Below are 72089 nucleotides of genomic sequence, written 5' to 3'. Positions count from 1 at the left end.
ACCAGGCTTCTTGCAAGAGATGATTGTCTTGGCATATATGCCAATACATCATTACTCAACGCAGACAATACCTTTCCCATCATGTTGCGAGGAATAGTACTTAATGCTCTCATGTCTTCTCTCATTTTGCTTCTGGCAACATTTGCTTTTGCTTTTTGAGGGCAGGAGTCATGACAATTCTCAGTTCGGTCTTGAACTACGTTGTCAGCTTTTTTTGTGAGAATTGAATGGCACTTTCAAGAGCGATGCAGTCGATATCTGCGCTGCGATACATGCTGCCGGCACAGTGGCTGTAACTGACGTCGGAGGTGCAGCCACATGGAGTGGCATATGACAATGGCGGACACTCCAATGTCAGCTGCCGGGCTTTGCGGTGGCTGTAGAAGACACCAGGCAATGTGGGAGCAGAGGAAAGGTGAGTAGAATGTTTTTGTTTTTAATTATGCATCAGGGGCAGAACAAGGACACATACACTAGGATTGGGGACCATGTAAACCAGGATGGGGACATATATACCAGGAAGGGGGCATATATACCAGGATGGAAACCATGTGGATCATACATGCAAGGATGGGGACCATATATACCAGCATTGGGACATATACTCCAGGATGCAGACATATTCACCAGGATGATGGGCATGTATACCAGGATGAGGTACATTACTACATAATGAAGGGGGCAATTCATAAGTCTTCATAGAATTTAGAACGCTACAAGGGCCCATAAATTTGAAAAATGTTTGTGTGTGTGGGGGGGGGGATGTCCACATTTTACACTGGGGCCCATTGGACTCCAGTTACAGCACTGAAAATACACATCATACATTCCCAGCAAGAACACAAGGTGGTAAAAGCAACTGAATCTCACCTTTCAGCCGGTGCCACACTTGTGAGTGCCTCTCATGTATCTCACGCGAGTCTCACATTGCATCACCCATCACGGACTCACACTCTTCTCACAGGAGCATCTCAGCTGCATAGAGATGCATGCAACTGACTCGTGTGTCGCCCATGGCTATGGAGTACTCGGTCCCGGGCCATATATGTATTGGGATGCTGTGTCACAGTTGTATAATGGCCGATGCCTGGTTCCGTGACTCTGGGGATGCTTTTTTAAAGGGTGTATATACAGGGGAGTGAAAGAGTTTGTATTGTGACGCCACTTGCGGGTTGCGGTTATGGTGATGGAACAATCGCTGCACATTATTATGTGGACTATTACCTCTCGGGCTGATGGTGGTGGCAGCCGAGATGGTAGGCCCTCCGCAAGTAGGGCTAGGCCCCAGGGAATGGATGGAGGGATCCGTCGCAGAAAGAAGGGAGACAACACAGTGGGGATGCAGTGCAACTTCTCTTTACTCACTGTCAGATGAAATGGTGGCCTCTAGGATGGCTGGTTCAGACCCCTGGTCCCATACTAGTCAGTCATCCCTAATGGAGAGTGGGGAACTGGGGATGTTAGATGTGTTCTTGGTACTGTCACTGGATTTCCGGGTCCCTGGGGATAGGCCCTGCATGTAGTCAGGATGCAGTATCTAGTAGTGCCCTGAGGAGTTCAGGGGCACTACACCTGCTCTTATGAGGAGAGTGTCCGTGCCGGGTGATGCAACAAAAGACTCACGCAAGTTACACGCGAGGCACTCGCAAGTGTGACACCGGCCTTCTTCTGTGCCTTCTGGGCTTCTAGGACAAACTATCTCTGCCAGCAGTACCATGCTTTTGGTGGGCTCCCACTGAGATGATAATAAATTAGATGTGATCCAGTCCTATGTAATGCAGTCCCATGTAACTCAACAGATAAAGTAATACTTTTGTGAGTACAGACAGTAGTGATTGCTCTTCTGGATCACATTGCTGCTGGTTCTGAATGTGCTGCTTTGGGCTTGTGGGAGGAGTAAGGCAGAATCAGTGAGAGTTGAGAGCAGACTGTATCTATCTATTGCTGATAATGACAGACTGCTACAAACCACAGATATTCATCATTTTTGCAGTTATCACCTATCACGTGAACATCCTCACCTTGTACCTGAAATATCATAGATCTGAAACTTTGTGATGCTGCAATAGGCAATTTTCCGTGTGGGCTATTTATCGTGTAGACATTTTTCCTGTGGGGATTTTTCAGGGAACCACATTCTAAAGTTGACATCTCAGTTTTCATTAGTACCATTATCATCATTAGGACATTTTAAATAATTTATAGACTTATAAATGATTAATAGACTCCTCTTCTATCCCGGTTCATGCTCTGCCTTTTCCTTTGTCCCCTATTTTGAACCCAGCAATAATAATGTAGCTGGATTGAATATTTAGTATATAAGCGACTACAACACATGCAGAGATGGGAATTAGCTATCAATAACTATTTAGCATTCTGAGAAATTATTCTATGCACCAATATAATTTACTCATAGAAGATTTAGTAAGAAACTAATTCAGTCATAACCCAAATAAAAGAAGGCGCAAGACTATCATAATAGGGAATCTCTGTGTTACATATTAATTAAGTCATACAGTCAGGGCAAGAAATATTTGGACAGTGACACAAGTTTTGTTATTTTAGCTGTTTACAAAAACATGTTCAGAAATACAATTATATATATAATATGGGCTGAAAGTGCACACTCCCAGCTGCAATATGAGAGTTTTCACATCCAAATCGGAGAAAGGGTTTAGGAATCATAGCTCTGTAATGCATAGCCTCCTCTTTTTCAAGGGCCCAAAAGTAATTGGACAAGGGACTCTAAGGGCTGCAATTAACTCTGAAGGCGTCTCCCTCGTTAACCTGTAATCAATGAAGTAGTTAAAAGGTCTGGGGTTGATTACAGGTGTGTGGTTTTGCATTTGGAAGCTGTTGATGTGACCAGACAACATGCGGTCTAGGGAACTCTCAATTGAGGTGAAGCAGAACATCCTGAGGCTGAAAAAAAAGAAAAAATCTATCAGAGAGATAGCAGACATGCTTGGAGTAGCAAAATCAACAGTCGGGTACATTCTGAGAAAAAAGGAATTGACTGGTGAGCTTGGGAACTCAAAAAGGCCTGGGCGTCCACGGGTGACAACAGTGGTGGATGATCGCCGCATACTTTCTTTGGTGAAGAAGAACCCGTTCACAACATCAACTGAAGTCCAGAACACTCTCAGTGAAGTAGGTGTATCTGTCTCTAAGTCAATAGTAAAGAGAAGACTTCATGAAAGTAAATACAAAGGGTTCACATCTAGATGCAAACCATTCATCAATTCCAAAAATAGACAGGCCAGAGTTAAATTTGCTGAAAAACACCTCATGAAGCCAGCTCAGTTCTGGAAAAGTATTCTATGGACAGATGAGACAAAGATCAACCTGTACCAGAATGATGGGAAGAAAAAAGTTTGGAGAAGAAAGGGAACGGCACATGATCCAAGGCACACCACATCCTCTGTAAAACATGGTGGAGGCAACTTGATGGCATGGGCATGCATGGCTTTCAATGGCACTGGGTCACTTGTGTTTATTGATGACATAACAGCAGACAAGAGTAGCCGGATGAATTCTGAAGTGTACCGGGATATACTTTCAGCCCAGATTCAGCCAAATTCCGCAAAGTTGATCGGACGGTGCTTCATAGAACAGATGGACAATGACCCCAAGCATACAGCCAAAACTACCCAGGAGTTCATGAGTGCAAAAAAGTGGAACATTCTGCAATGGCCAAGTCAATCACCAGATCTTAACCCTATTGAGCATGCATTTCACTTGCTCAAATCCAGACTTAAGACGGAAAGACCCACAAACAAGCAAGACCTGAAGGCTGCGGCTGTAAAGGCCTGGCAAAGCATTAAGAAGGAGAAAACCCAGCGTTTGGTGATGTCCATGGGTTCCAGACTTAAGGCAGTGGTTGCCTCCAAAGGATTCGCAACAAAATATTGAAAATACAAATATTTTGTTTGGGTTTGGTTTATTTGTCCAATTACTTCTGACCTCCTAAAATGTGGAGTGTTTGTAAAGAAATGTGTACAATTCCTACAATTTCTATCAGATATTTTTGTTCAAACCTTCAAGTTAAACGTTACAATCTGCACTTGAATTCTGTTGTAGAGGTTTCATTTCAAATCCAATGTGGTGGCATGCAGAGCCCAACTCGTGAAAATTGTGTCACTGTCCAAATATTTCTGGACCTAACTGTATGTAACAATACTGTTAATTTCCAATAAAGTACAAATTAAACACTTGCCGACCTAAATACTCACAGCCACATAACTGCGACAAGTCTTTTCTTTCCTTTCAGGATTCCATAGAAAGACGGGTGACATAGTCTCTAACTAGTCTCATGAATTGACAAATTTCAATAAATGATCCTTAATTTCTCTAAACATTATCACAAAAATCCTCCTGATGTATCAATATCCCCTAACAATCTATATATGCATAATATATTTTTAGTGTACAGTCAATTTATAATCTATAAAATAGAAGTTGTGTTATTTTACTTACTGGAGATACACTAACCTTCAGCATCAATACAGTATATCTTTAGCTACTGTTCAAACACAACAGGGTATACCATTTATGATTGGATACTTTGTTTAAATCATTAACCAGTAATTGAAAACAAAATCAATTTAACTTCATGTTACTTGAATAAAATAAATAGGAAAATGTTTTAATTACTTGTCATAAGTAGAGATGAGCGAACCGGTCGCGGTTCGGCTTGAGCTTGGTTCGTCGAATGGAGGTCTAGTTCGAGTTCGATTTGGCGAACCAGTACAGTGAACCACTCAAACCCATAGGAAACAATGGAAGGCAATCACAAACACATAAAAACACCTAGAAAACACCCTCAAAGGTGTCCAAAAGGTGACAAACAACTCACAACACAACACAAACACATGGGAAAGTGACAAGGACAAATACTCATGTGAAAACAGAAGAGCTGGACAAGGAAAAAGAGGAGGAGACACAGATATAGGCATGGCATGCCCTTCTAAAATGATGTAAAACACCGCAAGGTGACTCAAAGTGGAGTCTCCCTTTTTTCCAAAAATTGGGGCAGACACCTCTTCAGTGGCTGCACTTGTGCCCCAGTTGTACACTTCACAAGTAGATTTGCATCAAGCACATTCAAAATACACAAGCATTTACTCTTCCCAGGATCACACCGAGGTAGGTAGCAAAGTCTTTGCTGATCCCAGATCTGTTCATCTTGGATCATTTTTAGAAACACTACAAGCAAGGGTTACTCCAAGCGGAGTCTTCCTTTTTTCCAAAAATTGGGCCACACAGACACCCTTTCAGTGGCAGCACTTGTGCCCCAGTTGTACACTTCACAGGTAGATTTGCATCAAGCACAATAGCTCAAAATACACAAGCATTTACTCTCCCCAGGATGACACAGGGGTAGTAAATTCCTTGTGGATCCATAACTTGTTCATTTTGATGAACGTTTGTCTGTCCACATTGTCACTGGACAGACGCGTGACAGCACACACCCAGCACGTGTCAGCACACACCCAGCAGCACTGAAGACACGTTCAGAGACAACGCTGGCAGCTGGACAAGACAAGATCTCCAAGATGTAAGTGGAGAGCTCTGGCCATTTTTCAAGATTTGAAGCCCAAAATGAGCGAGGCTGCATTTGCAAAGTCATGGTATTGATGTTCATTTGGAGATACTCCTGTATCACCCTCTCCAGCCGTTGACTATGTGTCAGACTTGTTGTCTCTGGTAATTATGAAAAGATTCAATAAAATTGCTGTTACCAGCAACAGATACGGTGCTGCTGGTACGGGTTGACTGTTGAAGATGACGAGACCGTCCAATGTTTCTCAAGTTACAACTGGGAGATTCACTCCGTGCACCATGGTTGTTTGGTGAAAAAGCCAAGCTAAGATCGAGTAACAGCTTTTGCTGATACTCCTGCGTATGTGCGTCCCTTTCTATGGCTGGAATTATGTCACAAAATTTGGATTTGTACCGCGGATCTAATAGCGTGGCAAGCCAGTACTCATCATCACTTCTAATTTTGACAATATGAGGGTCATGTTGGAGGTAGTGCAGCAAGAAGGCGCTCATGTGTCTTGCGCAGCCATGCGGACCAAGTCCACGCTGTGTTTGTGGCATAGAGGTGCTAACCGTTCTTTCTTCCTCTGACATCTCCCCCCAACCTCTTTCTACTGAAATTTGACCAAGGTCTCCCTCATCCGCTGAGTCTTCCATGTCCATGGACAGTTCGTCCTCCATTTCTTCATGTTCTCCTGCACCTTCCTCAACATTTCGCCTACTACCATGCGCCCTTGTTGATCCCTGTCCCCCATTGTCCCATGCCTGCCGCCTTGGTGATGATGAACGTCTGGACCTTAGTGATGTTGTTGTCCCTTGCGCATATGAATACTCCTGTACTTACTCCCCTTCCTGTTGTCCCACCCCCTGACTCCGAATAGTGTTTAGCGTATGCTCCAGCATGTAAATGACTAAAATTGTCATGCTGATAATGGCATTGTCAGCGCTAAACATATTCGTCGCCATGTCGAAACTGGGCAGAAGGGTGCATAGGTCCTTGATCTGAGACCACTCCATCAGGGTGATCTTCCCCACCTCTGCATCTCGTTGGCCCAGGCTATACGTCATGATGTATTGCACCAGGGCTCGGCGGTGCTGCCACAGTCGCTGTAACATGTGGAGAGTCGAATTCCAGCGTGTCGCCACATCGCATTTCAGGCGATGAACCGGCAGGCCAAAAGACTTCTGGAGCGATGCAAGTCGCTCAGCAGCGGCGGTTGAACGGCGGAAGTGAGCAGACAATTTTCATGCCCTGTTCAGAAGGCCATCTAGGCTAGGATAGTGTGCTAAAAATTGCTGGACAACAAGGTTCAACACGTGAGCCATACAAGGCACATGTGTCACCTTGCCCAGGCGAAGGGCCGCACCCAGGTTTGCAGGATTGTCGCACAAGACCTTACCAGGCTGCAGGTTGAGTGGAGACAACGATTTACCAAACTCAGTCTCCAGAGCTGCCCACAACTCAGCCGCTGTGTGACTCTTATTTCCAAGACATTTCAAGATAAAGACCGCCTGATGCCGTTGCGCTCTGCTGCCAGCATAGTAATGAGGGGTGCGTGATTCCTTCTGCGCAGTTACAACGCTGGTGGCCTTACCAGGCAGGCTTGGGGCGGAGGTGGAGGACCCAGACGAGGTTGAGGAGGCATAAGCAGTGGAGGAACTTAGACAGACAGAGGATTGACACACAAGTCATGGGGATGGCAAGACTTGTGCAGCAGACCCTTCAACATCTATCACCACAGTTACCCAGTGCCCAGTCAGCGACATGTAACATCCCTGTCCATGCTTACTGGTCCAAGTATCGGTGGTGAAATGCACCCGTTCACACACAGAGTTTCTCAAGGAAGCGGGGATGTTGTGTGCGACATTCTGATGTAGCGCAGGCACACCTTTCTTAGAGAAGTTGTGGTGACTGGGCATCTGGAACTGGGGCACAGTGACAGACATAAGGTCTCTAAAATTCTGTGTGTCCACCAGGCAGAAAGGCAGTATTTTGGTAGCCAAGAGCTTACAGAGGGATAAAGTCAACCTCTTAGCTTTGTCATGGGTCGCAGAAAATGGCCTTTTATTTGTCCTCATCTGAGGGACAGAGATCTGGCTGCTGTGTGTAGACGGTGGTGAGTAGGGTGTCCCTGAAAAATGCAGGTTTGTGAGGAAAGTGCAGGTGTAGACATGATGTTGCCTTCATCCAACGTTGGTGCTTTCGATGTCTGAGAGAGCTGTACACACGCACTTGTTTCCCCTTCCAAACCAACTGACGACCTACCAAGCAAACTGCCTGTTGCAGTTACAGTGGTGGAAGTTGTGAGTGGAAAACCAGGTGTGACAGCTGTCCCCACAGTCCTAGAAGATGAAGAGCGTGCAGATGGACTAGAAGGGGCAGGGGTGGATGGTCCGCTCCGCTAGGCCGCATTGCAGCACGGTAAGCTTCCCACTGGGACATATGATATTTATTCATGTGACGATTCATGGAAGAAGTTGTCAAACTGCTGAGGTTTTTTCCTCTACTAACAGATTCCCGACAAATTTTACAGATCACATGATTTGGGCGATCCTTTGCAAGGTCAAAAAAGAACCAGGCTAGGCAAGGCTTAGAGGACATGCGACCTGCTGAGCCACCCCGACTATTGCTGAGAGGCAGAGTGGTGGCTGAGGATGCAATTGTAGACGTGCTACCAGTACTCCTCCTCTGTCCAGGAAGGCACAAGGTAACTTCGTCGTCAGTTTCATCCTCCTCCACCGCCTCTGTTGACCTCCTCGAGTACATGACTGTGGGTTGACAGTAGGTGGGATCTAGAACTTCCTCATCAAGCGTTGTGTTTGCACTCCGCTCACCCTCAGACCGAGCCTCTTCCTGCCCTGACCGAATATTTAAGTTGTCATCCCAATATGGTATCTGTGTCTCATCATCATCGGTATGTTCCTCATTGTCTATAACAACAAGTGTTACAGTTTGTGAATAAGGGTCAACATTATGCTCAGAAACTTGGTCATCACAGCCTGAATCTGAGTCACAAAGGTTCTGGGCATCACTGCAGACCATTTCCTGGTCTGTACTCACTGTAGCTTGGGAGCAGACCTCTGATTCCCAGGCTATAGTGTGACTGATCAGCTCTTCAGACTCAGAGATCTCTGTACCACCATACTGTGCAGGGCGGATGGAGACTTGAGAGCTGGGAGAAAGCAAGTGTGATTGGGATGACAACTCAGAGGACTAGTTTTTTTTGGATGCGGTAGTTGAGGTGGAGGAGAGGGCACTTGTTGGACCACTTGAGATCCATTCAAGCATGTTCTTTTTTTGGGCATCATCTACCTTTGTTCCAGTTGTTCGTGTCCGTAAAAAAGTGAGCACATCGGATTGTCCACGGAAAGTAGTAGACATAGTACTTTTGCTGGAAGATGGCCTATCTTCAGCAGATGTTAATGGAGCTTTGCCACCTTCCCCACGGACACAAACTTTTTTTTCCTTTTCCAACACGCCTGTTCCCCTTTCCACCAGCATCTCTCATTTTGCCACTCATTTTGATTGCGACAAGATTGTCCACTTAAAATGTAGTAGTAAAAATTGAGAGGTGGTATAGATTGCAGAGGTGGTCTAGCTTTATTGACAGCAGAAGAAACAACTAGAGACTATCCCTGACAATGAAAAGAGACTATCCCTGACAATGCAACTATGGCCCTTAAACTGGCAATACAGTTTGCTATTATAATGGCTTAGTAAAAATGAGCTTGAGGGTGCAATGCAGAGGTGCTGGAAATTGCTAGGCACCAGTGGGACACTAATGAAGTCCAACAGCCACATTTTGGATGCCACTAAGTTTCCTCAGTGTTTGCTATTATAATGGCTTAGTAAAAATGAGCTTGAGGGTGCAATGCAGAGGTGCTGGAAATTGCTTGGCACCAGTGGGACACTAATGAAGTCCAACAGCCAGTTTTTGGATGCCACTAAGTTTCCTCAGTGTTTGCTATTATAATGGCATAGTAAAAATGAGCTTGAGGGTGCAATGCAGAGGTGCTGGAAATTGCTTGGCACCAGTGGGACACTAATGAAGTCCAACAGCCACTTTTAGGATGCCACTAAGTTTCCTCAGTGTTTGCTATTATAATGGCTTAGTAAAAATGAGCTTGAGGATGCAATGCAGAGGTGCTAGAAATTGCTTGGCACCAGTGGGACACTAATGAAGTCCAACAGCCACTTTTTGGATGCCACTAAGTTTCTTCAGTGTTTGCTATTATAATGGATTAGTAAAAATGAGCTTGAGGGTGCAATGCAGAGGTGCTGGAAATTGCTTGGCACCAGTGGGACACTAATGAAGTCCAACAGCCACTTTTAGGATGCCACTAAGTTTCCTCAGTGCTTGCTATTATAAGGGCTTAGTAAAAATGAGCTTCAGGGTGCAATTCAGAGGTGCTAGAAATTGCTTGGTACCAGTGGGACACTAATGAAGTCCAGCAGCCACTTTTTGGATGCCACTAAGTTTCCTCAGTGTTTGCTATTATAATGGCTTAGTAAAATGAGCTTAAGGGTGCAATGCAGAGGTGCTGGAAATTGCTTGGCACCAGTGGGACACTAATTAAGTCCAACAGCCACTTTTAGGATGCCACTATGTTTCCTCAGTGTTTGCTATTATAATGGCTTAGTAAAAATGAGCTTGAGGGTGCAATGCAGAGGTGCTGGAAATTGCTTGGCACTAGTGGGACACTAATGGAGTCCAAGAGCCACTTTTTGGATGCCACTAACTGGCAGCACTCTTTTCAATTAAAATGGCTTTTGCAAAAATGTGCAGGAGGGGAGAATGCAGAGGTGGTGGGACTTGCTTGTCACAAGTGCCACAATAATGGAGGACAGCAGCCACTCTTTGGATGGCACTAACTGGCAGCACTCTGCAATTAAAATGGCTTTGCTAAAAAAGGCAGGAGGGTACAGTGGCTGTGTTGTGGGTCAGTGTAGAGGAAAGGAAGCCTCACTTTCTATCCCTCCTAATGGTGAAATGCAGCAAGGAATTCCCTGAGCTTAGCTACACAGACGCTGTTATCTGTAGCTGTTAAAAACTGTTTCCACGGACCTGTCACCTATGGCTCTGAGCCGGATGAAATGAGCCCTGAAAGGGCTGAAATAAACTTCTATCCCTAATCTGTAGAGCGCTGTGTGTAGAGCGTACACAGCAGGATCGGCGGCAGGAGCTGCGTCAGCGGTGACAGTCACCCAGACGCAGAAGGCAGATAATGGTGTCCAGACGGGAAAATGCCCGTATTTATAATGCAAGGACATGTGACATGGACAGCCTATGACACATGCTCTTGCTTGTCTGTCAAAAAGTCCACTTAGCTGTGTGTGTCTGGGATTGGCTGACATGCTAGCCCGCCCCACTACACGCGCGCTTAGGGAAGGAAGAAAAGAAAAAAAAATGGCGATCGCCATTATCCCAGCAGCAGTGATCTGAACGCGCAGTCCCCGCACACTATACGCTGAAATTTCATAATAGTGTGAGTCACAGAGTGACTTACACTATTACAGTGAAAAGCCAGCTAGTAATTAGCTTGGCTTTTTGCTGATAGAACCGTTCTCGAACGTAACGCGAGCTAACAAACTTTTAGCAAAAAGCTTGAGTTCTAGTTCGATCTAGAACACCCCCCAAAATCCCTTGAACCGCGAACTGGAGAACCACGAACCGTGCTCAACTCTAGTCATAAGGGTACTAAAAGAGGCTTTCTTTGTTCCTTCTTCCGGGCGGCATGGTGGCTTAGTCGTTAGCACTGTAGTCTTGCATCGCTGGGGTCCTGGATTCAAATGCCACCAAGGACAACATCCACAAGGAGTTTGTATGTTCTCCCTATGTTTCCGTGGGTTTCTTCCCACAGTCCAAAGACATACTGATAGGGACTCTCGATTGTGAGCCCCAATAGGGACAGTGTAGTCAATGTATGTAAAGTGCTGTGGAATTACTAGCGCTCTATAAATTGATAAATATTATTATTATATTATGTATGTCACTATCCCCCAATTAGTCAAGGTAATTTATTTTTTTTCTCCTTCTCGCGTCACACATTCCTTTTGGTGTTGTCTCAGCTAAAAACCCCACCCTATGTGATCATCTCCATAGTATGTGATAGCATGCTCTCTTATACATATATGACCTTTCTAACACTTTATAACCCATATAGTAAAAATGTGATATTTCTAGTGTAGATTCCTTACAGCATACAGATTCATTCTCATTATAAAAATGATAGCATATTATCCCATTTATACATTTCAGGAGACGGACTTGGCTATTCTGATTACAAATAAGACGAGCAGCAGCACTCAATGTCAAGCAGCAGCTGTAAAAGCAAACAAGATTTTAGGGTGTATAAAAAGAGAGATTAGATCCCGTGATCCCAACATATTGTTACCCCTCTAGAAATCACTTGTAAGGCCACATCTGGAATATGGGATCCAGTTTTGGGCTCCACATTTTAAAAAGGACATTTAGAAGTTAGAGTCAGTTCAAAGGCGGCTAACTAGACTACTACAAGGAATGGAAGGCCTCCCATATGATGACAGGTTGAAAAAGTTGGATTTGGTTAGCTTAGAAAAAAGGCGTCTCAGAGGAGATCTCATTTATATGTATAAATACATGTGTGGTCAATATAAAGGACTGACACATGACTTATCCCTTCCAAAGACAGTACTAAGGACCAGGGGGCATACACTGCGAGTGGAAGAAAAGCGATTCCGGCAGCTAAATAGGAAAGGTTCTTTACAGTTAGAGCAGTCAAACTGTGGAATGCCGAACACAAGAGGTAGTAATGGCAGACACTATAACAGCTTTTAAAAAAGGGCTGGATGATTTCCTCAGTAGACACAACATTGTTGGTTATAATTGACGTAGTAACAAAATGTAGAATTGGTGGAGAAAGATTGAACTAGATGGACCTAGGTCTTTTTTCAAAATAAGTAACTATGTAGTTACATGTTTTTATGCAAGGCAGGCACTTCTCCTTCCATACCTCCCCCTTATGAAGTTCTAGGCGAGACGCGTAGGGGCACACAACTCTGCGATCTGGCTGGTGTGACCTGACACATGGGTAAGTGTGATTAGATTTGGGACATGCTTTCTGACATGCTCCATCTGACACCCCTCTGTTTCTCTGTGGGGCTGCTTAGCCCTGAACATATGATATGGCATATGGAGTTTTCAGATTCATGGATGTGATTAATTTCTTCTTATACCTATCTGACTAAACCTAACTTACCCTGTCCTCCCCATGGGACACTGCTCCTATTTTGCTGTGAGTTACTCTGGAATTCCATGGGTGAGGTGATAATCAGCCCATTACTTTTCTTTCATGTTTGGGTTAATGTGCTGCTTTTCCCTGGATATGATGATACTATTTCTATGCACGCCGAGTCCTTTTTTCTCTTGTGTTCATTATACTGTATTTTAAGGACGTGCTTGAGCGGCCACAAGATAGCCACATTGATGACTCCACAATTGCGGATTCGTTTATTTATGCCGCATGCACAGAGCAGCTGTCAGCTCAGCTTCCTGTGTTCAGACACAGTGAATGGCGGTAACCATGCATCTGTAAGCTACTGCAATGCCCTGCTCATGAGGTAAGGAACATATAGTTGATCAGGAGAGCTATGCTATATTTCCAAATGGAGGTATTTGATTTTATAGTTGCCCTGCTGAATGACTACCAAACATGAGAGTCCGTTATACGCCATGAGAAAACATGTCTAAATAGCGAGCTCTGTTGTTTAGTATTCATTCAGCTGGATAACTGGACTTAAAGGGGTATTCCATCTCTAAGATCCTATCCATATGAGCAGGGCATTGCAGCTTTGGTAGAAACACTTACGACATGGACTCTGCTGCTGTGGACCCGGGGAGAGTGGGTGCAGATTCATTGCACCCATACTCCTAACATGGAGGGTCTGCACTCCTAGAAAATGGGGGATACGTTCCCTGAGCGTGTCCCCCCATATTCTAGACGGTCCAGAGTCATCGTGGGACCCCCTTATTTTTTTTCCTTACAATAAATTGGAGAAAAAGGGAATGTTTTGGGGCGTGTTTTTTCAAATACATTTTTTTGTCTATTTTTTTGTTAGTACTGACAGTTTGTGATGTTGGGTATCTGATAGACGCCATGACATCACAAACTGCTGGGCTTGATGTCAGGTGACCTTACAGCTAGCATCAACCCCATTTATTACCCCATTTGCCACTGCACCAGGGCACGGGATGAGCTGGGGTGAAGTGCCAGGATTGGCGCAGCTAGTGGATGCGCCACTTCTGGGGCACCTGTGGTCTGCTATTTTTAGGCTGTGAAGTGCCAATAACTATGGACCTTCCCACCCTGAGAATACCAGACCACAACTGTCCGCTTTACCTTGACTGGTGATCCAATTTGGGGCTGACCCTACTTTTTTTTGTAATTATTATTATTTATAAAATAATTATAAAAAAAAAGAGCCTGGGGTGACCTCCACATTTGATCACCAACCACGGTAAAGCTGCCAGCTGTGGTTTTCAGGCTACAGCCGTCTGCTTTACCCTAGCTGGCTATCAAAATTGGGGGGACCCTACGTCATTTTTTTTTTTAACTATTTTTTTAAATTAAAAAAAATAATGGGCTTCCCTGCATTTTGATTGCCAGCCAAGGTAACGCCAGGCAGGTGGGGGTGGCACCCCGTAGCTGTCTGCTTTAACTGCGCTGAGAATCAAAAATACTGCGGGGCGCTACGTAAATTTTTTTAATGATTTATTTTTACAGCACTGTCATGTCAGGCAATCAAAATACAGGGAAGCCCATTTTTTTTAGTTATTTAAATAAATAACAAAAAAAAAATTATATGGGCCCTTGCTGCATTTTTTGTATTGCTAGCTAAGGGTAATCCAAGCAGCTACTGACTGCTAACCCCCCACTGCTTGGTGTTACCTTCACTGTCAATGGAAAATCCAAGGAAGCATTTTTTATTTTTTTTCCCCAAAAAACTAAAAAAAAAAATATTGACGTGAGCTGCGTCATATTTTTGTATGCTAGCCAGGTACAGCAGGCAGGTACGGCTGCCCCCAACCCACAGCTGCCTATTTGTACCCGGCTGGGAACTAAAAATATAGAAAAGCCCTTTTTTTAATTATTTCATGAATTTCATGAAATGATTAAAAAAAAAACACGTTGGCTTCGCCCCATTTTTTTGTCCAGCCGGGTACAACTAGACAGCTGGGGATTGGAACCCGCAGCACAGGTTAGCCCGAGGTTTCTGGGACCCTCTGCTGCAAATTGCAGTCCGCAGCCGCCCCAGAAAATGGCGCTCTTATAGAAGCGCCATCTTCTGGCGCTGTATCCAACTCTTCCAACAGCCCTGGAGCCGGGTGGCTTGCTGGGTAATATTGAGTTAATACTAGCTTTGTTTTACTAGCTAGTATTAAGCAAGAGATTCTTAATGTCAGGCAAGTTTGACCCGGCCATTAAGAATCTCCAATAAAGGGTTAAAAAAAGACACCAAACAGAGAAAAAATACTTTAATAGAAATAAATACACAGACACACTTAGAGACTCCATGTTTATTACTCCCTCTTATCCCCCCACGATCCATGGTCTTCGGTCTTCTTTCTCCTTCAACACATGCAGCTCTGCTACATCAGCAGCGCTGCATGGGAGGAAGACGCTGCTCCCGTGCAGGCTTTTCACTCCGTGAGTGATCAGTGCTGCTGGCTGTTAGCGGTACCGTCACCGCTGACAGGGTTGCCATAGCAATGGTGCTCCGATCACGTGATTCCCGGTGCCGCAGCGGCTGTTAGCAGTGACGTCACCACTAACAGGCGCGTTGCTATGGCAACGGTGATCTCCGTTATTTACCGGCTGTGTCAGCCGGTCAATAATGGAACAGGGAAGCAGAACGGGGAGTCGACCGCTTGCCAGAGCATGTCGCCGGTACATGGCGAGACACAAACGTGCACCATGTACCGGAAAGTGCAGTGACAGGACCTAGGACAGGACATGACGTCAAAGCCAGTTGACCAGTCTGTAGCCAATGAGATAATAGACACGTGACTGGTCACATGGCTATTTTGACGTCATGATAGGTCCTGCATCACTGCTGGTTACCGGGAGGGCGCAGCGATTACCGATGGAAAAGTGGCGGCAGACAGAGGGCAGGACGGATCGCGGGCACCGGTAAGTGTTATGGCAATGTTTATTAACTGTATGTGTACATTTATATTGTGTTTTTAGGTGTTTGTGATTGCCTCCCATTGTTTTCAATAGGGTTCGAGAGGTTCGTCGAACGGGGCACCGTTCGACGAACCGAACCGGACTCGAACTGCAGGGGGGTGGCTCATCTCTAGTCAGGATGCTGGATGGAGAGTGATGCTCAACTTGTCTCTTCAGAATTGCTCATAGGTGTTTCTCTTGATTTCAGATTAGAATACATACTTGACAATTGATTCATTTTCACTCTGATTTCTTCAGAAAGGCAATAGTGGCCCCATTTGTGCACCTTGCTTCATTGTTATGTTGGAAAAATAACGTCTACCAAGGGTACAGAGTAAAGATAGCATCTTCTCTTTCACTAAAGAGCAGTACATCTGTAAATTCATTATACAGTGGTACCTCGCTTAACGAGTAAACCACTTAACGAGAATTTTGCTTAACAAGCAAAGCTTTCTGTAAATTTGAACCCGCTTTACAAGAAAGCTTTGCTGTGCGAGCAAAATCCTCACCTCACACACTTCCGGTTTTGTCCATCCACCACGCTCTGACCCACACTTGCAGTCCACACAAACTCACACATGCACGCACAAACACACACATGTACAGTATTATGCTCACCTTACCTTCCATTCCACCGCCGGCCTCATGGATCTTGAAGTTTCCGGGTACATCGCGGCGAACTCCAAGTACCATGAGGCCGGCGGTGGAACGGAAGGTATGGTGAGCATATAATATGTGTACCTTCCGCTTCATCGCCGGTCTCCTGGGTCCTGTAGTGCACCGCGCTGCTCCGCTGCACTCCAGGCATCTGTATCCATAGCGGAGAAGCAGGAACTTCCTGGTTCCTGTCACCGCTACTCAAAGGCAGCGTGCTGGCTATTCAGAGGTAATTGGCTCTGCCTTTGACGTCAGTGCTCTGGCAGGAAGTTCCTCCCTCATCGTTATGGTAACCCGATACACGGCCCACACCGGAGAACAGCAAGTCTCAGGAGACCGGCGATGGAACGGAAGGTAAGGTGAGCATATAATATGTGCATTTGCGTGCATGCTTGTGTGTTTGTGCGTGTTTGTGTGTGTTTGTGCGTGTTTGTGTGTGTTTGTATGTGTGTGGCATGACAGAATAGGGGACCAGGATGGGACATTTAACTACTTGTGGAACGAATTGTCAGCATTGCAATGATTTCCTATGGGAAATCTTGCTCTGCTGAACGAGTAACTTGGCTAACAAGCACACTCCCAGAACGGATTGTTCTCGTTAAGCAAGGTTCCACTGTACCATCAATTAAATTACGTTCAGCAACACCAGCAGCACTCAAATATATTCATAACTTGAATGTTTGTAAAATTACTACAACACATTCAGATTAAGGGTACGCTCACACGAGCGTGAAAATCGGACGAGTGCAATGCGAGAAATTCTCGCATTGCACTCTGACCAATGTTAGGCAATGAGGTTGAGCTGTTGGTCAGCTTTTCTCGCATCCAGATTCTGGATGCGAGAAAAGCGGCAGCATGCTGCGTTTTGCTGCTACCGCCGTTTCTCTCGCACCCATTCAAGTGAATGGATGCGAGAGATACATCGGACTGCACTCGGATGTTATCCCAGTGCAGTGCGATCTACGCACAGGCTGACAGTGGAGGAGATGGGAGGATTAACCCCTCCCTCTCCTCTGCAGTGCCTGCACTCAGCTTCACAGCTGATCGGGTTACAGTCGCATGACACCCGGCTCACGCTCGCAGCAGAGCCTGAGCCGGGGGACATTAGCATATCGCATCCGATGCTTTCGCATCGGATGCCATACGCTCGTGTGAGTCCAGCCTAAGCCTTTATCTTTCCCTGTATATAATCAGCTGTGCTCCTTGAACTCTTCTCATTAGTAGAGATGAGCGAACCGGTCCCGGTTCGGCTCGAGGCGGTTCGCCGAACGGGGGGTCTGGCTCGAGTTCGGCTCGTCGAACGTTCGACGAACCGAACTCGAGCCCATAGGAAACAATGGCAGGCAATCACAAACACAGTAAAACACCTAGAAAACACCCTCAAAGGTGTCCAAAAGGTGACAAACAACTCACAACACAACACAAACACATGGGAAAGTGACAAGGACATGTACTCATGCGAAAACAAAACAGCTGGACAAGGAAAAAGAGGAGGACACACAGATATAGGCATGGCACGCCCTTCTAAAGTCATGTAAAACACCGCAAGGTGACTCCAAGCGGAGTCTCCCTTTTTTCCAAAAATTGGGCCCCACACACCCACCCCTTCAGTGGCAGCAGTTGTGCCCCAGTTGTACACTTCACAGCTAGATTTGCATCAAGCACATTCAAAAATACGCCATTCTTATCCGTCCCCAGGATGACACCGGGGTAGGTAGCAAAGTCTTTCCTGATCCCAGCTCTGTTCATCTTGGCTTCTTTTAAAAACACAGCAAGCAAGGGTTACTCCAAGCGGAGTCTCCCTTTTTTCCAAAAATTGGGCCACACAGACACCCACCCCATCAGTGGCAGCACTTGGGCCCTAGTTGCAAACAGGATGTTTTGATTTGCATCAAGCACATTCAAAAATACGCTATTCTTAGCCGTCCCCAGGATGACACTGGGGTAGGTAGCAAAGTCTTTGCTGACCCATGACTTGTTCATCTTGGCTTCTTTTAAAAACAATGTAAGCAAGGGTTACTCCAAGCGGAGTCTCCCCTTTTTTCCAAAAATTGGGCCCCACACACACCCACCCATTCAGTGGCAGCAGTTGTGCCCCAGTTGTACACTTCACAGCTAGATTTGCATCAAGCACATTCAAAAATACGCCATTCTTATCCGTCCCCAGGATGACACCGGGGTAGGTAGCAAAGTCTTTCCTGATCCCAGCTCTGTTCATCTTGGCTTCTTTTAAAAACACAGCAAGCAAGGGTTACTCCAAGCGGAGTCTCCCTTTTTTCCAAAAATTGGGCCACACAGACACCCACCACATCAGTGGCAGCACTTGGGCCCTAGTTGCAAACAGGATGTTTTGATTTGCATCAAGCACATTCCAAATCCACAAGCATTTACTCTCCCCAGGATGACACAGGGGTAGTAAATTCCTTCTGGATCCATGACTTGTTCATTTTGATGAACGTCAGTCTGTCCACATTGTCACTGGACAGACGCGTGCGCTTATCTGTCAGCACACACCCAGCAGCACTGAATACACGTTCAGAGACAACGCTGGCAGCTGGACACGACAAAATCTCCAAGGCGTAACTGGAGAGCTCTGGCCATTTTTCTATGTTTGAAGCCCAAAAGGAGCAAGGCTCCAGTTGCACAGTCATGGCATCGATGTTCATTTGGAGATACTCCTGTATCATCCTCTCCAGCCGTTGAGTATGTGTCAGACTTGTTGTCTCTGGTGGCCTTGCAAAAGAGGGTCTAAAAAAATTATGAAAAGATTCCATAAAATTGCTGTTACCGGCACCAGAAAAGGTCCTACTGGTACGGGTAGACTGTTGAAGATGACGAGACCGTCCCATGTTTGTCAAGTTACAACTGGGAGATTCACTCCCTGCACCTGCACGGTTGTTTGGTGGAAAAGCCGAGCTAAGATCTAGTAACAGCTTCTGCTGATATCCCTGCATACGTGCGTCCCTTTCTATGGCTGGAATTATGTCACAAAATTTGGACTTGTACCGGGGATCTAATAGTGTGGCAATCCAGTAGTCATCATCACTTCTAATTTTGACAATACGACTGTCATGTTGGAGGTAGTGCAACAAAAAGGCACTCATGTGTCTTGCGCAGCCATGCGGACCAAGTCCATGCTGTGTTTGTGGCATAGAGGTGCTACCCGTTCTTTCTTCCTCTGACATCTGACCCCAACCTCTTTCAACTGAAATTTGACCAAGGTCTCCCTCATCCGCTGAGTCTTCCATGTCCATGGACAGTTCGTCCTCCATTTCTTCATGTTCTCCTGCACCTTGCTCAACATTTCGCCTGCTACTATGCGCCCTTGTCGATCCCTGTCCCCCATGGTCCCATGCCTGCTGCGTTGGTGATGATGAACGTCTGGACCTTCGTGATGTTGTTGTCCCTTGCGCATATGAATCCTCCTGTAGTTCCTCCCCTTCATGTTGTCCCACCCCCTGACTCCGAATAGTGTTTAGCGTGTGCTCCAGCATGTAAATGACTGGAATCGTCATGCTGATAATGGCATTGTCAGAGCTAAACATATTCGTCGCCATGTCGAAACTGTGCAGAAGGGTGCATAGGTCCTTGATCTGAGACCACTCCATCAGGGTGATCTGCCCCACCTCTGCATCTCGTTGGCCCAGGCTATACGTCATGACGTATTGCACCAGGGCTCTGCGGTGCTGCCACAGTCGCTGTAACATGTGGAGAGTTGAATTCCAGCGTGTCGCCACATCGCATTTCAGGCGATGAACCGGCAGGCCGAAAGACTTCTGGAGCGATGCAAGTCGCTCTGCTGCGGCGCTTGAACGGCGGAAGTGAGCTGACAGTTTTCGTGCCCTGTTCAGAAGGCCATCTAGGCCGGGATAGTGTGTTAAAAATTGCTGCACGACAAGGTTCAACACGTGAGCCATACAAGGTACGTGTGTCACCTTGCCCAGGCGAAGTGCCGCACCCAGGTTTGCAGCATTGTCGCACACGGCCTTACCAGGCTGCAGTTTGAGTGGAGACAACCATTTATTAAACTCGGACCGCAAAGCTGACCACAACTCCTCAGCTGTGTGACTCTTATTACCAAGACATGTCAAGCTAAAGACCGCCTGATGCCGTTGCGCTCTGCTGCCAGCATAGTAATGAGGGGTGCGTGATTCCTTCTGCGCAGTGAGAACGCTGGTGGCCTGACCAGGCAGGCTTGGGGCGGAGGTGGAGGACCCAGATGAGGTGGAGGATGCAGAAGCAGTGGCGGAACTTGGACAGACAGAGGATTGACACACAAGTCGTGGGGACGGCAAGACTTGTGCAGCAGACCCTTCACCATCTATCACCATAGTTACCCAGTGCCCAGTCAGCGACATGTAACGTCCCTGTCCATGCTTACTGGTCCAAGTATCGGTGGTGAAATGCACCCGTTCACACACAGAGTTTCTCAAGGAAGCGGTGATGTTGTGTGCGACATGCTGGTGTAGCGCGGGCACACCTTTCTTAGAGAAGTAGTGGCGACTAGGCATCTGGTACTGGGGCACAGCGACAGACATAAGGTCTCTAAAATCCTGTGTGTCCACTAGGCGGAAAGGCAGCATTTCGGTAGCCAACAGCTTACAGAGGGATAGAGTCAACCTCTTAGCTTTGTCATGGGTCGGAGGAAGTGGCCTTTTATTTGACCACATCTGAGGGACAGAGATCTGGCTGCTGTGTGTAGACGGTGTTGAGTAGGGTGTCCCTGGAAAAATGCAGGTTTGTGAGGAAAGTGCAGGCGGAGACATGATGTTGCCTTCATCCAACGTTGGTGCTATCGATGTCTGAGAGAGCTGTACACACTCACTTGTTTCCCCTTCCAAACCAACTGACGACCTTACAAGCAAACTGCCTGTTGCGGTTACAGTGGTGGAAGTTTTGCGTGGAAAAACAGGTGTGGCAGCTGTCCCCACAGTCCTAGAAGATGAAGAGCGCGCGGATGCAGTGGAAGGGGCGGGCGGTGGATGGTTCGCTCCACTAGGCCGCATTGCAGCACGGTGAGCTTCCCACCGGGACTTATGATATTTAGTCATGTGACGATTCATGGAAGAAGTTGTCAAACTGCTGAGGTTTTGACCTCTACTAACAGAATCATGACAAATGTTACATATCACATGAGTTGGGCGATCTTTTTCGATGTGAAAAAAGGACCAGGCTAGGCAAGGCTTAGAGGCCATGCGACCTGTTGATCCACCACGAATAATGCTCATAGGCAGAGTGGTGGCTGAGGATGCAGTTGTAGACGTGCTACCAGTTCTCCGACTCTGTCCAGGAAGGCGCAAGGTAACTTCGTCGTCGGTTGCATCCTCCTCCACCGCCTCTGTTGACCTCCTCGAGTGCCTGACTGGGGGTTGACAGTAGGTGGGATCTAGAACGTCATCATCAATTGTTGTGTTTGCACTCCCCTCCCCCTCAGACCGAGCCTCTTCTTGCCCTGAACGAATATTTAAGTTGTCATCCCAATCGGGTATCTGCGTCTCATCTTCATCAGTATGTTCCTCATTGTCTATAACCACAGGTGTTACAGTTTGTGACAAAGGGTCAACATTATGCTCAGAAACTTGGTCCTCACGGCCTGAATCTGAGTCACAAAGGTTCTGGGCATCACTGCAGACCATTTCCTGTTCTGTACTCACTGTAGCTTGGGAGCAGACCTCTGATTCCCAGGCTATAGTGTGACTGAACAGCTCTGCAGACTCAGCCATCTCAGTTCCACCATACTGTGCAGGGCTGATGGAGACTTCAGAGCTGGGAGAAAGCAAGTTTGATTGGGATGACAACTCAGAGGACTGGTGTTTTTTGGATGCGGTACTTGAAGTGGCAGAGAGGGCACTTGTTGGACCACTTGAGATCCATTCAAGCATTTTCCTTTTTTGCCCATCATCTACCTTTGTTCCTGTTGTTCGTGTCCGTAACAAAGGGAGCACATCGGATTGTCCACGGTAAGTAGTAGACATCTTACTTTTGCTGGTAGATGGTCTATCTTCAGCAGATGATAATGGAGCTTTGCCACCTTCCCCACGGACAAAACCTTTTTTGCCTTTTACACCACGCCTCTTCCCCTTTCCACCAGCATCTGTCATTTTGCCACTCATGTTGATTGCGACAAGATTGTGGACTGAAAATGTGGTAGTAAAAATTGAGAGGTGGTGAAGATTGCAGTGGTGGTCTAGCTTTATTAACAGCAGAATAATAAAGAATAAATATCCCTGACAATGCAACTTAGTTATAATTAGTTGGAGTGTGCAACGCAGGCAGACGTGCTGCAAATGTCTTTGCACTAGTGGGACTATAGCAAAGTCCAATAGCCACGTATAGGATGCCACTAGGTACACTGAGTGTTTGCTAGTATAATGGCTTGGTTAGAATGAGTTGTAGTGTGCAACGCAGGCAGACGCGCTCTGCAAATGTCTTTGCACTAGTGGGACTATAGCAAAGTCCAATAGCCACGTATAGGATGCCACTAGGTACACTGAGTGTTTGCTAGTATAATGGCTTGGTTAGAATGAGTTGTAGTGTGCAACGCAGGCAGACGCGCTCTGCAAATGTCTTTGCACTAGTGGGACTATAGCAAAGTCCAATAGCCACGTATAGGATGCCACTAGGTACACTGAGTGTTTGCTAGTATAATGGCTTGTTTAGAATGAGTTGTAGTGTGCAATGCAGGCAGACGCGCTCTGCAAATGTCTTTGCACTAGTGGGACTATAGCAAAGTCCAATAGCCACGTATAGGATGCCACTAGGTACACTGAGTGTTTGCTAGTATAATGGCTTGGTTAGAATGAGTTGTAGTGTGCAATGCAGGCAGATGTGCTCTGCTAATGTCTTTGCACTAGTGGGACTATAGCAAAGTCCAATAGCCACGTATAGGATGCCACTAGGTACACTGAGTGTTTGCTAGTATAATGGCTTGGTTAGAATGAGTTGTAGTGTGCAACGCAGGCAGACGCGCTCTGCAAATGTCTTTGCACTAGTGGGACTATAGCAAAGTCCAATAGCCACGTATAGGATGCCACTAGGTACACTGAGTGTTTGCTAGTATAATGGCTTGGTTAGAATGAGTTGTAGTGTGCAACGCAGGCAGACGCGCTCTGCAAATGTCTTTGCACTAGTGGGACTATAGCAAAGTCCAATAGCCACGTATAGGATGCCACTAGGTACACTGAGTGTTTGCTAGTATAATGGCTTGTTTAGAATGAGTTGTAGTGTGCAATGCAGGCAGACGCGCTCTGCAAATGTCTTTGCACTAGTGGGACTATAGCAAAGTCCAATAGCCACGTATAGGATGCCACTAGGTACACTGAGTGTTTGCTAGTATAATGGCTTGGTTAGAATGAGTTGTAGTGTGCAATGCAGGCAGATGTGCTCTGCTAATGTCTTTGCACTAGTGGGACTATAGCAAAGTCCAATAGCCACGTATAGGATGCCACTAGGTACACTGAGTGTTTGCTAGTATAATGGCTTGGTTAGAATGAGTTGTAGTGTGCAATGCAGGCAGATGTGCTCTGCTAATGTCTTTGCACTAGTGGGACTATAGCAAAGTCCAATAGCCACGTATAGGATGCCACTAGGTACACTGAGTGTTTGCTAGTATAATGGCTTGGTTAGAATGAGTTGTAGTGTGCAACGCAGGCAGACGCGCTCTGCAAATGTCTTTGCACTAGTGGGACTATAGCAAAGTCCAATAGCCACGTATAGGATGCCACTAGGTACACTGAGTGTTTGCTAGTATAATGGCTTGGTTAGAATGAGTTGTAGTGTGCAACGCAGGCAGACGCGCTCTGCAAATGTCTTTGCACTAGTGGGACTATAGCAAAGTCCAATAGCCACGTATAGGATGCCACTAGGTACACTGAGTGTTTGCTAGTATAATGGCTTGTTTAGAATGAGTTGTAGTGTGCAATGCAGGCAGACGCGCTCTGCAAATGTCTTTGCACTAGTGGGACTATAGCAAAGTCCAATAGCCACGTATAGGATGCCACTAGGTACACTGAGTGTTTGCTAGTATAATGGCTTGGTTAGAATGAGTTGTAGTGTGCAACGCAGGCAGACGCGCTCTGCAAATGTCTTTGCACTAGTGGGACTATAGCAAAGTCCAATAGCCACGTATAGGATGCCACTAGGTACACTGAGTGTTTGCTAGTATAATGGCTTGGTTAGAATGAGTTGTAGTGTGCAACGCAGGCAGACGCGCTCTGCAAATGTCTTTGCACTAGTGGGACTATAGCAAAGTCCAATAGCCACGTATAGGATGCCACTAGGTACACTGAGTGTTTGCTAGTATAATGGCTTGTTTAGAATGAGTTGTAGTGTGCAATGCAGGCAGACGCGCTCTGCAAATGTCTTTGCACTAGTGGGACTATAGCAAAGTCCAATAGCCACGTATAGGATGCCACTAGGTACACTGAGTGTTTGCTAGTATAATGGCTTGGTTAGAATGAGTTGTAGTGTGCAATGCAGGCAGATGTGCTCTGCTAATGTCTTTGCACTAGTGGGACTATAGCAAAGTCCAATAGCCACGTATAGGATGCCACTAGGTACACTGAGTGTTTGCTAGTATAATGGCTTGGTTAGAATGAGTTGTAGTGTGCAATGCAGGCAGATGTGCTCTGCTAATGTCTTTGCACTAGTGGGACTATAGCAAAGTCCAATAGCCACGTATAGGATGCCACTAGGTACACTGAGTGTTTGCTAGTATAATGGCTTGTTTAGAATGAGTTGTAGTGTGCAACGCAGGCAGACGCGCTCTGCAAATGTCTTTGCACTAGTGGGACTATAGCAAAGTCCAATAGCCACGTATAGGATGCCACTAGGTACACTGAGTGTTTGCTAGTATAATGGCTTGGTTAGAATGAGTTGTAGTGTGCAATGCAGGCAGATGTGCTCTGCTAATGTCTTTGCACTAGTGGGACTATAGCAAAGTCCAATAGCCACGTATAGGATGCCACTAGGTACACTGAGTGTTTGCTAGTATAATGGCTTGTTTAGAATGAGTTGTAGTGTGCAATGCAGGCAGACGCGCTCTGCAAATGTCTTTGCACTAGTGGGACTATAGCAAAGTCCAATAGCCACGTATAGGATGCCACTAGGTACACTGAGTGTTTGCTAGTATAATGGCTTGGTTAGAATGAGTTGTAGTGTGCAACGCAGGCAGACGCGCTCTGCAAATGTCTTTGCACTAGTGGGACTATAGCAAAGTCCAATAGCCACGTATAGGATGCCACTAGGTACACTGAGTGTTTGCTAGTATAATGGCTTGGTTAGAATGAGTTGTAGTGTGCAACGCAGGCAGACGCGCTCTGCAAATGTCTTTGCACTAGTGGGACTATAGCAAAGTCCAATAGCCACGTATAGGATGCCACTAGGTACACTGAGTGTTTGCTAGTATAATGGCTTGGTTAGAATGAGTTGTAGTGTGCAACGCAGGCAGACGCGCTCTGCAAATGTCTTTGCACTAGTGGGACTATAGCAAAGTCCAATAGCCACGTATAGGATGCCACTAGGTACACTGAGTGTTTGCTAGTATAATGGCTTGGTTAGAATGAGTTGTAGTGTGCAACGCAGGCAGACGCGCTCTGCAAATGTCTTTGCACTAGTGGGACTATAGCAAAGTCCAATAGCCACGTATAGGATGCCACTAGGTACACTGAGTGTTTGCTAGTATAATGGCTTGGTTAGAATGAGTTGTAGTGTGCAACGCAGGCAGACGCGCTCTGCAAATGTCTTTGCACTAGTGGGACTATAGCAAAGTCCAATAGCCACGTATAGGATGCCACTAGGTACACTGAGTGTTTGCTAGTATAATGGCTTGGTTAGAATGAGTTGTAGTGTGCAACGCAGGCAGACGCGCTCTGCAAATGTCTTTGCACTAGTGGGACTATAGCAAAGTCCAATAGCCACGTATAGGATGCCACTAGGTACACTGAGTGTTTGCTAGTATAATGGCTTGGTTAGAATGAGTTGTAGTGTGCAATGCAGGCAGATGTGCTCTGCTAATGTCTTTGCACTAGTGGGACTATAGCAAAGTCCAATAGCCACGTATAGGATGCCACTAGGTACACTGAGTGTTTGCTAGTATAATGGCTTGGTTAGAATGAGTTGTAGTGTGCAATGCAGGCAGATGTGCTCTGCTAATGTCTTTGCACTAGTGGGACTATAGCAAAGTCCAATAGCCACGTATAGGATACCACTAGGTACACTGAGTGTTTGCTAGTATAATGGCTTGTTTAGAATGAGTTGTAGTGTGCAATGCAGGCAGACGCGCTCTGCAAATGTCTTTGCACTAGTGGGACTATAGCAAAGTCCAATAGCCACGTATAGGATGCCACTAGGTACACTGAGTGTTTGCTAGTATAATGGCTTGGTTAGAATGAGTTGTAGTGTGCAATGCAGGCAGATGTGCTCTGCTAATGTCTTTGCACTAGTGGGACTATAGCAAAGTCCAATAGCCACGTATAGGATGCCACTAGGTACACTGAGTGTTTGCTAGTATAATGGCTTGTTTAGAATGAGTTGTAGTGTGCAATGCAGGCAGACGCGCTCTGCAAATGTCTTTGCACTAGTGGGACTATAGCAAAGTCCAATAGCCACGTATAGGATGCCACTAGGTACACTGAGTGTTTGCTAGTATAATGGCTTGGTTAGAATGAGTTGTAGTGTGCAACGCAGGCAGACGCGCTCTGCAAATGTCTTTGCACTAGTGGGACTATAGCAAAGTCCAATAGCCACGTATAGGATGCCACTAGGTACACTGAGTGTTTGCTAGTATAATGGCTTGGTTAGAATGAGTTGTAGTGTGCAATGCAGGCAGATGTGCTCTGCTAATGTCTTTGCACTAGTGGGACTATAGCAAAGTCCAATAGCCACGTATAGGATGCCACTAGGTACACTGAGTGTTTGCTAGTATAATGGCTTGTTTAGAATGAGTTGTAGTGTGCAATGCAGGCAGACGCGCTCTGCAAATGTCTTTGCACTAGTGGGACTATAGCAAAGTCCAATAGCCACGTATAGGATGCCACTAGGTACACTGAGTGTTTGCTAGTATAATGGCTTGGTTAGAATGAGTTGTAGTGTGCAACGCAGGCAGACGCGCTCTGCAAATGTCTTTGCACTAGTGGGACTATAGCAAAGTCCAATAGCCACGTATAGGATGCCACTAGGTACACTGAGTGTTTGCTAGTATAATGGCTTGGTTAGAATGAGTTGTAGTGTGCAACGCAGGCAGACGCGCTCTGCAAATGTCTTTGCACTAGTGGGACTATAGCAAAGTCCAATAGCCACGTATAGGATGCCACTAGGTACACTGAGTGTTTGCTAGTATAATGGCTTGGTTAGAATGAGTTGTAGTGTGCAATGCAGGCAGATGTGCTCTGCTAATGTCTTTGCACTAGTGGGACTATAGCAAAGTCCAATAGCCACGTATAGGATGCCACTAGGTACACTGAGTGTTTGCTAGTATAATGGCTTGGTTAGAATGAGTTGTAGTGTGCAATGCAGGCAGATGTGCTCTGCTAATGTCTTTGCACTAGTGGGACTATAGCAAAGTCCAATAGCCACGTATAGGATGCCACTAGGTACACTGAGTGTTTGCTAGTATAATGGCTTGTTTAGAATGAGTTGTAGTGTGCAATGCAGGCAGACGCGCTCTGCAAATGTCTTTGCACTAGTGGGACTATAGCAAAGTCCAATAGCCACGTATAGGATGCCACTAGGTACACTGAGTGTTTGCTAGTATAATGGCTTGGTTAGAATGAGTTGTAGTGTGCAATGCAGGCAGATGTGCTCTGCTAATGTCTTTGCACTAGTGGGACTATAGCAAAGTCCAATAGCCACGTATAGGATGCCACTAGGTACACTGAGTGTTTGCTAGTATAATGGCTTGTTTAGAATGAGTTGTAGTGTGCAATGCAGGCAGACGCGCTCTGCAAATGTCTTTGCACTAGTGGGACTATAGCAAAGTCCAATAGCCACGTATAGGATGCCACTAGGTACACTGAGTGTTTGCTAGTATAATGGCTTAGTTATCAGTTGGAGTGTGCAGAGGACAAGAGGGTACAGTGGCAGGATTGTGGTGCTCTGGGTAGAGGAATGGAAGCCTGCCTTTCTATTCCCTCCTAATGGTGAAATGCAGGTAGGAAATCCCTGACCTGGGCTACACAGACGCTGTTGCTGTTTGCAGGACCTGTCACCTATGGCTCTCTGACCCTGCCGGTTGGAGCCCTTAAAAGGACTGCTATAAAGTGCTCTCCCTAAGCTGTCTAACGCTGTGTATGCAGCGCATACAGCTGTATCGGCTATAGGACTCAGGAAGACGGAGCTGCGACAGTGATGTCTGACACCAAAGACGCAGAAGGCAGATAATGGCGTCCGTGAAGAAAATGTCCGGTTTTATAATGCAGGGACATGTGACATGCAGATCCTATCACACATGCCGTTGCTTCTCTGGCTCAAAGTCCACTTAGCTGTGTGTGTGTCTGGGATTGGCTGACATGCTGGCCCGCCCCACAAGACGCGCGCACTTAGGGAAGGAAGACAAGAAAAAAAAAAAAAAAAAATGGCGATCGCCATTATAGAAACAGCAGTGATCTGAAGGCGCTGTTCACGCACACTATACACTGAAATGTGATAATAGTTTGATTCACAGAGTGACTTACACTATTACAGCAGAAACCAAGCTATGATTTAGCTGTTTTTTGGCTGCTAGAACCGTTCTCGAACGTTTCTAGAACTACCGAGCTTTTGCAAAAAGCTCGAGTTCTAGTTCGATCTAGAACATGCCCCAAAATCACTCGAGCCGCGAACTGGAGAACCACGAACCACGAACCGCGCTCAACTCTACTCATTAGCCTATAAAATCCTAAAATGCATCTGTATGGCCAGCCCTCAACATATAGGCGGGCTTTGCACGCTGCGACATCGGTAACAATGTGTTACCGATGCTGCAGCGATAGTCCCGCCCCCGTCGCACGTGCAATATCTAGTGAAAGCTGCCGTAGCGATTATTATCGCTACGGCAGTTTCACATGCACTCACCTGCCGTGCGACGTCCCTCTGGCCGGCGACCCGCCTCCTTCCTAAGGGGGCGGGTCGTGCGGCGTCACAGCGACGTCACACGGCAGGCGGCCAATTGAAGTGGAGGGGCGGAGATGAGCAGGATGTAAACATCCCGCCCACCTCCGTCCTTCTCATTGCAGCCGGCGGCAGGTAAGGTGAAGTTCCTCGCTCCTGCGGCTTCATACACAGCGATGTGTGCTGCCGCAGGAGCGAGGAACAACATCGCACCTGTCGCTCCACCGGCATTATGGAAATGTCGGAGGCTGCAGCGATGATACGATAACGACGCTTTTGCGCTCGTTCATCGTATCAAAAAGGTTTTACACGTTGCGATATCGACTGCGACGCCGGATGTGCGTCACTTTCGATTTGACCCCATCGACATCGCACGTGCAATGTCGCAACGTGCAAAGCCGCCCTTAGACTACACTACCTATGATAGTCTCCTTGATGTGTGAAGTGTGAATTATACCATGTGATGTAATAGATTCAGGTCCTTATGGGAAAGCTTGCTTGACCGCGCCTGATGTCATTAGCTTGGTGTGCATGAGGTTTGTTAAATAGAGCCCGGCATCTTTATTTTTTTGACCATCCTCACAATTCCAATATTTTTCATTGTTTTAATTTATAGAGTCCTGCAAATTTCAGGAAACTCAAATTAAAATTGATCCTTCAAGTATCGACCCATTCATTTCTAGTATTTATACATAAATTATAGAAGACTTGGTACTCAAGAATATGCTTGAAGAGACCATATTTTGTGCAGATCATCCAATAATTATTTACAGTCAGGGCTCAAAAATTTGTCACTCATGAAATTGTTCTAGGAAATGAAGTATTTCTCCCAGAAAATCATTGCAATTACACATGTTTTGTTCACCAATTTTTATTTCTTTTGTGTGTATTGGAACAACACAAAAGAAATCAGACAAAGAAAGGCAAATTGGACATAGTTTCACACAAAACTGTAAGAAGGAAGGTTATAGGAAGGAATTGATTGCAATATTTATTCCAAAGGGTGTGCAACCAAATATTAAGTTGAGGGTGCCATTAATTTTGTCCAACGCATGGAATTTTGTGTCAAGTTATGTCCAATTTGCCTTATTTCTTCTGTATTTTTTTTATGTTGTTCTAATACACACAAAGGAAATAAACATTTGTATAACAAAACATTTGTAATTGCAAAAATTTCCTGGGAGAAATACTTTATTTTCTGGAACAACTTCAGGGCTGCCAACACTTTTGGCCATCATTGTAAATGTTTCGGTCACAATAACCTTCATCAGTACCGAAGAAAGTGATTATGACTGAAACATTTACAGCTGAAACCAGAAGTTTCATACACTACCAAAAAAACACCTATGCATGTTTTTCTCACTCTCTGTCATCAAATCAGAATAAATATTTACCGTTTTAGGTCAATTTGGATTACCAATATTATTTATATTTGCCAAAGGCCAGAATAATGAGAGAAAATGTTTTAAGACATTTTTATTACTTTCTGCAACGTCAAAAGTTTACATACATATCATTAGTATTTGGTGCCATTGCCCTTAAACTGTATGAATTGGGTCAAATGTTTTGGATATCCTTCCACAAGCTTCTCACAATAGTTGGTAGGAATTTGGACCCATTGCTCCTGACAGAACTGGTATAACTGAGCCATGTTTGTAGGTTGGCTTGTTTGCACCTGCTTTTTCAACCCTGCCCATAAATTTTCAATAGGAGTCTCCTGCCAAAGCATTTTATTTCATTCAAATATGAACAGATAGCTAGTACTGACATTGGTGCAACTTGAGCCTGCAGAACAGCTTGAATTTCTTTGAACTTGGTTGCAGCTTCTTATCCACCCTCTGGACCATCCTGCAGTTCAATCTTTCACCAATTTTTCTCTGCTATCAAGGGAGATTAGCTAGAGTGCCAATGGTTGTAAACTTCTTGATTATGGGGTACTTCACACACAGCGAGATCGCTACTGAGATCGCTGCTGAGTCACGTTTTTTGTGACCTCATTAGCGATCTCGCTGTGTGTGACACTGAGCAGCGATCTGGCCCCTGCTGTGAGATCGCTGCTCGTTACACACAGTGCTGGTTCGTTTTTTTATTGTTGCTCTCCCGCTGATAAGCACACATCGCTGTGTGTAACAGCGAGAGAGCAACAATCCTGAACGTGCAGGGAGCAGGAGCCGGCGTCTGACAGCCTGCGGTAAGCTGTAACCAAGGTAAACATCGGGTAACCAAGGTGATTACCCGATATTTACCTTCGTTACCAGCCTCTGCAGCTCTCATGCTGCCAGTGCCGGCTCCTGCTCCCTGCACACGCTAAGTTAAGCGGTGTGAGCTGGTAACTAAGGTAAATATCGGGTAACCATACCCGATGTTTACCTTAGTTACCAGCTTCCAGACGCCGGCTCCGTGCAAGCGCAGCGTCGCTTGCACGTCGCTGCTGGCTGGTGGCTGGTCACTGGTCGCTGGTGAGATCTGCCTGTTTGACAGCTCACCAGCGACCATGTAGCGATGCAGCAGCGATCCTGACCAGGTCAGAACGCTGGTCGGATCGCTGCTGCATCGCTAAAGTGTGAAGGTACCCTATGTTGTGCACCGTGGACAAAGGAACATAAACAACTCTGGAGATGGACTTGTAACCTTGAGATTGTTGATATTTTCAACAATTTTGGTTGTCAAGTCCACAGACAATTGTTTTATCTTCTTTCTGTTTTCCATGCTTAGGGGTGCTTCACACACAGCGAGCTCACTGCCGAGATCGCTGCTGAGTCATGCTTTTTGTGACGCAGCAGTGACCTCATTAGCGATCTCGCTGTGTGTGACAATGAGCAGCGATCTGGCCCCTGCTGCGAGATCGCTGCTCGTTACACACAGCCCTGGTTCGTTTTCTTCAAAGGCGCTCTCCCACTGTGACACACAGATCGCTGTGTGTGACAGCGAGAGAGCGACAAATGAAGCGAGCAGGGAGCAGGAGCCGGCGTCTGACAGCTGAGGTAAGCTTGTAACCAAGATAAACATCGGGTAACCAAGGTGGTTACCCGATATTTACCTTAATTACCAGCCTCTGCAGCTCTCACGCTGCCTGTGCTGCCGGCTCCGGCTCTCTGCACATGTAGCTGCTGTACACATTGGGTTAATTAACCCGATGTGTACAGCAGCTAGGAGAGCAAGGAGCCATCGCTAAGCAGTGTGCGTGGCTCCCTGCTCTCTGCACATGTAGCTGCATTACTGATATAGAAGGGTTAAATGGTTTCTCTATTTCTTTATTAAAGATATTTTATTTCATTAGTAAGTAGTTCATAGTCAGAGCCTTCGGAATAAGAGACAAGATCAAGGATTATTATTGTTTCTAAATGTTCTTCTTATCTTCTTCTTATCTCATATGCATGACTCTACATTTCTGTTTTGCTGAAACTTAAAGGTCATATGAGCAACTTGTAAATTTCCAGCTAGAAGCTTTATTTGCAATATCACATTGATCTGTAAATGGTATAAATAAACTGTACGTTAAATAAACAGAAGAATTGATCATGCTCACATGAATGATGCAGGTCTTTTTCTCCGAGCGCTCGCTCTTGATTAGGTCTGAAGAGGCCTAATTCAGAGGACCTCACTGGTGATCCCATAAGCTGACTTGTGACAAAACAGAACAGCTACAACAGTTTTTGGCGCCCAACGTGGGGCCGTGGCCAACCAGCCTATTCGGAAGAAGTTTTGGGGACTCTTGAGACAGTGAAATTTCAGCTGCAGCAAGGTGAGAAGCTTTATTCTTACACTTCATTTCACTCTCTCTGATTTCCCGAATATTCTGGGTAAGGCTGTACACACGGTTCAAGAACTCTGGCATCACCAGTGAGTATTGTTTTTTCATGCATGTCTGAATGAGAGTTGAAATATAGAGTAATAAGATAATCTGTTGTCCGTCCATTAACTGATTGCATAGAGTGCATAGCACGGAATTTGGGACAGTCTCTGTATAATTGCATTTGCTGTGTTGCTGTGTTTTGTGTTTTGCTTTGGCCATCTTTGCATCTTTGATGGGCAATACACTGGTCTAGGGATATGTGTTCATAAGTGGTTCCATATTAATGCCTAGATAAAGTAGGCAGGCAATAGGTTGTTGTATATTGATGAGAAGCCTCTGAATAGCAAAGTGATGAGAAATTGAGATAAGAGACTTGGTGAAATAATATGTATGTATAAGTCTAATGGTTATAGGTCATACTGTGGACTGTGAAAAGATGTTCCGGTTATGAAATGTCACAGGGCATAGCCATATAGAGTATTTGAGTGGATACCTGACATATGTATTTTTTTCCCATCAGTGTCAAGAGCGGTTTAGATAATTTTATTTGCATGTGAGGTTAACTGATCCTTGGAAGGTGTATTGTTACATATGCTTCTGGAATCAATGAATGAGTAGGACAAGTGGTCCTGGGATCTGTCCTTATAGTGAGATATTGTGTGTTTCTTCCCCTCCAAATGGGGATGAAGGTTTTATAGCAAAGTAGAATATTAGTGCTGTGAAGGTATATAAGTAGTCTCAATTTTCTGCTAGGATTGTGTATTATACCAGTGGGTATTAGGGATGTTTTGGGAAAACTGAATCTGGATCTGGACAAAGAATTCTTTTTGAGGTAACACTCTTGCTAAACAAACTGTGCGCTACTGACATTCTTTTGGGAGGGGTCAAGTGAACAGCTGCGCGATTTTCTGCCCTCTGTGAAAAGTCAGCTCTGTTAATTGTATTGGTTTAACTCTAGTTTACGTTCGTTGCTGGAATACTTTGAAAAGGACCAGCATGAAGTACCCAACTGCACATCAGGTCTGGGTATTCCAAATTACGATCAACCATTTTTCTTGTTTTGCACAGAACAGGGAGGGCATGCGACAGCCGTCCTCACACAGCAACATGGTGACAAACAAAGACCAATAGCTTACTACTCAGCGCGATTGGACCCAGTTGTCAGAGGGTCACCCACATGTGTCCGTGCTGTAGCGGCTGCTGCAGTACTGCTAGGGAAAGCTTGCTAGATCACATTGACATTTCCCTTAACAATTTACTCCCCGCATGACATCCATGCTATACTTGTGCAAGTCCAACCAAAACACCTGTCTATGGCCAGACAGCTCAGACTTGAATGTGCCCTTCTGATTCCTGAGTATGTCACCCTCAAGAGGTGCAATGTTCTGAATCCAGCCACCCTTTTGCCAGTAGATTCAGAAAAGGGGGAATTGGTGACAAGTGAGGATGAATACTTTGACATGACGCACGAGCATGGCTGCATAGAGCTGATGAGTCAGGAGACTGCAGGTTTTCCATGTCTATGATACACCTATTACTAATGCAGATTTTGAGTTTTTTGTAGATGGCTCCAGATACCACCTGGATGGGAGATTCTACACTGGATATGCAGTAGTATCCTCGCATGAGGTAATCCGAGCTGAACCACTCCCGACGCACATGTCCACGCAGGAGGCGGAGCTAACAGCGCTCATTGAGGCGTGTAGAGCGGGATCAGGTAGGAAAATTAATGTTTATTCAGACTCAAATTATGGATTTGGGATCTGTCATGATTTTGGCCCTATCTGGAGAAGTAGAGCTTTTCTTACGTCAGCTGGTAAGCCTATTAAAAATGCAGAATTGGTAAAACGGTTAATGGAGGCACTAATGTTACCAGTCCAGGCTGGCATCATTAAGGTGAAAGCACACACAAAAGGTGACTCACTGGAGGTAGCGGGCAATAGAAGGGCGTATGCAGCTGCGAAAGCAGCGGCAAAGAGGCCTAGGGATCAGAGGATAGTGGCAGGGAGCCAGCAAGTCCCAGCCACAGTAAGTCTGGATGTCCTGAAATCCCTCCAGCATCAGGCTGCCCAAACAGAGAAGGAACACTGGGGAAAATGGGAGCTGGGCTGAACTCAAATGGAGTATGGGAAAGTAAGGATAGGTTGTGTTTACCAAGGTCCCTGTTCCCTATGATGGCACAAACAACACATGGCCCCACTCACGCCTCAAAAAGTCACATGTGTAACCAGGTGAATGCCTTCTGGATCGCTCCTGGCTTCAGTTACGTAGCCTCCAAACATGTACAATCCTGCATTATCTGCGCACAACACAACCCAGGTAAAACAGTAAAAGTCCCTAAGAAAGCAACACCCAGACCGCTCTACCGTGTCAACGACTGCAAATAGACTACATACAACTACCCAAGGTAGGAGTGTATGAATACGTCCTGGTATGTGTAGATCTCTTCTCAGGATGGGTTGAGGCCTATCCAGTAAAATGTGCAAATGCTAAAACAACTGCAGAAAAACTGATGAAGGAACTAGTCTGTCGGTATGGCATCCCAGAAGCCATAGAAAGTGACAGGGGTACACACTTCACTGGAGAAATAATGAGGGACATTATGCAGGCCCTGGGAATAGAGCAGGCATTCCATACCCCTTATCATCCACAGAGCAGTGGAAAAGTAGAGAGATTAAACGGGACACTTAAACTAAAAATTCAAAAGGCCATGGCAGACACAGGAAAGAATTGGGTAGAGTGCGTATCCCTGGCACTCTTTTCAGTCAGACACACTCCATATAGAAAGACAGTCTTGTCTCCTTTTGAAGTCCTTTTTGGTAGTGCCCCAAAAACAGGTCTCTACTTTCCACAAGTGTTACAGATGCAACACGGCACTTTGACAGCCTATGTCCAGGCCTTACAGGAAAGACTTAATGTGGTGCATAAACATGTCTTTTCATCCATTCCAGATCCCAATGCAAGTGCAGATGTGCATCAGCTGAATCCAGGTGATTGGGTGGTCGTGCGCAGACACGTGAGAAGGAGCCTAGATCCACGCTTTGATGGCCCATTCCAAGTCCAGCTGACCACATCCACCTCAGTGAAACTTGAGGGAAAGCCCACCTGGATCCACGCCAGTCACTGTAAAAAGGTCACTCCACCGGCAGAATGACAGTTTTGCTAATTATCCTGCTAGGTGTAGCAGGGTTGCTGCGCCAAACAAAGACACTGAGCGAACTTTTAACTACGGACTGGGATAATAAACTCATTCGCCACCATATTTCTCTTACTGAGGACATGGAAGGAGAAATGCCAAAAGACTGTTGGATCTGCACACACAGTTTTATTTTCTTCAAAGACTATGCCTTATTTAGCCTTACCTCTGGAACCACAGGAGGTGTTGATATCAGACTGTATCTACAATGAAACCTGGACTCTATCGATATTCTGGTGAAAAGATGTATTTGCCACCTTGACTATAGCTGGAAAGGTCACTAATCCCTGGTTCCAGCTAAATATCACACAGCCTAGGGGACAGTCGTGGTGGATGGAATACAATCCGGACATTGAGGGTGTAGTTACCAAAGTAAAGACTAAGATCCCTCATTCAGGCCCCATTACCTACGATGGATTATGGTTCAGTCTTCAATATAATGATGTTGCTATCTGTGGAAAGGACAATGATTGTTTCCGTGTGTTTGTGTCTATGTGTGTATCTACATACATAGTCACCAGTTTTTGTCTGTTCTCCTATTATACGTATATATGTATATATATGGATGATTCCAGCAAAGACTCCTGGTGGGGAAATACATTTTCTTTTATATTTTTTTTTTGGACATTTTTCTTGGACATTTTCTTTTATGAATCCAGCTAATTGGTTTAAGGGCATAGCAGGTTGGATTTCTGGCATTATACAAACCTGTATGCAAATATTGTTATTCTGTCTATTGCTTTATATAGCTGTAAAAGCATTGATATATGCGTTAGCTAAACTATTGAATAATGTATGTTCTAAGAGTTTCAGTATTGAACCCTCTGTAGTTTACTACGGACCCCAAATGGCCTCTGCTGACCGGGAGTAGGTGTCCACACTGAGGGTGGATGGGTGAAGTCTTAGGAAGACCCCTCATGGGTACTAGGCCCATGAGCCAGCAGCTCCTGTTTGGACGCCTACTGACCCTGTAGTGAAGGTTATACCATTTACAAAAGGAGGAAATTGATATAGAAGGGTTAAATGGTTTCTCTATTTCTTTATTAAAGATATTTTATTTCATTAGTAAGTAGTTCATAGTCAGAGCCTTCGGAATAAGAGACAAGATCAAGGATTATTATTGTTTCTAAATGTTCTTCTTATCTTCTTCTTATCTCATATGCATGACTCTACATTTCTGTTTTGCTGAAACTTAAAGGTCATATGAGCAACTTGTAAATTTCCAGCTAGAAGCTTTATTTGCAATATCACATTGATCTGTAAATGGTATAAATAAACTGTACGTTAAATAAACAGAAGAATTGATCATGCTCACATGAATGATGCAGGTCTTTTTCTCCGAGCGCTCGCTCTTGATTAGGTCTGAAGAGGCCTAATTCAGAGGACCTCACTGGTGATCCCATAAGCTGACTTGTGACAAAACAGAACAGCTACAACAATTACACATCGGGTTAATTAACCCGATGTGTACTGTAGCTAGGAGAGCAAGGAGCCAGCGCTCAGTGTGCACGGCTCCCTGCTCCCTGCACACACAGCTAAGCGGTGTGCGCTGGTAACTAATGTAAACATCGGGTAACCATACCCGATGTTTACCTTAGTTACCAGTCTCCGCAGCTTCCAGACGGCGGCTCCGTACAAGCGCAGCGTCGCTTGCACGTCGCTGCTGGCCGGGGGCTGTTCACTGGTCGCTGGTGAGATTTGCCTGTTTGACAGCTCACCAGCGACCATGTAGCGATGCAGCAGCGATCCTGACCAGGTCAGATCGCTGGTCGGATCGCTGCTGCATCGCTAAGTGTGAAGGTACCCTTAGTGTGGCACACACAGACACACAATGCAAAGATTGAGTCAACTTCTACCCTTTTTATCTGATTTCAGGTGTTATTTTCAAATTGCTCACACCTGTTACTTGCCACAGGCCAGTTTCATCAACCATTACTTGCTTGAAACAAAGTTTTCTACCCACAATTTTGGAAAGGTGCCAACAATTTTTCCTTGCACATTTTTGGGGTTTGGTTTGAAATTATGTTCCATTTGCCATTTTTTCTCTTTTTAATAGTGTTGTTCACACACACAAGACATAAAAAAATGTGTATAACAAAACGTGTAATTGCAATAATTATCTGGGAGAAATTTTTTGGAACAATTTCAAGACTGCTGACACTTTTAGCCATCTGAATCTGAATGAGGCCTGACTACGTTAGGCTTCATTATGATCTTTTCCATAAGGATCCTGTTACTTTTCTTGTATACAATAGTCAATACTTGTATACTTCTGATTAAAAAAATGGTATCCAGAAGATTATGATCAAAGATTTTGATAATCACATTTTTCACAAAAAATATTTTTGCATTGATAAATTCACTTTTAATTGTGGGTACTCTAATAATTCTAAAAACATTAGTAGCTGATGCAATCATCTGCATTGTGTAAAATAGCAACAGGCAATTTTGTGGCGATTCATACAAACTGAATCACAAGTAGTTATGAGCAAACCCGTGGATAATCGGGTTCGCCAAACCAGCATAATAAAAAAATAATTGAGATCGGCAAGCTAACTTGATGCTGAAATTAACCCCAAACAATGAATCTTATACAAGTTAATGGAAATGAGACATTCGAGGCTGTAAAATGGCTGTAATAAGCGCTGGGGGGCTGTGGTGAAAGTTAAATGGTGGTAAGATCAAGATAGTTATATATACTGTGTTCCAGAAGATCATGCTGCAGTCAGACTTCCTACTGAGCCAGGTAATAAGATTCATGAATATTCACTGCTTCCGCTGACCATCCTCTGTACCAGTGTCTGTGATTAGTTGCAGACTGCTATACATGCTCCCCACCCTGTGTATGCATCTGTGATTGGATACAGTGAGTTTGCTGTATGGTAGTGTAAAAATAAAAACATAACTGATTCTGAATTTGATTCTGACACTGGTACATCCGAAGACGGTGGCGAGAGAGAAGACATGTCCGTTCCCCACAGGAGTTCATGTATAGCGGTATGTATAACTATCCTGCTCTTACTACCATTTAACCCCTTTATGACTGAGGACGTCCTTGGTCATGTCGTGGTAATCACCACTGACTGCTACGATGAGCAAACAGTGTTACCTGCACATGTCTGTTGATTTGAACAACAGACATGTGGAGCTAACAGGAGAGAATGGATCCGCTTTCCACCTGCGCCTGTTTGCCACTTAGATTGCGCTGTCAAAATGTGACTGCAATTTAAAGGGTCGCAGTGGGGATCGTGCAATTCCCACCGCCATCGGAGGCCCTGTGACATGATCATGGGGAACCAATGGTTGCCACAGTAGCTCGGATCATGTTATGACCCCTGATGTGACCATGACATAGTACCTGTGAGAGCCTACAGAGCTGTGCATCTCTGATCAATAGAAATGCACAGGCAATCAGACTGCTGATCCATAAAGTCCCCTAGGGGGACAAATAAAATGAACAAAAAATGTAAAAAAAGGTTTTAAAAATATGAAAAAATAAAAAACCTAAAATTTCAATTCAACCCATTTAAAGTAAAACAGCTAAAAAAAGAAAGAATATACACATATTTGGTATTGCAGTGTTCAAAAATGCCTGATCTATCAAAATATAAAATCAATTAATCTGATCGGTACATTGCATGATGAGAAAAAAATTACAAACGCTAAAATTACATATTTTGGAAGCTGCAAAAATTTTTTAAGATGCAATAACAGACAAAAATTTAATAATTTAAAACATCAGCTCAAGAAGCAAAAAATAAGACTGAGGCCCAAATCCTGAAAAATGACAACTTTACAAAAGAAAATGGTGCAATAAGCGCATTTTTTTTGGACAAACTTCTGAATTTTTTTAACCCCTTAAAAAGTATAAAAGATAAAAGTAAAAGTATACATGCTTGGTAACTACAAACTCGTACTGACCTGGGGCATCATACTAAAACCATATAATGAATACAGTGAATAACATATCTCCAAAACAATCGTGCAAACTTTTTTGCAATTTCACTGCATTTGTAATTTTTTCCTGTTTTCACTAAACTATATGTAAAAATCATGGTTTCCTTCAAAAGCACAACTCATTCCGCTAAAATTAACCTCTCAAATGGCAAGATTGAAAAATAAAAACATTACGGCTCTCAGAAGGAGAGCAAAAATTGAAAATGAAAAACAGAAAATCACCAAGTGGTGAAGGAGATAACTTTCATTTTTTACAGTGATTTCCATGGCCAATCACAGCCAAGCCAATACATGGCATGGCTGTGATAGCTCTGGAAGTGCCCATGGCCTAAAAGCTTCCTGTTTGGCTGCTCGGCAACCTTTCAACAAGTTTTTTTCGGGTGACAAAGCTAAACAGCAAGCCGGACGTACAGTCAAAAGTCTGTGTTCAGTGTTGAGCACCGGACACAAGGTGTTTTGTACAAAGCCCAAACTTTGCAGTTTGGGTTCGCTCATCCCTAATCACAAGGTGTGTTAAGGTCAACATATTCCACAAATTTTCCAAAATTTGATACAAATTCAACTTGCATTGACTCGTTTATCCAAGTACCATGGATAAAGCAATAAGATTAGCTAGGGTACACTACATTGGCATAACCTTGACTTGGATAAGGGACAAAATAAACTGCAAACTGAATCTTACCATGAGTAAAGGGAAGTCTAGTTATGACTTCATCAAATGTAAAGTAAATAAAAAATATATAGCAATAATGTATTTTTGGCGCCCCTGTGGTTCTAGTCTCCAAAGAGTATCGCACCTCAATTAAAGTACGGTATTCGCCTCGGGTAAGGAGGGGGTTAATCACCGGCGTTCCCCATTTATACTTTACATACAGCTTAGGAGCCTTCTCACTTGGGAGCTGGACTAGGGAAGGTAGGGGGTTGGCCATCATGAAGCATGGGAATTTCCCGGTCACTAGAATAACCACTTGGGAGGCAAATTCCACTTGGGGTAAAAGTAGGAGCAACTCACACGATCTTCAGTCAGTCTACCTGGGACATCAGTTCTGGGACATGACACCACTATCTTCTCTTCATCTTTCTCTTACGTGAGGCTTAGGCTTGGAGCAGAAAGCTCAGCCCAGGTTCCTCACTGCTGGAGGGGCAACTCTGTCAAAGAACATTTTCCAAACACCGGTGACTTCTTCCAACTTATCCGAGGTCGACGGGGCCCATCACAGCAGTGACCAATGTTACTGCGGCAGTGACCGAGTTACTTAACCAACTGTAAGTAAAGACACCTGGAACTGCAGCGGCCGACTTGGACTCTTATTACCGGTGCCCTGGCACCAACTGTCACCACCAGTACTACTACTCCGCTCATCATCCTCCCCGAGGCCGGCTCCACCTGTGGGGAGCGATACCATCTTAGCTGCTATACCATCAGCCCTGGAGGACAGCGACAGCAGCTAAATCCCTGGCCGCGTCCTGCTAGTGGCATCACGACAAACATCCACCTCTTAATTCCCCTTTTATTGTGGACACCTCGGGGCACGAAGCCAGGCAGGGCCACCCGTGACATCCCCGGTACTGATACCAACAGCCCGGTGACGAGTAAGGCTAACCCCCTGCCCCCTGGATGCTACATATTAATTTGTTAAATCTTTAATACGTTAATATTTATCAACATTTTTTAGTAGTAAGAATAATTTAGTGTAATATTACAGATTTTGTTTTCAAATGCTTCTATGAGGATAATTAATGCCAATAAGCTGTTTATTTTATGAATTTTTGTATAATTTCACATTGAAAATAATTTATAATTAACTACTAAGTTACTGTCATGTTTTATAAAAATACATTTGTAAAGATATTTCAATATAACTGAATACATCAAGCAAGAAAGATAATGGTCTAAATAAGTGTAGAACAATGACTTACTGATTGGTGAAATAACGCTCTGTAAGGTAATGTCCTGAATTCAGATGTAGATAATTGATGAGCTGGATGATGTCAGTCTTCCGTTGCTCAGAAACATAATTATTTTGTACCATCCCACAGTACTTAATGATGATAATTCTGTTCAAAGTGGCATGTAATTGAGGACAATCTTTCAGTTCTAGCAGCACAAATAAACCTAATGTCATTACAGAGCACTGCTTCAGCTACAACTAATCTTCAAATATATTTTAATACCGTGCTACTTTTATGACGGGATTTTGTACAGCACAGGAATGCTGTGCCAAGGAAAGAATAAGATGAAAGCAGGGTATTTTTACATTCGTAAAATGACTATAATTTCTAGGGACAGATTTAGTATATTAAAATTTGTCTGTTAAAACATTGGTTCACGTTTCAGGATGAATCAATTATTGTAATAGTGTACACTTGCACAAGTCAGATTCGAGATGACAGGAGATTTCTGTTTTATATTAATGGTAGATTTTATTTTATAGCTTTCTAGTCTAATCATAAGGAAGCTATGGCTGGATTTCTTTAATTGAACTCTACTGCTAGTCATGCTGTGTTTAGATATAGGATGTTATCCTCTTAAGGAAACTGTTTGGGCCATAAGGACACAACTTTGTTTTTTCCTTTTTTATCTCCAAATTGCAATAGCTTATGTATAACCTTTTTACTTTTTATGACTTAGCTCTAGAAAGGCTTCTTTTATGTGTGACTTGTGTACCCACTGACAAACACACAGAAAAGGGCCCCATGTAAGAGCAATATAAGCGGGGCTTTGCACACTACGACATCGCAGGTGCGATGTCGGTGGGGTCAAATCAAAAGTGATGCACATCCGGCATTGCAGTCGATATCGTAGTGTGCAAATCCTTTTTGATAAGATTAACGAGCGCAAAAGCATCGTTATCGTATCATCGGTGTAGGGTCCGACATTTCCATAATGCCGGTGCAGCGGCAAGTACGATGTTGTTTCTCGTTCCTGCGGCCGCACACATCGCTGTGTATGAAGCCGCAGGAGCGAGGAACATCTCCTACCTGCGTCCCGGCTGCAATGCGGAAGGACGGAGGTGGGCGGGATGTTTACGTCCCGCTCATCTCCGCCCCTCCGCTACTATTGGCCGCCTGCCATGTGACATCGCTATGACACCGCACGACCCGCCCCCTTAGGAAGGAGGCAGGTCGCCGGCCAGAGCGACGTTGCAGGACAGGTGAGTGCATGTGAAGCTGGCGTAGCGATAATGTTCGCTACACCAGCAATCACAAGATAACGCAGCTGTGATGGGGGCGGGGACTATCGCGCTCGGCATCGCAGCATCGGCTTGCGAAGTCGCAGCGTGCAAAGTACCCCTAAGGGTCCTTTGCAGCCAAAGAGTTCATAAAAATGCTCAATTCCCCCTGCTTTGGAGGTAGTAAGGCACCACGTAACCTCTTTGGCCCCTCAGTGGCTTGAATCAATGATATGTTTGCCACTGTCTTTACACCTTACCACCAAAGCCTGTTTTCACCATCCTGACCAGGTCATATTTTTCAATTCTGACCAATGTCACTTTATGCGGTAATAATGCTCTCACGCTTCAACAAATCAGTAATTCTGAGACTGTTAGTTTTGTGACACAATCTAGTTCATATTATTAGTAAATAAGGGTTAGCATAATTTCCTGTTATTTATGAAAATATGGAAAATTTTACAAAACAATTGAACATTTTATAATTTTCAAACTTGAAATTTTTATTCCCTTCAACCAGATAGTTGAACCACACAAAATAGTTAATAAATAACATTAACCATTTGTCGATTTTACGTCAGCATAGTTTATGAAATACATATACTGTATTTATATATTTATTTTAAGAAGTTAGAAGGGTTAAAAGTTTATCAGCAATTTCTCATATTTCCAATAAAATTTATAAAACCTATTTTCTATGGACCACATCACATTTGAAGTGACTATCCTATATAAAAGAAAATACTCAAAAGGGATACCATTTTATAAACTACACCCTTCAAAGTGCTTAAAATTGCATTTAGAAATTTTATGAACTCTTTAGCTGCTTCACAGATATAAAACTTAGGTGAGAGCAAAAACAAATTGAAAAAAATTACAGTTTTCCAACAAAAATATTGCTTCAGCTCCAATTTTTTCACTTTCACAAGAGTAACTGAAGAAAATGGGCCCCAAACCTTTCTCCTGATTGTGCCTATACAGTGGAACCCCCCCACAAGTGACCCCAATTTTGGAAACTACACTCCTCAAGGAATTTATCTAGATCTGTGGTGAGTATCTAGAACCCACAGATGCTTCAAAGGATTTCATAACATTGAACTGTAAAATACAATTTTTCCCACCAAAATGTTGCTTTAGCCCCATTAATATGTGGATTATGTGGACATCAATAAATAATTTTTGAAAAGGATCACCCCGCTCTGGCCTCCTACGGAAGCGCAGTCACACACAGCCTGTATTTTTTATGGTTCTGATTCGTGGTGCCTATGTGAATCCAATGGGGCCAATTGTCATGACTCAATACAGCCACTTTCAAGGCAAATTATACCTTCAAAAAGGTGAGCATTGAATTAATTTATATCCAAGTCTTTTCACCATTTACTGCGCTTAGGTCAGCGCTGCACTTGTCTTCCTTTTTGTACCCATCCAGGCAAACTATTTAATTTATGACATTTGGTGATAAATGTGTCTTTCTTTTAGCCATCTTTTATGGGCATGGTGAAGGCCGTCTTCTCCCGATCTTCTTCTGCTACAGAGACTTGCCAGTAGCCACTAGTGAGATCTAGGGTAGAAAAGTAGTTAGCGACCTTTAGGGAAGTGAGGGATTCTTCTATCCGTGGCAAGGGGTAGGCATCCTTGTGTGTTATCTGGTTTATCCGTCTATAGTCGACACACAATCTCATTGTGCCATCCTTCTTTTTCCCCAGGACTAGGGGAGCTGCCCAAGGACTGCAACTGTCCCTAATGACTCCTGCCTCTTTCATGTCTTTCAGCATGTCTTTGGCGCACTGGTAATGACCTGGTGGTATAGGCCTATGTCTTTCCTTAATGGGAGGATGACTGCCTGTGGGTATGTGATGTTGCACTCCCTTGATTCTCCCAAAGTCTAGAGGGTTTTTACTGAAAACCTGCTCGTACTCCTGTATGACCCGGTGAACCCCTTATTTTTGGTAGGTGGGGGTAGAGTCAGTTTTTGACACTAGTCCTCTAATTGTTCTTGGGAGGTCTCGTCCCCTTTTGAGTCAGCTTGCGTCAGGGGGCCCACGGGATGTATAGCGTTTTTTGGGCAGGTCAACAGTTTGGCAATGGTAGCGTATCTTGGTAGTGTAGCTTCCTCCTCCCCACAGTTCAGCACTCGTACGGGTACCCTTCCCTTGTGTTCGTCAACTACCCCTCTGGCTGTCAGGATCGTGGGCCAGTGTTCTGAATGAGTGGGTTCTACTACAGCCTGGTAATCTCATAACCCGGGACCTAGCGCTGCGTTGCACCACATCATCATCTCGCTCCGTGGGGGTATCACAATGGGGTTGGCATCTATCACCCGTACACTACCAATTTCACCGCCAGTCTGGTTTACCTGTTGCTTCCGCAAGATGACTCAGATCTCTTTCTGCAGGGCTCTCCGTTGTCTGCCCTCAACACCCTCAGCAATCTGGTGAAGCAACAACAACACTTTTCCTAGGCAATTCTCAATGACATTAGTGCCTAAAATCATTTGTGGGTTCCTTTCCTTAACATAATTATCTACAACAATTAGTCCTTGTCCCTTCATTTCCTGCCTCCCCACCTTTATGGTTACCTCTTTGACCCCAATCTGGTCTATAGGTTGTCCATTAGCTGCGTAGATGGTAAGGTCAGGGTCCGGTCGTCGGAGATCGTTGTCCGACCAAAACCTGTGATAAAGGACATACGGGATTATCGTTACCTGAGAACCAGTGTCCAATAATGCTAGGGTTGGGATCCCGTCCAGGGTGATGGACAGGACCGGTCGTCCACCCACATACTGGTTATGACAGTCAGCTGGGCAAGGTTTTCTTAATCCTGAGGATTGGCCCTTGGCCCCAGGTGTAGCCAGTTTAAAGGACAGACTCTTGCATAATGGCCTGCTTCATTGCAATGGCGGCAAATTGGTTGTCCGGACGAGTCATAGCGATTGCTGCTCCTCCCTCGGGATGAGAGACCTCTTCTCCCTCGCATCCAAGGGACGTCTTCTGGACTGTCAGCTAGCAGGATCATGTGAGGGGTTTTGTATTTTGGTGGGAGTTGCATTGCTTTCAGGATCCGGGCGACGTCCTTGCTGAGCTGTTTCACCTGAGAGGATAGTGTATCTGAGGTTTCGGCTGAGGATATAGGTCCTTTTGCTGCTACCAGGGCTTGCGAGGAAGATTCTACTCCTGCAGTTGGGGTGCTGGCGCACCTGGCAGTACTCACGGTGTCCATCTTCCCTCAGAGTGCTGCTTTCTTCTCTCAATCGGGGCACTTCCTGTCTTCCTTTGCAGGTCGCCTCCTCATCTCGCGGGGTCAGAGCGCTCTGGGGATCCTGAGACGGACACTCCTCTCCATGGGCGGTTACTTCTTCTGCGCAAGCTGCAGCTTGTTGATGATGCACTTTCAGCGGTGGCAAACAAAATGGCGGCAGTTCAAATTTTTCGATTGGACCGCCGAGGCACACTGTCACCCATCTGAACGGGTCTAGTCCATGATCCTGTTCGTGATGCCAAAAGAGAAGGTGTGTCGCCCCAGGGACATCGATCCAGCTTCAGGGACGCCACATAGTCTTCTTCTGTATATGGCAAATAGGTATGTCAGATTTTGTAAATGTGTCGTGACGCCACTCACGGCTTGCGGTCAGGGATATGGATGACCGCCACTGCAGATTTTATGAGCGTCTGGGGCTGATGGGGTCTGCAGTCAGATGGTGTGGCCTCCCGTGAGTGAGGCAGGCCCCAGAGGCTCAGGTGTGTAGAATAATGGATCCAGAATAACTCAGGCAGAGTCCAAAAGTCATTTAACTGATTTTTACTCACACAGATGTTATTGTGAGCTGACTCGGGCGTTGCTGTGATGAACCAGGTAGGACCAGGAGCTCCTTCAGGCTAGTCTGAGGGTAACAGGTTAGTTCGCCTTCCTAGAACTTCTGTGTTTGGATAACCCCATGACTTGAAGTACCATGGGGGTCTATTCAGGGAGTCGCAACTGCCTTTTTCTCCCCTGTGTTTGGACCGTTTGTCGGCAGAGTGGACCAGGTGAGATTGCTCCAGGCTCTTTCTCCTTATGGGTCCCTGCGTTGCTGCTGAGGCTCGGACTCTGAGAAGTTGGTGAGGTACTTGTAGTTCCCCTCACCGGTAGGTTTAGCAGATAGTTAAACTGGAGTCTGCTCTAGGGACCTGTCTCCATACGTGCCTAGTCACCAGGAGAACCTCTTTACTCTGACTATTCGGTGACTTTTCTAACCCGCCAACTGTCACTACACCGCGCAGGGTCTGACTAGTGTGAGCACGCGTATCCTCTACCGACCGCCACTCACCACTACCAGACTGGCTCGCTTTACTCCTTTCCTGACAACCTCTGCACTTTAGCTCTCAGCTCCTCCGTTGCACCCATTAATAAGATTTGAAGGCTAGCCCCTCTCTGGAGACTACCCAAGGGTCCCATCTAATGGTGTGGGAGAACTGGTTGCTATGTGTCTGTGCGTACACACCTCATTCTGGCCTTTAGGATTACCTGGAAGTACTGTCCCAGCATGGGTGCAGTACTCAGTGGTGCCTGACCGGGTCAGGGGCGCCACAATAGCACACAGAGATCACACGTGTGCCAAAATCACGGCACAAGGAGGGACATATGTACCTTTACCACGTCAGTGAAAAATTTATGTGTTTTCACTGAATTGTAAATCATGTTTTCCAATTTCTCGATATTATCTTTGAGCTTATTATCTAAATTCTAAAATTCACGATTTAAACTATATCCAACGATATGTTCCGGTGCTTGTTTGATTTCAGTTTTGACTTCTCCTAAGGATTTCTCCTCTCTGGAGATAATCAATCTCATCAGCTGAAGTGAACAGCTGGTGTGTATTTCATTAAATTTCCCAGAAACCTCTGGATCATAAATATAAGTTGGATATTTTTTGAATCTTAAGCCTCCAGGAATAATTCCTTTTTTCAAATAGATCTGTGGTGTGGATAGATTCCAGCACATTTTTGTTTCTAGAGAAAGTAGTTTTTTAAAAGGGGACATATTACTTTTTAAATTCAGTTTATCAAAGTCCACTGTGGTCTTCATATTAAATAATTACTTTAGTTCTGTCATTCTATGGTTCTTATCAATATTTCGTAATGGCAGAGAAAAGTCTTTTGGACAGGCATCTCTATCCTTATTTCCATCTATTCTCTAAAGGCCGCTTTACACGCTGCAATATCGTGACCGATATCGCTAGCGTGGGTACCCGCCCACATCGGTTGTGCGACGTGGCGCACAACATCTCGCGGACCCGTCACACTACTTACCTGCCCTGCGACGTCGCTGTGACCGGCGAACTGCCTCCTTTCTAAGGGAGGCGGTTCGTTCAGTGTCACAGCGACGTCACAGCAGCGTCACTGAACTGCCGCCCAATAGAAGCGGAGGGGCGGAGATGAGCGGGACAAACATCCCGCCCACCTCCTTCCTTCCGCCTTGCGGGTGGGATGCAGGTAAGGAGAGGTTCCTCGTTCCTGCGGTGTCACACAGAGTGATGTGTGCTGCCGCAGGAACGACGAACTACATCGTTACTGCAGCAGCAACAATATTCGAGAATGGACCCCCATGTCACCGATGAGCGATTTTACACGTTTTTTTCCACGATGCAAAATCGCTCAAAGGTGTCACACGCAACGGCATCGCTAAAGCAACCAGATGTGCATCACAAATTCCGTGACCCTAACGAGAACGCTTGATCGCAGCATGTAAAGCGGCCTTAAGTCTAACTGGTAGCCTGGTATCAGTGGGAACAAAATGAACATATAAATTCATAATTGTAAGGCATCCAGCTTGCCTGTTCTGTGAGTGTTTGGGATCAGAATCCGAATGGGAAAAGAAAAGTTCAAAAGAGACTCTCGTCCAGATTACTTTCTTAACAAATATAGTGGCTTACATTTCCTTATAGATGTCTCTTTTAGTAGTATCTCTTTTTCAGATCAAGCATTGGTAATCCTTTCCCTCCCTTTTGCGAACTCCGATCTCAAACAATGGCAATGGAAATTAAATGCGTCTTACTAAACGATCTAATTGTTCTCCAAGAAGTCCAAAACACTTTATCTTAAGTAGAGTTGAGCGCGGTTCGCGGTTCGAGGTTCTCCAGTTCGCGGCTCTCCAGTTCGCGGCTCAAGTGATTTTGGTAGCTGTTCTAGATAGAACTAGAATTCGAGCTTTTTGCTAAAGCTCGATAGTTCTAGATACGTTCGAGAACGGTTCTAGCAGCAAAAAGACCAGCTAATTACTAGCTGGCTTTCCGCTGTAATAGTGTAAGTCACTCTGTGACTCACACTATTATGATATTTCAGTGTATAATGTGCGGGAACAGCGCATTCAGATCACTGCTGTATGGATAATGGCCATTTTTTTTTTTTCCTTGTCTTCCTTCCCTAAGCGCGCGCGTGTAGTGGGGCGGGCCAGCATGTCAGCCAATCCCAGACACACACACAGCTAACTGGACTTTTAGCCAGAGAAGCAACGGCATGTGTGATAGGATGTCCATGTCACATGTTCCTGCATTATAAAAACGAGTATCTGCCCGTCCGGACGCCATTATCTCTTCTGCGTCCTTGGTGTCAGTCACCGCTGGCGCAGCGCCTATCTCGAAACTGCTGTGTGCGCTCTATACACAGCGCTGTACAGCATAGGGATAGCACTTTCTATCAGTCCTTTTAAGGGCTTATACCAGCAGAGTCAGAGCCATAGGTGACAGGTCCATGAAAACAGAGTTTAACAGCTACACAAGATGACAGCGTCTGTGTAGCTAAGGTCAGGGATTTCCTCGCTGCATTTCCCCATTAGGAGGGATAGAAAGGCAGGCTTCCTTTCCTCTACCCAGAGACCTACAACCCTGCCACTGTACCCTCCTGCCCTTTGCACACTCAAACTCATTGTTACTAAGCCATTATACTAGCAAACACTGAGTGAACTTAGTGGCATCCTAAACGTGGCTGTTGGACTTCTGTATTGTCCCACTAGTGCAAAGATATTATGCAGCACGTCTACCTGCATTGCACACTCAAACTCATTGTTACTAAGACATTATACTAGCAAACACTGAGTGAACTTAGTGGCATACAAGAACTGGTTGTTGGACTTCTGTATTGTCCCACTAGTGCAAAGATATTTGCAGCACGTCTGCCAGCATTGCACACTCAAACTCATTGTTACTAAGACATTATAATACCAAAAATTGAGTAAACTTAGTGGCATACAAGAAGTGGCTGTTGTACTCCATTAGTACCCCACTGGTGCAAATCTATATGCAGCATCTCTGCATAACACCCTCCTGCTCTGTTTTTAATAAGCTATAATGATAGCAAAAAATGCTGCCATTTAGTGGCATACAAGAACTGGATGTTGTATTTCATTATTGTCCCACTGGTGCAAATCTATGTGCAGCACCTCTGCATGACACCCTCCTGCTCTGTTTTTAATAAGCTATAATGATAGCAAAAAATGCTGCCATTTAGTGGCATACAAGAACTGGCTGTTGTATTTCATTATTGTCCCACTGGTGCCAAGCTATTTCTAGCACCTGTGCAGGACACCCTCCTGCTCTGTTTTTATTAAGCTATAATGATAGCAAAAAATGCTGCCATTTAGTGGCATACAAGAACTGGCTGTTGTATTTCATTATTGTCCCACTGGTGACAAGCTATTTCAAGCACCTCTGCATGACACCCTCCTGCTCTGTTTTTTATAAGCTATAATGATAGCAAAAAATGCTGCCATTTAGTGGCATACAAGAACTGGCTGTTGTACTCCATTAGTGCCCCACTGGTGCAAATCTATGTGCAGCACCTCTGCATGACACCCTCCTGCTCTGTTTTTAATAAGCTATAATGATAGCAAAAAATGCTGCCATTTAGTGGCATACAAGAACTGGCTGTTGTATTTCATTATTGTCCCACTGGTGCCAAGCTATTTCTAGCACCTGTGCAGGACACCCTCCTGCTCTGTTTTTATTAAGCTATAATGATAGCAAAAAATGCTGCCATTTAGTGGCATACAAGAACTGGCTGTTGTATTTCATTATTGTCCCACTGGTGCCAAGCTATTTCTAGCACCTGTGCCGGACACCATCCTGCTCTGTTTTTAATAAGCTATAATGATAGCAAAAAATGCTGCCATTTAGTGGCATAAAAGAACTGGCTGTTGTATTTCATTATTGTCCCACTGGTGCCAAGCTATTTCTAGCACCTGTGCCGGACACCATCCTGCTCTGTTTTTAATAAGCTATAATGATAGCAAAAAATGCTGCCATTTAGTGGCATACAAGAACTGGCTGTTGTATTTCATTATTGTCCCACTGGTGCCACGCTATTTCTAGCACCTGTGCAGGACAATCTCCTGCTCAGTTTTTATTAAGCTATAATGATAGCAAAAAATGCTGCCATTTAGTGGCATACAAGAACTGGCTGTTGTATTTCATTATTGTCCCACTGGTGCCAAGCTATTTCTAGCACCTGCGCAGGACACCCTCCTGCTCTGTTTTTAATAAGCTATAATGATAGCAAAAAATGCTGCCATTTAGTGGCATACAAGAACTGGCTGTTGTATTTCATTATTGTCCCACTGGTGCCAAGCTATTTCTAGCACCTGTGCAGGACACTCTCCTGCTTTGTTCTTAATAAGCTATAATGATAGCAAAAAATGCTGCCATTTAGTGGCATACAAGAACTGGCTGTTGTATTTCATTATTGTCCCACTGGTGCCAAGCTATTTCTAGCACCTGTGCAGGACACCCTCCTGCTCTGTTTTTAATAAGCTATAATGATAGCAAAAAATGCTGCCATTTAGTGGCATACAAGAACTGGCTGTTGTATTTCATTATTGTCCCACTGGTGCCACGCTATTTCTAGCACCTGTGCAGGACAATCTCCTGCTCAGTTTTTATTAAGCTATAATGATAGCAAAAAATGCTGCCATTTAGTGGCATACAAGAACTGGCTGTTGTATTTCATTTTTGTCCCACTGGTGCCAAGCTATTTCTAGCACCTGCGCAGGACACCCTCCTGCTCTGTTTTTAATAAGCTATAATGATAGCAAAAAATGCTGCCATTTAGTGGCATACAAGAACTGGCTGTTGTATTTCATTATTGTCCCACTGGTGCCAAGCCATTTCTAGCACCTGTGAAGGACACCCTCCTGCTCTGTTTTTAATAAGCTATAATGATAGCAAAAAATGCTGCCATTTAGTGGCATACAAGAACTGGCTGTTGTATTTCATTATTGTCCCACTGGTGCCAAGCTATTTCTAGCACCTGTGCAGGACACTCTCCTGCTTTGTTCTTAATAAGCTATAATGATAGCAAAAAATGCTGCCATTTAGTGGCATACAAGAACTGGCTGTTGTATTTCATTATTGTCCCACTGGTGCCAAGCTATTTCTAGCACCTGTGCAGGACACCCTCCTGCTCTGTTATTAATAAGCTATAATGATAGCAAAAAATGCTGCCATTTAGTGGCATACAAGAACTGGCTGTTGTATTTCATTATTGTCCCACTGGTGCCAAGCTATTTCTAGCACCTGTGCAGGACACCCTCCTGCTCTGTTTTTAATAAGCTATAATGATAGCAAAAAATGCTGCCATTTAGTGGCATACAAGAACTGGCTGTTGTATTTCATTATTGTCCCACTGGTGCCACGCTATTTCTAGCACCTGTGCAGGACAATCTCCTGCTCAGTTTTTATTAAGCTATAATGATAGCAAAAAATGCTGCCATTTAGTGGCATACAAGAACTGGCTGTTGTATTTCATTTTTGTCCCACTGGTGCCAAGCTATTTCTAGCACCTGTGCAGGACACCCTCCTGCTCTGTTTTTAATAAGCTATAATGATAGCAAAAAATTCTGCCATTTAGTGGCATACAAGAACTGGCTGTTGTATTTCATTATGGTCCCACTGGTGCCAAGCTATTTCTAGCACCTGTGCAGGACACCCTCCTGCTCTGTTTTTAATAAGCTATAATGATAGCAAAAAATGCTGCCATTTAGTGGCATACAAGAACTGGCTGTTGTATTTCATTTTTGTCCCACTGGTGCCAAGCTATTTCTAGCACCTGTGCAGGACACCCTCCTGCTCTGTTTTTAATAAGCTATAATGATAGCAAAAAATGCTGCCATTTAGTGGCATACAAGAACTGGCTGTTGTATTTCATTATTGTCCCACTGGTGCCAAGCTATTTCTAGCACCTGTGCAGGACACCCTCCTGCTCTGTTTTTAATAAGCTATAATGATAGCAAAAAATGCTGCCATTTAGTGGCATACAAGAACTGGCTGTTGTATTTCATTATTGTCCCACTGGTGCCACGCTATTTCTAGCACCTGTGCAGGACAATCTCCTGCTCAGTTTTTATTAAGCTATAATGATAGCAAAAAATGCTGCCATTTAGTGGCATACAAGAACTGGCTGTTGTATTTCATTATTGTCCCACTGATGCCAAGCTATTTCTAGCACCTGTGCAGGACACCCTCCTGCTCTGTTTTTAATAAGCTATAATGATAGCAAAAAATGCTGCCATTTAGTGGCATACAAGAACTGGCTGTTGTATTTCATTATTGTCCCACTGGTGCCAAGCTATTTCTAGCACCTGTGCAGGACACTCTCCTGCTTTGTTCTTAATAAGCTATAATGATAACAAAAAATGCTGCCATTTAGTGGCATACAAGAACTGGCTGTTGTATTTCATTATTGTCCCACTGGTGCCAAGCTATTTCTAGCACCTGTGCAGGACACCCTCCTGCTCTGTTTTTAATAAGCTATAATGATAGCAAAAAATGCTGCCATTTAGTGGCATACAAGAACTGGCTGTTGTATTTCATTATTGTCCCACTGGTGCCAAGCTATTTCTAGCACCTGTGCAGGACACTCTCCTGCTCTGTTTTTAATAAGCTATAATGATTGCAAAAAATGCTGCCATTTAGTGGCATACAAGAACTGGCTGTTGTATTTCATTATTGTCCCACTGGTGTCAAGCTATTTCTAGCACCTGTGCAGGACACTCTCCTGCTCTGTTTTTAATAAGCTATAATGATAGCAAAAAATGCTGCCATTTAGTGGCATACAAGAACTGGCTGTTGTATTTCATTATTGTCCCACTGGTGCCAAGCCATTTCTAGCACCTGTGAAGGACACCCTCCTGCTCTGTTTTTAATAAGCTATAATGATAGCAAAAAATGCTGCCATTTAGTGGCATACAAGAACTGGCTGTTGTATTTCATTATTGTCCCACTGGTGCCAAGCTATTTCTAGCACCTGTGCAGGACACTCTCCTGCTTTGTTCTTAATAAGCTATAATGATAGCAAAAAATGCTGCCATTTAGTGGCATACAAGAACTGGCTGTTGTATTTCATTATTGTCCCACTGGTGCCAAGCTATTTCTAGCACCTGTGCAGGACACCCTCCTGCTCTGTTATTAATAAGCTATAATGATAGCAAAAAATGCTGCCATTTAGTGGCATACAAGAACTGGCTGTTGTATTTCATTATTGTCCCACTGGTGCCAAGCTATTTCTAGCACCTGTGCAGGACACCCTCCTGCTCTGTTTTTAATAAGCTATAATGATAGCAAAAAATGCTGCCATTTAGTGGCATACAAGAACTGGCTGTTGTATTTCATTATTGTCCCACTGGTGCCACGCTATTTCTAGCACCTGTGCAGGACAATCTCCTGCTCAGTTTTTATTAAGCTATAATGATAGCAAAAAATGCTGCCATTTAGTGGCATACAAGAACTGGCTGTTGTATTTCATTTTTGTCCCACTGGTGCCAAGCTATTTCTAGCACCTGTGCAGGACACCCTCCTGCTCTGTTTTTAATAAGCTATAATGATAGCAAAAAATTCTGCCATTTAGTGGCATACAAGAACTGGCTGTTGTATTTCATTATGGTCCCACTGGTGCCAAGCTATTTCTAGCACCTGTGCAGGACACCCTCCTGCTCTGTTTTTAATAAGCTATAATGATAGCAAAAAATGCTGCCATTTAGTGGCATACAAGAACTGGCTGTTGTATTTCATTTTTGTCCCACTGGTGCCAAGCTATTTCTAGCACCTGTGCAGGACACCCTCCTGCTCTGTTTTTAATAAGCTATAATGATAGCAAAAAATGCTGCCATTTAGTGGCATACAAGAACTGGCTGTTGTATTTCATTATTGTCCCACTGGTGCCAAGCTATTTCTAGCACCTGTGCAGGACACCCTCCTGCTCTGTTTTTAATAAGCTATAATGATAGCAAAAAATGCTGCCATTTAGTGGCATACAAGAACTGGCTGTTGTATTTCATTATTGTCCCACTGGTGCCACGCTATTTCTAGCACCTGTGCAGGACAATCTCCTGCTCAGTTTTTATTAAGCTATAATGATAGCAAAAAATGCTGCCATTTAGTGGCATACAAGAACTGGCTGTTGTATTTCATTATTGTCCCACTGATGCCAAGCTATTTCTAGCACCTGTGCAGGACACCCTCCTGCTCTGTTTTTAATAAGCTATAATGATAGCAAAAAATGCTGCCATTTAGTGGCATACAAGAACTGGCTGTTGTATTTCATTATTGTCCCACTGGTGCCAAGCTATTTCTAGCACCTGTGCAGGACACTCTCCTGCTTTGTTCTTAATAAGCTATAATGATAACAAAAAATGCTGCCATTTAGTGGCATACAAGAACTGGCTGTTGTATTTCATTATTGTCCCACTGGTGCCAAGCTATTTCTAGCACCTGTGCAGGACACCCTCCTGCTCTGTTTTTAATAAGCTATAATGATAGCAAAAAATGCTGCCATTTAGTGGCATACAAGAACTGGCTGTTGTATTTCATTATTGTCCCACTGGTGCCAAGCTATTTCTAGCACCTGTGCAGGACACTCTCCTGCTCTGTTTTTAATAAGCTATAATGATTGCAAAAAATGCTGCCATTTAGTGGCATACAAGAACTGGCTGTTGTATTTCATTATTGTCCCACTGGTGTCAAGCTATTTCTAGCACCTGTGCAGGACACTCTCCTGCTCTGTTTTTAATAAGCTATAATGATAGCAAAAAATGCTGCCATTTAGTGGCATACAAGAACTGGCTGTTGTATTTCATTATTGTCCCACTGGTGCCAACCTATTTCTAGCACCTGTGCAGGACACTCTCCTGCTTTGTTCTTAATAAGCTATAATGATAGCAAAAAATGATGCCATTTAGTGGCATACAAGAACTGGCTGTTGTATTTCATTATTGTCCCACTGGTGCCAAGCTATTTCTAGCACCTGTGCAGGACACCCTCCTGCTCTGTTTTTAATATGCTATAATGATAGAAAAAAATGCTGCCATTTAGTGGCATACAAGAACTGGCTGTTGAATTTCATTATTGTCCCACTGGTGCCAAGCTATTTCTAGCACCTGTGCAGGACACCCTCCTGCTCTGTTTTTAATAAGCTATAATGATAGCAAAAAATGCTGCCATTTAGTGGCATACAAGAACTGGCTGTTGTATTTCATTATTGTCCCACTGGTGTCAAGCTATTTCTAGCACCTGTGCAGGACACTCTCCTGCTCTGTTTTTAATAAGCTATAATGATAGCAAAAAATGCTGCCATTTAGTGGCATACAAGAACTGGCTGTTGTATTTCATTATTGTCCCACTGGTGCCAACCTATTTCTAGCACCTGTGCAGGACACTCTCCTGCTCTATTATTAATAAGCTATAATGATAGCAAAAAATGCTGTCATTTAGTGGCATACAAGAACTGGCTGTTGTATTTCATTATTGTCCCACTGGTGCCAAGCTATTTCTAGCACCTGTGCAGGACACCCTCCTGCTCTGTTTTTAATAAGCTATAATGATAGCAAAAAATGCTGCCATTTAGTGGCATACAAGAACTGGCTGTTGTATTTCATTATTGTCCCACTGGTGCCAAGCTATTTCTATCACCTGTGCAGGACACTCTCCTGCTTTGTTCTTAATAAGCTATAATGATAGCAAAAAATGCTGCCATTTAGTGGCATACAAGAACTGGCTGTTGTATTTCATTATTGTCCCACTGGTGCCAAGCTATTTCTAGCACCTGTGCAGGACACCCTCCTGCTCTGTTTTTAATATGCTATAATGATAGAAAAAAATGCTGCCATTTAGTGGCATACAAGAACTGGCTGTTGAATTTCATTATTGTCCCACTGGTGCCAAGCTATTTCTAGCACCTGTGCAGGACACCCTCCTGCTCTGTTTTTAATAAGCTATAATGATAGCAAAAAATGCTGCCATTTAGTGGCATACAAGAACTGGCTGTTGTATTTCATTATTGTCCCACTGGTGCCAAGCTATTTCTAGCACCTGTGCAGGACACCCTCCTGCTCTGTTATTAATAAGCTATAATGATAGCAAAAAATGCTGCCATTTAGTGGCATACAAGAACTGGCTGTTGTATTTCATTATTGTCCCACTGGTGCCAAGCTATTTCTAGCACCTGTGCAGGACACCCTCCTGCTCTGTTTTTAATAAGCTATAATGATAGCAAAAAATGCTGCCATTTAGTGGCATACAAGAACTGGCTGTTGTATTTCATTATTGTCCCACTGGTGCCACGCTATTTCTAGCACCTGTGCAGGACAATCTCCTGCTCAGTTTTTATTAAGCTATAATGATAGCAAAAAATGCTGCCATTTAGTGGCATACAAGAACTGGCTGTTGTATTTCATTTTTGTCCCACTGGTGCCAAGCTATTTCTAGCACCTGTGCAGGACACCCTCCTGTTCTGTTTTTAATAAGCTATAATGATAACAAAAAATGCTGCCATTTAGTGGCATACAAGAACTGGCTGTTGTATTTCATTATGGTCCCACTGGTGCCAAGCTATTTCTAGCACCTGTGCAGGACACCCTCCTGCTCTGTTTTTAATAAGCTATAATGATAGCAAAAAATGCTGCCATTTAGTGGCATACAAGAACTGGCTGTTGTATTTCATTATTGTCCCACTGGTGCCAAGCTATTTCTAGCACCTGTGCAGGACACCCTCCTGCTCTGTTATTAATAAGCTATAATGATAGCAAAAAATGCTGCCATTTAGTGGCATACAAGAACTGGCTGTTGTATTTCATTATTGTCCCACTGGTGCCAAGCTATTTCTAGCACCTGTGCAGGACACCCTTCTGCTCTGTTTTTAATAAGCTATAATGATAGCAAAAAATGCTGCCATTTAGTGGCATACAAGAACTGGCTGTTGTATTTCATTATTGTCCCACTGGTGCCACGCTATTTCTAGCACCTGTGCAGGACAATCTCCTGCTCAGTTTTTATTAAGCTATAATGATAGCAAAAAATGCTGCCATTTAGTGGCATACAAGAACTGGCTGTTGTATTTCATTTTTGTCCCACTGGTGCCAAGCTATTTCTAGCACCTGTGCAGGACACCCTCCTGCTCTGTTTTTAATAAGCTATAATGATAGCAAAAAATGCTGCCATTTAGTGGCATACAAGAACTGGCTGTTGTATTTCATTATGGTCCCACTGGTGCCAAGCTATTTCTAGCACCTGTGCAGGACACCCTCCTGCTCTGTTTTTAATAAGCTATAATGATAGCAAAAAATGCTGCCATTTAGTGGCATACAAGAACTGGCTGTTGTATTTCATTATTGTCCCACTGATGCCAAGCTATTTCTAGCACCTGTGCAGGACACTCTCCTGCTCTGTTTTTAATAAGCTATAATGATAGCAAAAAATGCTGCCATTTAGTGGCATACAAGAACTGGCTGTTGTATTTCATTATTGTCCCACTGGTGCCAAGCTATTTCTAGCACCTGTGCAGGACACTCTCCTGCTTTGTTCTTAATAAGCTATAATGATAACAAAAAATGCTGCCATTTAGTGGCATACAAGAACTGGCTGTTGTATTTCATTATTGTCCCACTGGTGCCAAGCTATTTCTAGCACCTGTGCAGGACACCCTCCTGCTCTGTTTTTAATAAGCTATAATGATAGCAAAAAATGCTGCCATTTAGTGGCATACAAGAACTGGCTGTTGTATTTCATTATTGTCCCACTGGTGCCAAGCTATTTCTAGCACCTGTGCAGGACACTCTCCTGCTCTGTTTTTAATAAGCTATAATGATTGCAAAAAATGCTGCCATTTAGTGGCATACAAGAACTGGCTGTTGTATTTCATTATTGTCCCACTGGTGTCAAGCTATTTCTAGCACCTGTGCAGGACACTCTCCTGCTCTGTTTTTAATAAGCTATAATGATAGCAAAAAATGCTGCCATTTAGTGGCATACAAGAACTGGCTGTTGTATTTCATTATTGTCCCACTGGTGCCAACCTATTTCTAGCACCTGTGCAGGACACTCTCCTGCTCTGTTATTAATAAGCTATAATGATAGCAAAAAATGCTGTCATTTAGTGGCATACAAGAACTGGCTGTTGTATTTCATTATTGTCCCACTGGTGCCAAGCTATTTCTAGCACCTGTGCAGGACACCCTCCTGCTCTGTTTTTAATAAGCTATAATGATAGCAAAAAATGCTGCCATTTAGTGGCATACAAGAACTGGCTGTTGTATTTCATTATTGTCCCACTGGTGCCAAGCTATTTCTAGCACCTGTGCAGGACACTCTCCTGCTTTGTTCTTAATAAGCTATAATGATAGCAAAAAATGCTGCCATTTAGTGGCATACAAGAACTGGCTGTTGTATTTCATTATTGTCCCACTCGTGCCAAGCTATTTCTAGCACCTGTGCAGGACACCCTCCTGCTCTGTTTTTAATATGCTATAATGATAGAAAAAAATGCTGCCATTTAGTGGCATACAAGAACTGGCTGTTGAATTTCATTATTGTCCCACTGGTGCCAAGCTATTTCTAGCACCTGTGCAGGACACCCTCCTGCTCTGTTTTTAATAAGCTATAATGATAGCAAAAAATGCTGCCATTTAGTGGCATACAAGAACTGGCTGTTGTATTTCATTATTGTCCCACTGGTGTTAAGCTATTTCTAGCACCTGTGCAGGACACTCTCCTGCTCTGTTTTTAATAAGCTATAATGATAGCAAAAAATGCTGCCATTTAGTGGCATACAAGAACTGGCTGTTGTATTTCATTATTGTCCCACTGGTGCCAAGCTATTTCTAGCACCTGTGCAGGACACTCTCCTGCTCTGTTTTTAATAAGCTATAATGATAGCAAAAAATGCTGCCATTTAGTGGCATACAAGAACTGGCTGTTGTATTTCATTATTGTCCCACTGGTGTCAAGCTATTTCTAGCACCTGTGCAGGACACTCTCCTGCTCTGTTTTTAATAAGCTATAATGATAGCAAAAAATGCTGCCATTTAGTGGCATACAAGAACTGGCTGTTGTATTTCATTATTGTCCCACTGGTGCCAACCTATTTCTAGCACCTGTGCAGGACACTCTCCTGCTCTGTTATTAATAAGCTATAATGATAGCAAAAAATGCTGTCATTTAGTGGCATACAAGAACTGGCTGTTGTATTTCATTATTGTCCCACTGGTGCCAAGCAATTTCTAGCACCTGTGCAGGACACCCTCCTGCTCTGTTTTTAATAAGCTATAATGATAGCAAAAAATGCTGCCATTTAGTGGCATACAAGAACTGGCTGTTGTATTTCATTATTGTCCCACTGGTGCCAAGCTATTTCTAGCACCTGTGCAGGACACTCTCCTGCTTTGTTCTTAATAAGCTATAATGATAGCAAAAAATACTGCCATTTAGTGGCATACAAGAACTGGCTGTTGTATTTCATTATTGTCCCACTGGTGCCAAGCTATTTCTAGCACCTGTGCAGGACACCCTCCTGCTCTGTTTTTAATATGCTATAATGATAGAAAAAAATGCTGCCATTTAGTGGCATACAAGAACTGGCTGTTGTATTTCATTATTGTCCCACTGGTGCCAAGCTATTTCTAGCACCTGTGCAGGACACCCTCCTGCTCTGTTTTTAATAAGCTATAATGATAGCAAAAAATGCTGCCATTTAGTGGCATACAAGAACTGGCTGTTGTATTTCATTATTGTCCCACTGGTGCCACGCTATTTCTAGCACCTGTGCAGGACAATCTCCTGCTCAGTTTTTATTAAGCTATAATGATAGCAAAAAATGCTGCCATTTAGTGGCATACAAGAACTGGCTGTTGTATTTCATTATTGTCCCACTGGTGCCAACCTATTTCTAGCACCTGTGCAGGACACTCTCCTGCTCTGTTATTAATAAGCTATAATGATAGCAAAAAATGCTGTCATTTAGTGGCATACAAGAACTGGCTGTTGTATTTCATTATTGTCCCACTGGTGCCAAGCAATTTCTAGCACCTGTGCAGGACACCCTCCTGCTCTGTTTTTAATAAGCTATAATGATAGCAAAAAATGCTGCCATTTAGTGGCATACAAGAACTGGCTGTTGTATTTCATTATTGTCCCACTGGTGCCAAGCTATTTCTAGCACCTGTGCAGGACACTCTCCTGCTTTGTTCTTAATAAGCTATAATGATAGCAAAAAATACTGCCATTTAGTGGCATACAAGAACTGGCTGTTGTATTTCATTATTGTCCCACTGGTGCCAAGCTATTTCTAGCACCTGTGCAGGACACCCTCCTGCTCTGTTTTTAATATGCTATAATGATAGAAAAAAATGCTGCCATTTAGTGGCATACAAGAACTGGCTGTTGTATTTCATTATTGTCCCACTGGTGCCAAGCTATTTCTAGCACCTGTGCAGGACACCCTCCTGCTCTGTTTTTAATAAGCTATAATGATAGCAAAAAATGCTGCCATTTAGTGGCATACAAGAACTGGCTGTTGTATTTCATTATTGTCCCACTGGTGCCACGCTATTTCTAGCACCTGTGCAGGACAATCTCCTGCTCAGTTTTTATTAAGCTATAATGATAGCAAAAAATGCTGCCATTTAGTGGCATACAAGAACTGGCTGTTGTATTTCATTTTTGTCCCACTGGTGCCAAGCTATTTTTAGCACCTGTGCAGGACACCCTCCTGCTCTGTTTTTAATAAGCTATAATGATAGCAAAAAATTCTGCCATTTAGTGGCATACAAGAACTGGCTGTTGTATTTCATTATGGTCCCACTGGTGCCAAGCTTTTTCTAGCACCTGTGCAGGACACCCTCCTGCTCTGTTTTTAATAAGCTATAATGATAGCAAAAAATGCTGCCATTTAGTGGCATACAAGAACTGGCTGTTGTATTTCATTATTGTCTCACTGATGTCAAGCTATTTCTAGCACCTGTGCAGGACACCCTCCTGCTCTGTTTTTAATAAGCTATAATGATAGCAAAAAATACTGCCATTTAGTGGCATACAAGAACTGGCTGTTGTATTTCATTATTGTCCCACTGGTGCCAAGCTATTTCTAGCACCTGTGCAGGACACTCTCCTGCTTTGTTCTTAATAAGCTATAATGATAACAAAAAATGCTGCCATTTAGTGGCATACAAGAACTGGCTGTTGTATTTCATTATTGTCCCACTGGTGCCAAGCTATTTCTAGCACCTGTGCAGGACACCCTCCTGCTCTGTTTTTAATAAGCTATAATGATAGCAAAAAATGCTGCCATTTAGTGGCATACAAGAACTGGCTGTTGTATTTCATTATTGTCCCACTGGTGCCAAGCTATTTCTAGCACCTGTGCAGGACACTCTCCTGCTCTGTTTTTAATAAGCTATAATGATAGCAAAAAATGCTGCCATTTAGTGGCATACAAGAACTGGCTGTTGTATTTCATTATTGTCCCACTGGTGTCAAGCTATTTCTAGCACCTGTGGAGGACACTCTCCTGCTCTGTTTTTAATAAGCTATAATGATAGCAAAAAATGCTGCCATTTAGTGGCATACAAGAACTGGCTGTTGTATTTCATTATTGTCCCACTGGTACCAACCTATTTCTAGCACTTGTGCAGGACACTCTCCTGCTCTGTTTTTAAAAAGCTATAATGATAGCAAAAAATGCTGTCATTTAGTGGCATACAAGAACTGGCTGTTGTATTTCATTATTGTCCCACTGGTGCCAAGCTATTTCTAGCACCTGTGCAGGACACCCTCCTGCTCTGTTTTTAATATGCTATAATGATAGAAAAAAATGCTGCCATTTAGTGGCATACAAGAACTGGCTGTTGTATTTCATTATTGTCCCACTGGTGCCAAGCTATTTCTAGCACCTGTGCAGGACACCCTCCTGCTCTGTTTTTAATAAGCTATAATGATAGCAAAAAATGCTGCCATTTAGTGGCATACAAGAACTGGCTGTTGTATTTCATTATTGTCCCACTGGTGCCACGCTATTTCTAGCACCTGTGCAGGACAATCTCCTGCTCAGTTTTTATTAAGCTATAATGATAGCAAAAAATGCTGCCATTTAGTGGCATACAAGAACTGGCTGTTGTATTTCATTTTTGTCCCACTGGTGCCAAGCTATTTTTAGCACCTGTGCAGGACACCCTCCTGCTCTGTTTTTAATAAGCTATAATGATAGCAAAAAATTCTGCCATTTAGTGGCATACAAGAACTGGCTGTTGTATTTCATTATGGTCCCACTGGTGCCAAGCTTTTTCTAGCACCTGTGCAGGACACCCTCCTGCTCTGTTTTTAATAAGCTATAATGATAGCAAAAAATGCTGCCATTTAGTGGCATACAAGAACTGGCTGTTGTATTTCATTATTGTCTCACTGATGTCAAGCTATTTCTAGCACCTGTGCAGGACACCCTCCTGCTCTGTTTTTAATAAGCTATAATGATAGCAAAAAATACTGCCATTTAGTGGCATACAAGAACTGGCTGTTGTATTTCATTATTGTCCCACTGGTGCCAAGCTATTTCTAGCACCTGTGCAGGACACTCTCCTGCTTTGTTCTTAATAAGCTATAATGATAACAAAAAATGCTGCCATTTAGTGGCATACAAGAACTGGCTGTTGTATTTCATTATTGTCCCACTGGTGCCAAGCTATTTCTAGCACCTGTGCAGGACACCCTCCTGCTCTGTTTTTAATAAGCTATAATGATAGCAAAAAATGCTGCCATTTAGTGGCATACAAGAACTGGCTGTTGTATTTCATTATTGTCCCACTGGTGCCAAGCTATTTCTAGCACCTGTGCAGGACACTCTCCTGCTCTGTTTTTAATAAGCTATAATGATAGCAAAAAATGCTGCCATTTAGTGGCATACAAGAACTGGCTGTTGTATTTCATTATTGTCCCACTGGTGTCAAGCTATTTCTAGCACCTGTGGAGGACACTCTCCTGCTCTGTTTTTAATAAGCTATAATGATAGCAAAAAATGCTGCCATTTAGTGGCATACAAGAACTGGCTGTTGTATTTCATTATTGTCCCACTGGTACCAACCTATTTCTAGCACTTGTGCAGGACACTCTCCTGCTCTGTTTTTAAAAAGCTATAATGATAGCAAAAAATGCTGTCATTTAGTGGCATACAAGAACTGGCTGTTGTATTTCATTATTGTCCCACTGGTGCCAAGCAATTTCTAGCACCTGTGCAGGACACCCTCCTGCTCTGTTTTTAATAAGCTATAATGATAGCAAAAAATGCTGCCATTTAGTGGCATACAAGAACTGGCTGTTGTATTTCATTATTGTCCCACTGGTGCCAAGCTATTTCTAGCACCTGTGCAGGACACTCTCCTGCTTTGTTCTTAATAAGCTATAATGATAACAAAAAATGCTGCCATTTAGTGGCATACAAGAACTGGCTGTTGTATTTCATTATTGTCCCACTGGTGCCAAGCTATTTCTAGCACCTGTGCAGGACACCCTCCTGCTCTGTTTTTAATAAGCTATAATGATAGCAAAAAATGCTGCCATTTAGTGGCATACAAGAACTGGCTGTTGTATTTCATTATTGTCCCACTGGTGCCAAGCTATTTCTAGCACCTGTGCAGGACACTCTCCTGCTCTGTTTTTAATAAGCTATAATGATAGCAAAAAATGCTGCCATTTAGTGGCATACAAGAACTGGCTGTTGTATTTCATTATTGTCCCACTGGTGTCAAGCTATTTCTAGCACCTGTGGAGGACACTCTCCTGCTCTGTTTTTAATAAGCTATAATGATAGCAAAAAATGCTGCCATTTAGTGGCATACAAGAACTGGCTGTTGTATTTCATTATTGTCCCACTGGTACCAACCTATTTCTAGCACTTGTGCAGGACACTCTCCTGCTCTGTTTTTAAAAAGCTATAATGATAGCAAAAAATGCTGTCATTTAGTGGCATACAAGAACTGGCTGTTGTATTTCATTATTGTCCCACTGGTGCCAAGCAATTTCTAGCACCTGTGCAGGACACCCTCCTGCTCTGTTTTTAATAAGCTATAATGATAGCAAAAAATGCTGCCATTTAGTGGCATACAAGAACTGGCTGTTGTATTTCATTATTGTCCCACTGGTGCCAAGCTATTTCTAGCACCTGTGCAGGACACTCTCCTGCTTTGTTCTTAATAAGCTATAATGATAGCAAAAAATGCTGCCATTTAGTGGCATACAAGAACTGGCTGTTGTATTTCATTATTGTCCCACTGGTGCCAAGCTATTTCTAGCACCTGTGCAGGACACCCTCCTGCTCTGTTTTTAATATGCTATAATGATAGAAAAAAATGCTGCCATTTAGTGGCATACAAGAACTGGCTGTTGAATTTCATTATTGTCCCACTGGTGCCAAGCTATTTCTAGCACCTGTGCAGGACACCCTCCTGCTCTGTTTTTAATAAGCTATAATGATAGCAAAAAATGCTGCCATTTAGTGGCATACAAGAACTGGCTGTTGTATTTCATTATTGTCCCACTGGTGTCAAGCTATTTCTAGCACCTGTGCAGGACACTCTCCTGCTCTGTTTTTAATAAGCTATAATGATAGCAAAAAATGCTGCCATTTAGTGGCATACAAGAACTGGCTGTTGTAATTCATTATTGTCCCACTGGTGCCAAGCTATTTCTAGCACCTGTGCAGGGCACCCTCCTGCTCTGTTATTAATAAGCTATAATGATAGCAAAAAATGCTGCCATTTAGTGGCATACAAGAACTGGCTGTTGTATTTCATTATTGTCCCACTGGTGCCAAGCTATTTCTAGCACCTGTGCAGGACACCCTCCTGCTCTGTTTTTAATAAGCTATAATGATAGCAAAAAATGCTGCCATTTAGTGGCATACAAGAACTGGCTGTTGTATTTCATTTTTGTCCCACTGGTGCCAAGCTATTTCTAGAACCTGTGCAGGACACCCTCCTGCTCTGTTTTTAATAAGCTATAATGATAGCAAAAAATGCTGCCATTTAGTGGCATACAAGAACTGGCTGTTGTATTTCATTATGGTCCCACTGGTGCCAAGCTATTTCTAGCACCTGTGCAGGACACTCTCCTGCTTTGTTCTTAATAAGCTATAATGATAACAAAAAATGCTGCCATTTAGTGGCATACAAGAACTGGCTGTTGTATTTCATTATTGTCCCACTGGTGCCAAGCTATTTCTAGCACCTGTGCAGGACACCCTCCTGCTCTGTTTTTAATAAGCTATAATGATAGCAAAAAATGCTGCCATTTAGTGGCATACAAGAACTGGCTGTTGTATTTCATTATTGTCCCACTGGTGCCACGCTATTTCTAGCACCTGTGCAGGACAATCTCCTGCTCAGTTTTTATTAAGCTATAATGATAGCAAAAAATGCTGCCATTTAGTGGCATACAAGAACTGGCTGTTGTATTTCATTTTTGTCCCACTGGTGCCAAGCTATTTCTAGCACCTGTGCAGGACACCCTCCTGCTCTGTTTTTAATAAGCTATAATGATAGCAAAAAATGCTGCCATTTAGTGGCATACAAGAACTGGCTGTTGTATTTCATTATGGTCCCACTGGTGCCAAGCTATTTCTAGCACCTGTGCAGGGCACTCTCCTGCTCTGTTATTAATAAGCTATAATGATAGCAAAAAATGCTGTCATTTAGTGGCATACAAGAACTGGCTGTTGTATTTCATTATTGTCCCACTGGTGCCAAGCTATTTCTAGCACCTGTGCAGGACACTCTCCTGCTCTGTTATTAATAAGCTATAATGATAGCAAAAAATGCTGTCATTTAGTGGCATACAAGAACTGGCTGTTGTATTTCATTATTGTCCCACTGGTGCCAAGCTATTTCTAGCACCTGTGCAGGACACTCTCCTGCTTTGTTCTTAATAAGCTATAATGATAACAAAAAATGCTGCCATTTAGTGGCATACAAGAACTGGCTGTTGTATTTCATTATTGTCCCACTGGTGCCAAGCTATTTCTAGCACCTGTGCAGGACACCCTCCTGCTCTGTTTTTAATAAGCTATAATGATAGCAAAAAATGCTGCCATTTAGTGGCATACAAGAACTGGCTGTTGTATTTCATTATTGTCCCACTGGTGCCACGCTATTTCTAGCACCTGTGCAGGACAATCTCCTGCTCAGTTTTTATTAAGCTATAATGATAGCAAAAAATGCTGCCATTTAGTGGCATACAAGAACTGGCTGTTGTATTTCATTTTTGTCCCACTGGTGCCAAGCTATTTCTAGCACCTGTGCAGGACACCCTCCTGCTCTGTTTTTAATAAGCTATAATGATAGCAAAAAATGCTGCCATTTAGTGGCATACAAGAACTGGCTGTTGTATTTCATTATGGTCCCACTGGTGCCAAGCTATTTCTAGCACCTGTGCAGGACACTCTCCTGCTTTGTTCTTAATAAGCTATAATGATAACAAAAAATGCTGCCATTTAGTGGCACACAAGAACTGTTTGTTGTATTTCATTATTGTCCCACTGGTGCCAAGCTATTTCTAGCACCTGTGCAGGACACCCTCCTGCTCTGTTTTTAATAAGCTATAATGATAGCAAAAAATGCTGCCATTTAGTGGCATAGAAGAACTGGCTGTTGTATTTCATTATTGTCCCACTGGTGCCAAGCTATTTCTAGCACCTGTGCAGGACACTCTCCTGCTCTGTTTTTAATAAGCTATAATGATTGCAAAAAATGCTGCCATTTAGTGGCATACAAGAACTGGCTGTTGTATTTCATTATTGTCCCACTGGTGTCAAGCTATTTCTAGCACCTGTGCAGGACACTCTCCTGCTCTGTTTTTAATAAGCTATAATGATAGCAAAAAATGCTGCCATTTAGTGGCATACAAGAACTGGCTGTTGTATTTCATTATTGTCCCACTGGTGCGAACCTATTTCTAGCACCTGTGCAGGACACTCTCCTGCTCTGTTATTAATAAGCTATAATGATAGCAAAAAATGCTGTCATTTAGTGGCATACAAGAACTGGCTGTTGTATTTCATTATTGTCCCACTGGTGCCAAGCTATTTCTAGCACCTGTGCAGGACACCCTCCTGCTCTGTTTTTAATAAGCTATAATGATAGCAAAAAATGCTGCCATTTAGTGGCATACAAGAACTGGCTGTTGTATTTCATTATTGTCCCACTGGTGCCAAGCTATTTCTAGCACCTGTGCAGGACACTCTCCTGCTTTGTTCTTAATAAGCTATAATGATAGCAAAAAATGCTGCCATTTAGTGGCATACAAGAACTGGCTGTTGTATTTCATTATTGTCCCACTGGTGCCAAGCTATTTCTAGCACCTGTGCAGGACACCCTCCTGCTCTGTTTTTAATATGCTATAATGATAGAAAAAAATGCTGCCATTTAGTGGCATACAAGAACTGGCTGTTGAATTTCATTATTGTCCCACTGGTGCCAAGCTATTTCTAGCACCTGTGCAGGACACCCTCCTGCTCTGTTTTTAATAAGCTATAATGATAGCAAAAAATGCTGCCATTTAGTGGCATACAAGAACTGGCTGCTGTATTTCATTATTGTCCCACTGGTGCCAAGCTATTTCTAGCACCTGTGCAGGACACTCTCCTGCTTTGTTCTTAATAAGCTATAATGATAGCAAAAAATGCTGCCATTTAGTGGCATACAAGAACTGGCTGTTGTATTTCATTATTGTCCCACTGGTGCCAAGCTATTTCTAGCACCTGTGCAGGACACCCTCCTGCTCTGTTTTTAATATGCTATAATGATAGCAAAAAATGCTGTCATTTAGTGGCATATAAGAACTGGCTGTTGAATTTCATTATTGTCCCACTGGTGCCAAGCTATTTCTAGGACCTGTGCAGGACACTCTCCTGCTTTGTTCTTAATAAGCTATAATGATAACAAAAAATGCTGCCATTTAGTGGCATACAAGAACTGGCTGTTGTATTTCTTTATTGTACCACTGGTGCCAAGCTATTTCTAGCACCTGTGCAGGACACCCTCCTGCTCTGTTTTTAATAAGCTATAATGATAGCAAAAAATGCTGCCATTTAGTGGCATAGAAGAACTGGCTGTTGTATTTCATTATTGTCCCACTGGTGCCAAGCTATTTCTAGCACCTGTGCAGGACACTCTCCTGCTTTGTTCTTAATAAGCTATAATTATAGCAAAAAATGCTGCCATTTAGTGGCATACAAGAACTGGCTGTTGTATTTCATTATTGTCCCACTGGTGCCAAGCTATTTCTAGCACCTGTGCAGGACACCCTCCTGCTATGTTTTTAATATGCTATAATGAAAGCAAAAAATGCTGCCATTTAGTGGCATACAAGAACTGGCTGTTGAATTTAATTATTGTCCCACTGGTGCCACGCTATTTCTATCACCTGTGCAGGACAATCTCCTGCTCAGTTTTTATTAAGCTATAATGATAGCCAAAAATGCTGCCATTTAGTGGCATACAAGAACTGGCTGTTGTATTTCATTTTTGTCCCACTGGTGCCAAGCTATTTCTAGCACCTGTGCAGGACACCCTCCTGCTCTGTTTTTAATAAGCTATAATGATAGCAAAAAATGCTGCCATTTAGTAGCATACAAGAACTGGCTGTTGTATTTCATTATGGTCCCACTGGTGCCAAGCTATTTCTAGCACCTGTGCAGCACACCCTCCTGCTCTGTTTTTAATAAGCTATAATGATAGCAAAAAATGCTGCCATTTAGTGGCATACAAGAACTGGCTGTTGTAGTTCATTATTGTCCCACTGGTGCCAAGCTATTTCTAGCACCTGTGCAGGACACTCTCCTGCTCTGTTTTTAATAAGCTATAATGATAGCAAAAAATGCTGCCATTTAGTGGCATACAAGAACTGGCTGTTGTATTTCATTATTGTCCCACTGGTGTCAAGCTATTTCTAGCACCTGTGCAAGACACTCTCCTGCTCTGTTTTTAATAAGCTATAATGATAGCAAAAAATGCTGCCATTTAGTGGCATACAAGAACTGGCTGTTGTATTTCATTATTGTCCCACTGGTGCCAAGCTATTTCTAGCACCTGTGCAGGACACTCTCCTGCTCTGCTATTAATAAGCTATAATGATAGCAAAAAATGCTGTCATTTAGTGGCATACAAGAACTGGCTGTTGTATTTCATTATTGTCCCACTGGTGCCAAGCTATTTCTAGCACCTGTGCAGGACACCCTCCTGCTCTGTTTTTAATAAGCTATAATGATAGCAAAAAATGCTGGCATTTAGTGGCATACAAGAATTGGCTGTTGTATTTCATTATTGTCCCACTGGTGCCAAGCTATTTCTAGCACCTGTGCAGGACACTCTCCTGCTTTGTTCTTAATAAGCTATAATGATAGCAAAAAATGCTGCCATTTAATGGCATACAAGAACTGGCTGTTGAATTTCATTATTGTCCCACTGGTGCCAAGCTATTTCTAGCACCTGTGCCGGACACCATCCTGCTCTGTTTTTAATAAGCTATAATGATAGCAAAAAATGCTGCCATTTAGTGGCATACAAGAACTGGCTGTTGTATTTCATTATTGTCCCACTGGTGCCACGCTATTTCTAGCACCTGTGCAGGACAATCTCCTGCTCAGTTTTTATTAAGCTATAATGATAGCAAAAAATGCTGCCATTTAGTGGCATACAAGAACTGGCTGTTGTATTTCATTTTTGTCCCACTGGTGCCAAGCTATTTCTAGCACCTGTGCAGGACACCCTCCTGCTCTGTTTTTAATAAACTATAATGATAGCAACATTTAGTGGCATACAAGAACTGGCTGTTGTATTTCATTATTGTCCCACTGGTGTCAAGCTATTTCTAGCACCTGTGCAGGACACTCTCCTGCTCTGTTTTTAATAAGCTATAATGATAGCAAAAAATGCTGCCATTTAGTGGCATACAAGAACTGGCTGTTGTATTTCATTATTGTCCCACTGGTGCCAAGCTATTTCTAGCACCTGTGCAGGGCACTCTCCTGCTCTGTTATTAATAAGCTATAATGATAGCAAAAAATGCTGTCATTTAGTGGCATACAAGAACTGGCTGTTGTATTTCATTATTGTCCCACTGGTGCCAAGCTATTTCTAGCACCTGTGCAGGACACTCTCCTGCTCTGTTATTAATAAGCTATAATGATAGCAAAAAATG

The sequence above is a fragment of the Anomaloglossus baeobatrachus genome, chromosome 1 (genome assembly GCF_048569485.1).
Source record: "Anomaloglossus baeobatrachus isolate aAnoBae1 chromosome 1, aAnoBae1.hap1, whole genome shotgun sequence".
Taxonomy (NCBI): Eukaryota; Metazoa; Chordata; class Amphibia; order Anura; family Aromobatidae; genus Anomaloglossus; species Anomaloglossus baeobatrachus.
Note: the sequence above shows the minus strand (reverse complement) of the source record.